The sequence below is a fragment of the Helianthus annuus genome, chromosome 17 (assembly GCF_002127325.2).
Source record: "Helianthus annuus cultivar XRQ/B chromosome 17, HanXRQr2.0-SUNRISE, whole genome shotgun sequence".
Classification (NCBI taxonomy): Eukaryota; Viridiplantae; Streptophyta; class Magnoliopsida; order Asterales; family Asteraceae; genus Helianthus; species Helianthus annuus.
In genome coordinates, this window is record NC_035449.2 from 148,271,725 (window position 1) to 148,343,813 (window position 72,089).

The 72,089-nt window shown below is 38.7% G+C and overlaps 2 protein-coding genes, 1 long non-coding RNA gene and 2 other non-coding genes across 5 annotated transcripts in view; 2 read left to right on the forward strand and 3 right to left on the reverse strand.

Moving 5' to 3' along the window:
- Nucleotides 1–9,863: 9,863 nt before the first annotated feature.
- Nucleotides 9,864–9,969, reverse strand: LOC118489382. Its single transcript, XR_004887401.1, has one exon. It is a non-coding gene; the product is annotated as a small nucleolar RNA R71 (small nucleolar RNA).
- A 15,128-nt stretch (nucleotides 9,970–25,097) lies between these two features.
- Nucleotides 25,098–25,203, reverse strand: LOC118489445. The gene has a single exon (XR_004887465.1). It is a non-coding gene; the product is annotated as a small nucleolar RNA R71 (small nucleolar RNA).
- Nucleotides 25,204–61,418: 36,215 nt separating this feature from the next.
- LOC110926363 (fasciclin-like arabinogalactan protein 8) lies at nucleotides 61,419–63,140 on the reverse strand. Its single transcript, XM_022170113.2, has one exon. The coding sequence runs from the start codon at nucleotides 62,961–62,963 to the stop codon at nucleotides 61,683–61,685; it is 1,281 nt and encodes a 426-aa protein (XP_022025805.1). The 5' UTR covers nucleotides 62,964–63,140; the 3' UTR covers nucleotides 61,419–61,682.
- Nucleotides 63,141–69,415: 6,275 nt separating this feature from the next.
- Nucleotides 69,416–70,513, forward strand: LOC110926477. The gene is made up of 3 exons (XR_002585269.2): nucleotides 69,416–69,504; nucleotides 70,038–70,091; nucleotides 70,348–70,513. It is a non-coding gene; the product is annotated as an uncharacterized LOC110926477 (long non-coding RNA).
- A 932-nt stretch (nucleotides 70,514–71,445) lies between these two features.
- The window catches only part of LOC110924615, a 1,575-nt gene continuing 931 nt past the window's right edge, over nucleotides 71,446–72,089 (forward strand). The window contains exon 1 of the mRNA XM_022168607.1: nucleotides 71,446–72,089. This exon is cut by the window's right edge and continues 931 nt beyond it. Coding sequence (XP_022024299.1) covers nucleotides 71,446–72,089 — 644 coding nt within the window.

Consider the following 72,089-nt stretch of genomic DNA (forward strand, 5'->3'; position numbering starts at 1 on the left):
AACTTTATACTTTGAATTTTAAATTTTAGTTAGTGTTGATTTACATATTGGAATAGATTCTAAATGTAATTGGGATGTAGATTTCATTTCTTATGTTATTCGACTCAACAAAAGAAACAATTGGAATTGAATCTAAATTGTCGGTTCACCTCTTCTTTCTGAATACAAGGTAGTCTTGTCATTTTACATATTTTCTATTCCAATTATGAGGGTGTTTGGGATTACATTTTGAAGAATTTATTTGATTATTGCGTTTGTAAAACATAATAATCTAAGAAAGTGTTTGAATGAAAAGTGATTATCTGCCTCCAAACGCAGTTTTGGAAAAGCATGTACCTACCTGCTTTTTCAAAACACTGTTTGAAAACGCAAAATCTATTTTGAAAACGCAACACCAAACACCCCCTTTATTGATAATTATACCAACCAAACACAGTATGAGATTTTAAAGAAATCCTTTAAAATCTAGTTCCAATTCCATGTCGAATTTCAATTACATTACATTCCATGAAATGAACACTACTTGACTATCCATTTCCCGATGTTAAAGTTAATTTTCCTATTTAATCTTTCTGCAACTTTTCTTTCTAGATACAAGGTAGTTATATCATTTTTACATATTTTACATTCCATTTTTTTTTTGTTTGAACAACTAACAAACCAAATTTTATTACTGCACCCACCAGTAACGAACTGGCACATTACATCACAAGAATTACACGAAAAACAATTAACAAAATAAAGACAAACAAGTCACAAACTAGCCCAAACCATCTAGCTTGAACCGCTTCCATTCTTCCCACGATATAACACCCATTTTGACCAATTTTTACCCAAAGAAAACTCATCGCTTTCGTTTCCTCGGTTACCTTTGAAACCGAAGGAATTTTGGAGTTAAAAACCGCTTCATTTCTTGTCCTCCAGATGCTCCAAAACGTTGTTAGCACCACCACTTGCTAGGCCTTCTTCCGATACTTACCACCAAATAACTTATGTAGATCCAATAAATCCCAAATGTGAAAAATATATATTGAAGGGATTTTACACCACTATGAGATAACCTGCCACATTGTTGCAAACATTGGAAGGAATAAAAACGTAGACCACTGATTCCATTAGATCACCACACAAACTTCACATCGGGTTTTGAACCGACACATTCGTCCTGTAAAGTGCATCGGCAGTAGGAAGGCGCTGAAGATCAACCCTCCAAGCCACAAGTCCTACATTTTTGGAACCCAGTTATTCTAAAAAAAAAGTAGACCGGGGCCGTGTACTCCCATATTCGCCGATTACCCATTCTAAACTCTTGACCCCACCAATTCTATCTAGTTAACCTCTTCTTTCTAGATACAAGCTACTTATTCTATCATTCTCATTATCCAATTGTTTTTATCCGGTTCCTCCAATCTTGAACGAAATTATATACCTCAGTCTGTTAATTGGTAACTATAACAACCCTCGAAAACACCCTATAACACTCCGTATACGAGAAACTGGACCCGTATAACCTTATTTTCATCAAAAATTAAATAAAATACCAATAATATGCTGGTGGCGGCCCGCGACAAGTTGAAGGTAGGCTGGTCACGGGGCGCGACAGCCTGTTGCTTGCCGGTCACCTTTTTCGCCATGTGTCGAGCCTATAGGGCCACCCGGCAACCCTAGCCGTAGCTAGAGTGCCCTCGCGGGCCGCGAAAGGAAAGGGATGGGGCGTCGCAGGGCGCGAGAGCCTTCGAATTCACCTATAAATTGAGCAGAGGCTGCACATTTCAAATGCGTTCATTTCTCTTTCACTCTCAACTTCTATAGGCGAAAATTATAGCCAAATATACCCCTAAAACACGAAGCTCTGCCCCGTTGTAAGTATTTTAACCCCCGATCAATAATTCGTTACCCTACCCGATTGATTTAGGACCCAACAACGCATGTCGAGGCTCTGCCTGACTAAGTTCGTTGAGGTTATGTCTCGTGTTGTATGACTAAAGTGACTTCGGTTACTTTACTAACACGTGTGCATTGTATGTTTTTAATAGAAAATAATCAGGAAAAAAAAATCAACAGGAAGCTGTAGAAATACATAAGTCTACAAAGTGAGTCATTCTCTTTTTCTCACAGTTTGTGAGCCATTATTTCAAATGTTTTACAAAACCTTAAATGTTTATCAGTTATAATTACACTGATTAACTCTTTGTATTTTACAATTACTGCCAGTATTATGGGGTTTGTATAGAGTACTTGATAACCTTCATAATTGGGCACGGGTATCCAATGTGTGATATGACCATAGTCACAGATCTGTCGAGTGACAAGTACTGACGAGTAATTGGGTAGATATAAACATTGTAATCGCTCTTAATACTGTAAAGTTATAAAAGCTCAAATTTATAAACTGGAATGTACTCGCTAGTATTTCTTGCTGATAAAATGTTTTTAAAACGCGTTTCAGGTAACTTAATGTGAAGCTATAAGAAGTCAGCTATGGAGCACTGAAGGCTTAAAGAAAGTGGCAATAAAATTTACCTAAATAAAAGTTTATGTTTTTAGCAACTAGGGTTTATCCCTATAAAGATATTATGAAACATGGGTTTTATCCCATTTATTTATTATAAAAGTTTGGTGTTTGAAACTCTGAAATTTATTTCCTAACTACGATTCTGATGTCTCATTTCCGCTGCCAAATTAATAAACACTGTTACCACCAGTTGTTGCTCGCAGCTCCCGCTCCCGGGGTAGGGGTCGGGGGTTGCGACAGTAACAGGGTGATCAGAATTCGATTCAGATTCGAAAAATTCGAAATTTGACTCGATTCGAATTGATTTTAAATGTTCGAATTCGATTAAAAATGTTCGAATTGGAGTTGATTCGTATTCGAGTCTGGTAAACGAATTAGAATCGAATACAAATTTATGATTTTCAATTCGAATTCAATTTATATATACATTTTTAACATATGTATTTACACACATAAACATATTTATACACACACATATAACTTTTAAACTTGGCCAAAGTACGAACTACCTCCATAAGTGATAAATTTATTAGGGAAATTAGCCTGTAATAATACAACCTACACCTTATTGGCCATTAATAATCCCACCTCAGAATATTACCCCCACCAGTCCCACATTCCACCTATTTTTCCTACAATGGTCCCCCATTAAAAAAAAACTCAACGTAGTTAAGCTTTTTTCCAAATTACAAACAGATTTTTTAGGGCTTTTGATTAGAACGACGATACGAGTCCATTGATGTAAAACTTGCCTCGAAACAGTGCTCCAAACGATGAAAACGGCGCTTCAATTCGGGTGTTTAAATTTCCAATTAACCAAAATCAAGTCACTTGGAGCTCTATTTCGAAGTAAGTTTTACATCAATGGACTCGTATCATCTTTCTGATCAAAAGCCCTAAAAAGTCTGTTTATAATTTGGTAAAAAGCTTAACTCCGTTAAGTTTTTTTAACGGGTGACCATTGTAGGAAAAATAGGTCAAAGGTGGTACTGGTGGGGGAATATTCTGAGGTAGGATTATTAATGGCCAATAAGGTCTAAATGGGATTATTACAGACCAATTCCCCAATTTATTATTTATAACATTACCAAACCTACTGAAAAATAGTCCATACTACTTATTTCTAAATTTTTACCTAACTTAAATTGAATTTATTCGAATTCTGTTCGAATTCAAGTTTCAAATACTATTCGAATCGAATATGAATTCAGGGAAAAAATAAAAGTTCAAATAATTCAAAATTTCATTATTCGATTCGATGAACACCCTTAATTGGTAATGAAAGAAAGAGAATAAAATAATTTAAAAGACACAACTACAAAGAAAAAGTTCATTTAAGTTGAAGCTATTGGTTGTTTTAATTATTACTAACTTACCACGTATTACTCATTTTCGTAAACGAATGTTAAACGGGTCGACCTGAAAGGCCGAAACACAACAAAAATGTAAGTGTGTTTGAGTTAGGGTTAACCATGTTTCTTAGTGCACAAAATGCAATTAGGTGGCCCTATGATCCACCACAGGTATAACCAATACAACTATATGTATCCAACATAATATGTTGGCTTTAACATGATGAAGATCTAACATCTAAAAGCTTATTTAAATTTTAAATACCTAGTTCATCATTTTAAACCATAAACCACTCGTTCATTAACAACAAAATAGGTTTGATCATCTTCCTACTTACATCAAATTATAAGATGGAAAACAATTTTAGATGTATTTTTTAGTTCACTTAATACCATTTTTAACCAATATGGTCAACCAAATCACAAAATCATCATTTTGGGTCAATTATGGTCAAAATGACCTTTTTATCATACATTGAAACTTTGGAATTAAACCTTGGATTTCCATTGAAATAATTCAGATCTACAACGACAACTGGTGTTAATATTTCATAAAATTCCACTATGTGTCTAGACTAGTTAAATTTCACTTGACTTATTGTTAGGAACTTTATTTGTAAGTATTGAAGAAAATCTCAATCAACTGGATCTATGAAGAGATAAAAGTCATGAAGATCACAAACAAGAAGAAGAAGATCAGATAGGACAATTGAAATGCAAAGCATCTACTTCAAAGAATCATAAGTTGATCAAGAGCTGATTTGGATTATCAGATAAGGTCATTTCTGATGGATCTGATGATATTTCTATTTCTGATGATTCTGATCATCAGATTTTCTGATGATTTGTTCACCAGAATTTCTGATGAAGTGGTTTATCAGAAATTCTGATGAAAACCCCACTTGTCTAAATCTCAACTCTATCCTGCCACCAATGACCGAAGCAACTGACATTATTGGATATCATGATTACAAAGGCAACTTGAACGTTGGATTCAATGAATATGTCAAATTGCTACTTTATGCAGGACTTATTGCATGAATAAACAATTGTTTATTCATGTACACAGCCTTCTGTAAATAGAAGGCTCGAGAGGCAGAAGATAATTGAGTTTGAAGCTTAACATTCACATACAAACACCCAAACTCCACTGCCCTTCTCACCCACAGAATTCAAGATTCATTTGTATTATATAATAATCTTACAATCACCTTGTAAACTATTTTGTTTCAAAGTGATATAAACTTGATAATTCTGTAGGTCTTGTTTCTGAAAGTCTGATTTCCATTTTCGCACATCTTTTTCACATTTACTGAGATCACTTGCCATATTACGTAAAAAGAAATTGTTAAGGCCATACTGGGTCCAACAATTGGTATCAGAGCAGATTGAATAAATTATTTTCAAACGATCAATCGCTCATCTTCTTTTTTTTCTAAATATGGCCAGCTTTCAATCCTGGAATAATGCTTTTAACATTGGTTCTATGTCCAAACCTCCGACTCTGGTCAGAGAGGAATACCCCCAATGGAAAATCAGGATGGTCAATTTCCTTAATGGTCATCACCGAGCTCTGTTTCAATCCATTGAAAGGGGTCCACATATACCAATGACTGAAATACCAGCTATTCCAGCAACTGACCATACACCTGCTATCCCTGCCTCCCGAGCTCCCAAAAGTGAATTACTTTGGAGCCCGGAAGACAAGGAAAAGGTGGTTGGGGATGAAAAGGCAAAGTCACTCTTAATAATGGCCATCCCCAATGACATATTTTCACAAGTTGATGCATGTGCATCAGCCAAGGAAATATGGGATCAGTTGGAAAATCTTTGTAAAGGAGGAGAAAGGATGAAGAGAAACAAGAGAACAAATAATGTTTCCTCAAATGAGAGGTTTAAAAGTTTACCAAACGAAAAATTAAATGATACATATCAAAGATTCACAAAACTTTTAAACGAGCTAAAGAAATTTGGAATAACAAAGTCAAATGATGAAAGAAACATAAAATTTCTTGATGCCCTACCTAGAGAATGGAGAAGTCTAACCATGACTTTGTCCTCAACCTTAGAACTAGGGAACATGAGTCTTCATGATTTATACAGCATCTTGATCCCCAGAGAGGAAAAAATATTTGAAGAATCCATTCAAAGAGGGGGGGTCTTTAGCTCTAATCTCAAACTCACAAAGACCAACACCAACCAATGATCCTCAATCATCAAACAGCCAAAATCATGAAATTTCTGATACATCATCAAATTTTTCAGCTTTTGCTAAAGCAATAGCACTGCTCATCAAGACATTTGAGCAGAGGTTGAGGGGAGGAGGTCAAAGATACAAGAGGAGTGACAGAGGGAAGATGGATGGAAGATCTAAAGAAGAAGTTAGATCTAAGGAATAAGGGAAGGCTGAGGTGGTGTGTTATAAGTGCAAGCAAAAAGGTCATTATGCATCTGAGTGCAAGACCAAGAAGCTGAAAGATGTTGCTTACTATGAGAAAAAGCTTGAAGAAGCTAAGAAGCAGCATCAGCAAGTCAGCTTAATTGCTGGGACAGATACATGGCTATCTGATGACTCTTCTGATGAAGAAGAAGAAGAAGAAATGACCAACTTCTGTCTCATGGCACTTTCTGATGACATACCAGAAACATCAGGACAAAAGGTAAATTTAGATAATCTTGATCTTGAACACAAGCTAAATGAGCTTATGTCAGATTTTCTAAATCTGCAAGTTAACATCAATCAGATGGTAAAAAATCCGATGAGTTGCAAAGGACCTTGAATAAAATTATTCTTGAAAACCAATTACTAATAGAACAAAGTTTAGATCAAAGAGCTAAAATCGAGTTCTATGAAAATGAAAGAAGAGATCTTTACAAGAAAATCAATGATAAAGAAATTAATGTAAGAGGTTTTCAACAGGCAAAAGAATTCATAAATTTCATAGAGTCCACTTGGGTTATGTGAGAACAAATAATAGCAAACCCACTGTCTTTGTAAAAGCAACTCAACAGATTTCTGATAAATTTACATCAAAATCTGATTCTGAAACTTGCAAATCAACATGTTCTGAATATTCCTTTGATAAGCCTAACTTTGAACCAAAAAGAAGTGAATGCAATCAAGAGTTTGTAAAAACTCCAGAAGTAGTTCACTCATCTTTTCAAAATTATCCCATCAATCCATCACAAGAAACTATATCAGAAATTTCTGATGAAACTTGTATGTGTGTTGACATACTGAAGCTTGTTCAACACCATCTCCAAAAGAAAAAGAAAAATTTTGTTAATGGCTCAGCATATAACAGAATTTCTGATGAAAGGTCATTTAGAAGAAATAATAAATTTAAAATACCATTAGAAAGAGTACCCAAGCATGCCTGGGTACCTAAAACCCTCTAACTCTTCCATTTCAGGACCATCATGTGCAGCAGATCTGGTACTGCGACTCAGGAAGCTCCAAGCACATGACCGGGGATAGGAACTTACTGACGGGTGGTCCGTTGGACAACCCTTAATCATGTAATTATCTTGAATTAGATAACTACCGTTGCTTATGTTTCAGGTGCGGTTCAGGAGTTAAAAGATGGATTAAATGCAGCTTTGGAGAGTTTGGAGATGAACGGGTCGAGCATGGAACAAGAGACGAAACAAAGAAGACATATCAGCTCACCACCGTAAATTACGGTCCTACCGTAATTTACGGTGGACCTGGATTTCATCTGGAGCTCACCGTAAATCAGTTTCAAATAACCGTAAAACTTTTATGTTCACCGTAAATTACAGTGATACCGTAATTTACGGTGGAGCCTAACGGGAAAAGTGTAACTGCCACTTTTATTAGTTTTGATGGGGTCTTTTCATGATTCCTCATCATTGAACGGTTAGAGAACATCTTGGGGGCGAATTTTGGCTGTCTTGCTTGGTTTTGAACAATTGCTATCATTCGGTTTGTATTTTCGATTCGCATGAACATTGGATTCGCTACTATGATGATTCATCAAGCCATGTCCGGCTAAACTCTTCGGTGATCATCTTAGGTGAATGTTTCTATTAAACTTTTGTGTGTTATTTCTGAATTTCTAGAATGATAACTTGCGTTGCTTGAATATCATGGTGTATGTTTAATTGCTTGTAATTTGTTAATCGATATTGCAACTTCTAGTCTCAATCGTACGTTCTTGGTGCCATTGGCAATCGAGATATCACGGGAAGGGTTAGGGTTGGTTATTGATTAATTGGTCATCGGGAAACAACCTCGCGTTTATATAATCCGAGTACTTTGTCCCCTTTTATCACTTCAATTATCTATACACGAGTTATGTCTATGTAACTCTTTCTAGTTGGAATTACACACACAATTGTTTAAAGAAACTGAATCCTAAGATGGTCATTGTTCTCTCCTAAATTGTTTTACAACCAACATTTGATTTGCAACTAGTTTTTAATTTATTATTCTAAAACAACAATCCAAACCATTGATCTTTATTTTTCTGCAAATTAGATTAATTGTAGTTTAAGTGCAAAGCTATACAATCGACATACCTTCCACATACTCCCTGAGTTCGATACCCTCTTACCACTATCTATAGTTGTTTTGGGGATTAAATTTGCGTGTACCACGACAAACACGTCAAATTTTGGCGCCGTTGCCGGGGAGTAGTGCGCAACGTGTGTCAGTTTATTAGTTTTGTTTTGTTATTTTCGGGTTTACGCTGGTTGTGTTTTAGTGTGCAGGTACTTCAGGTGTATGCATACTAGAGGCTCTCACAGGTCATCACCGCTATCGTTTGATCCGGAAATTGAAAGAACGCTAAGACAAAACAGAGTTTTAGTACGAGAAAACAAGATCATTGGTTCACCCACTTCACCCATCACACCGAGAAACATCATGGCTGATTCACAAATTCCACCTACAACGGGTCAAACGACCTCATCATTTATACCTACTTCCACCCAACCATCACCAAACACCACATTACCTAATACCACCGCCGAATTCACACCATCCAATGTCACCCAACCAATCACCACTCAAGCTGAACCCGCCATCACCTACAACCCATCCACCACAATCCCTCCATTATCCCACTTCTTTCCCCCAACTACGGGTCAATTATCATCCACTTTCACAATTGCACCAAATTCAACTATTGTGCATACTACTTCATCTTTTAGACCACAACAACAACAATCGGGTTTTCAGTATTCGACCCTTTCATTTGGGCAAACTTCGGGAATCCAAGGAGATGGTTATGATGATGGGTTTGAAGAATTTGAGGGTTACGATGAGGATGGATATTTTTATGGAGGTTATGGTGATCAAGGGGAGTTTGGGTATGTGCAAAGTCAATCTCAAGGGATGACAAGTGTTGGTGGGATGCCACAACAACAACTCATACCACAACACATTCGGCCAAGACCACAAGGGCCACCAATGCAACAACCTATTCCATTGCAACAAGTCCGGCCACAACATGTACAACCACAATTTCAAAGACCACCTCAACGCCCACCGATGCGACAACAACAGTTTCAACAACCAATCGCACCACAAGGGCAAGTACCAAGGCTAAATGGTCCTATTATTCCAAGAGGTAGGTATGGTGTACCAAGGAGACACCTTAGAGAAAATGTGAGGGGCATCGAAGCACATTTTCGGCCGGTAATCACTCAAAACCCTTCACCGGTAGTTATTCCTCATAATGATCAAGGGCGAACATTTGAAGTAAGGACCAACTCTTTGCAAAGTTTACCAAAGTACAAGGGGTTAGCAACGGAGGAGCCTTACTTTCATTTAGAGGCTTATGACTCGATTTGCAACACTCTTGGGAGTCAAGGGTTTTCGGCCGACGATATCAAATTGGTATTATTCCAATTTTCTTTGGAAGATAAGGTGAAGAAGTGGTTATACACGTTACCTTCGGCATCCATATATACATGGGGGGAGATGCAACAAACTTTCTTGGATGAGTTTTACACCACCCAAAAGACCAACGATGCAAGAAAGGGGTTGAGAAGCTTCCAACAACAACATGGTGAGATGTTTCATGAGGCATTCGAGCGTTTCAATATGATGATTAAAAATTGCCCTCACCATGGAATTGAATTGTGGGAGTTGATGAATGCCTTTCACGAGGGGTTGAGTGCCGAAGATGCACGTGATTTGATGTCTATTACCGGTGGGACTTTTGGAACAAATTATGAGAACGATGATTGGGAGTTCTTGGAAAGCATGGCAACTACATCAAATAGGAAGGCTCAAGCTTCAAGAAGAGCCCGACCAACCACTACCCGACCTCAAGTGCACGCCATAGAAGATGGTAATGTTCAAACTACTAACCAAATTTATGATGTTTGTGCTTTGTGTAATGAAATAGGTCATGCGGCTGAAAATTGCCAAGGGATGTTGGAAGGGCAATACGAGGAGGTCCATGCGGTTCAAGGTCAAGGTCAAGGAGGAGGTGGTAGGAGTTACAACAACATGAACTCTAATACCTACCACCCCGGGTTGAGGAATCACCCGAATTTTCGGTACGGGAATCCTTCAAATCAAGCAAACCCGAATTTTCAAGGTAGCCAAGGTAACTTTGGTTCACGCCAATCTTACAATAACCAAGGTGCATATCGAGGTGGAAATAACCAAGGTTATCAAAAACAATACCAAACGGGTCAAGAACAAGGGGGTCTTCGGGTGGAAACGAGATGATGGAGATGCTAAAGAGCATGCAAATGGAGATGCAAAAACGGAACCAACTTGATGAAGTGCGAATGCAAAAGGATGAGGTTCGTGACAAAAGCATCCAATCACTAACAACCCAAATGGGTCAATTAGCAACCGATGTGGCGGAGTTGAAGAAAGGCAAGGGTCAACTTCCAAGCGATACTAAGGTAAACCCTTCACATGGGTCGTCACGAGGTAATGTTAATATTAATCATGTTAGTGTTTTAAGAAGTGGAAAAGAATTTAAAGCCAATGTGTCACCCGAATTGGTTGAGGGGGTAGTTGAGGATGTTACGGGTAATGAAAGTGATGATGAAATTTCACCGGTTAAACCAAAAGAAACGATTGTTAAAAAACCGGGTTTGGGTGAAAACAAAAAGAATGAAAAAGTTGAGGGTGAACCGAGTCAAGTCCCGTTTCCATCGGCCCTACTTGACCCGGGAAAGAAAAATTTTATTGTGTCGAGAGGTCCTCAAAAAGAGGAGATGTGGGACATGTTTAAACAAGTGAAAATAAATCTCCCACTTCTCGATGCAATAAAACAAGTTCCCGTTTATGCAAAATTCTTAAAAGAGTTATGTACACAAAAAAGGCAAAACAAAAAGAAAGTGCCTAAGCGGGTGGATTTAACCGGGCAAGTGAGTGCGGTTTTGAATGGGGAGCTTCCTCCTAAGCTCCAAGATCCGGGCACGCCATTGATTAATATACAAGTTGGAAATTTTCAAATGGCTAAGGCGTTGCTAGATCTTGGAGCCGGAGTTAGTATTCTACCGGGGGGCTTATATGACCAATATGACTTTGGTCCGTTAGCAAGGGTGGAGACAACGGTTGTGTTGGCCGATTTGTCTCATAAGTTACCTCGGGGTATGGTCCAAAACGTAATTGTCAAAATTGATGAGTTTTACTACCTGGTTGACTTTTGTCTTGGATTACTCATCGGCGGACCCTAAGCAACAACAAAATATAATTTTGGGTCGGCCGTTTTTAAGCACCGCACATGCTATTATTAATTGTAGATTTGGTACAGTTGATATGGCTTTTGGAAATAGGAAAATGCGTTTGAATGTTTTTACTAACAATTCTAATGCTAACGGTGTTGATGAGTGTTTCATGGCAGATATAGTTGATGGATGCAACACGCATGAGTATGAGGAGGATGGTCTGGATATTTGCCTGTGTGATTTTTCTGAACAGGTACATGCTTATGCACTCCGGGTTGAAGAGGAAGCGCAAGATGCGATGGCGTTGAAAGAAGGTCGACCACCATGGACCCACCAGTTTGAAGGTCTACCGGTGGAGATTGATTCGGGTACGAAACCATCATTGGAGGAACCGCCAAAGTTGGAGCTCAAAGACTTGCCTAGCCACTTGAAGTATGTGTTTTTAAGGGATAATGACACCTTACCGGTCATTATTGCCTCTAATTTGGAGTTGGCACAAGAGCAAGCATTGATGGAGGTCTTAAAAGAGAACAAGGGAGCTATTGGATGGACGATTGCCAACCTCAAAGGAATTAGTCCATCCATTGTCATGCATAAAATCATTACCACTGAAGATGCAAAGCCGACACGAGAGGCTCAAAGGCGATTGAATCCGAACCTACGGGAGGTAGTTAAAAAAGAGGTAATTAAATGGTTGGATGCGGGAATTATTTATCCAATTTCGGATAGTGCTTGGGTGAGTCCCACCCAAGTTGTGCCTAAGAAGGCCGACATTCAAGTAGTCAAGGATGAAAGTGGTGAACAAATTGCCACCCGACTGGTTACCGGGTGGCGTGTATGTATTGACTACCGAAAATTGAATGCCGCCACTTCTAAGGATCATTTCCCGCTACCATTCATTGATCAAATTATTGAAAAACTATGGGGTCAAAAATACTACTGTTTTTTGGATGGGTATTCGGGTTACAACCAAATCGCCATACACCCGGATGACCAACACAAGACCACCTTCACTTGTCCATATGGCACCTTTGCCTTTAGGCGAATGCCATTTGGCTTGTGCAATGCTCCGGCAACCTTCCAACGATGTATGATGAGTATTTTCTCGGACATGGTTGGAGAGTCGCTCGAAGTATTTATGGATGACTTCTCCATTTTTGGCACTAGTTTTGATGCTTGTCTCAATGAGTTACAAAAGGTTTTAAAAAGGTGTGTTGAGAAAAATTTAGTGCTAAGTTGGGAGAAAAGTCATTTCATGGTGCAAGAGGGCATTGTGTTGGGTCATGTAATTTCTGAAAGGGGGATGGAGGTGGATAAGGCAAAAATACGGGTAATATCATCTTTGCCACCTCCGAAAAATGTTAAGGGTGTAAGGTCATTCTTGGGACACGCGGGTTTTTATAGACGGTTCATTAAGGGTTTTAGTGTTATCACCAAACCCTTATGCAACTTGTTATTAAAAGATGTCCCATTTGATTTTACTAACGAATGTATGCAAGCTTTCACTGTTTTGAAGGAACACTTGGTCAAAGCTCCTATTTTGCAACCACCGGATTGGTCAAAGCCGTTCGAGATAATGTGTGATGCAAGCGACACCACTATTGGTGCAGTTTTGGGTCAACGGGTTGACAAGAAGCCGGTGGTGATTTACTATGCGAGTAAAACTTTATCCGAAGCGCAACTTAACTACACCACAACCGAGAAGGAATTACTAGCGGTGGTGTATGCTTTGGATAAGTTTCGCTCGTATATTTGGGGAAGCAAAGTGGTGGTTTATTCGGATCATAGTGCGGTGCGGTACTTGATGGAGAAAAAGGATGCGAAGCCTCGATTAATTCGGTGGGTGTTATTGTTACAAGAGTTCGATCTAGAAATCCGAGACAAAAAGGGAAGTGAGAATGTAGTAGCGGATCATTTGTCTCGGATTCCGGTGGAAGGGACCGATGATGTGAGTGAAATTAATGAAAGTTTTCCCGACGAGCAACTTTTAGCCGTTTCCACTTTCGTTGCACCGTGGTATGCTCATTATGTCAATTACTTAGCCACGGGTGCCATCCCAAGTCATTGGACCAAAAAGCGTCGACAACAATTCATGGTTCAAGTGAAGCAATACATATGGGATGAACAGGATCTCTTCAAGATTGGACCGGATCAAGTTATACGAACGTGTGTGCCCGAAACAGAAGTGTTGGAAATTTTGACCCATGCCCATTCGTCTGCATGTGGGGGTCATTTTAGTGGGCACAAAACAGGCTATCGGGTTCTTTCATGTGGGTTTTATTGGCCCACCATTTTCAAGGATGCAATTGAATTCGCCAGAAATTGTATAAATTGCCAAAAGATGGGTAGCATATCGAAGAGGGATGAGATGCCATTACAACCAATCTTGGTTGTGGAGATATTTGATGTATGGGGTATAGATTTTATGGGTCCCTTCCCGAATTCGAATGGCTTTCTATACATTTTGGTAGCGGTGGATTATGTCTCGAAGTGGATCGAAGCTTTTGCAACACGAACGAACGAACGACCATTCGGTTGTTTGTAAATTTGTTCAATCCAACATCTTTTCTCGCTTTGGAATCCCGCGGGTTATTATAAGTGATGGTGGTTCGTATTTCAAGAACTTCAATTTCGGGAAATTATTGAAAAGGTATAGCGTGAATCACCGAGTTGCCACACCTTACCATCCGCAAACAAGTGGACAAGTCGAAGTGTCCAACCGTCAAATCAAAGAGATCCTCATGAAGACGGTAAGAACGGATAGAAAGGATTGGTCGAGCAAGTTAGATGATGCTTTGTGGGCATACCGAACGGCCTACAAGACTCCTATTGGCACAACACCTTACCGGATGGTGTATGGTAAGGGTTGTCACTTGCCAATGGAGTTGGCACATAGAGCACATTGGGCGATTAAGACGGTCAATGCGGATTATGATGAGGCGGGTAAGTTGAGAAAGTTGCAATTGAGCGAGATAGAAGAGATTCGAGATGAGGCGTACGAATGTGCATCGGCCTATAAAGATAAACTCAAGAAAGTGCATGATGCGAAATTGAGAAAGAAAACATTCGAAGTGGGGCAAAAAGTTTGGTTGTATAACTCAAGGTTGAAGATGTTCGCGGGCAAGCTTAAAAGCAAATGGATGGGTCCGTATGTCATTCGGAGAGTTGGGAGATTTGGTGATGTAGACATCCAAGACGAGCAAACATTGAAACAACAAACGGTGAACGGTCACCGCTTGAAGCCGTACTTGGAGGGGAATGACATCAACAACTTGGAGCTGGACGAAGCGAGTTACATCTTGCGCCCGGTCGATGAGGAACAACCATGAGAGGCCCAGGTTTGGTAGTGTACATAGTAGTATTTTGTTTTGTTTTGTTTTGTTTTGTATAACAATTGTCATAGTTCCTCGAAATCCGTGTTTGAAACAAGTGTGGGGATGTTCGGGTCACGAATTACTCTAACATTGTGTTGAGGACAACACGGGATTTTTGAGGGGGTAGGGTAATTTTTACAAGTTTTTGAAAAAATTAAAAAAAAAAACATAAAAAAAAATCGAAAAAAATTGAAAATCATAAAAAATGATACCTTAAAACAGCATTTTACATGAATCAGGATCACCCAGTATCCACCGTAATTTACGGTTCTACCGTAATTTACGGTGGAAAGGATATATTGTTGGTCTTTACGGTAAAACTCTACTGATTTACGGTAAAATTTCATGTTCAGTTTTCACCGTATATTACGGTCATACCGTAATTTACGGTGAGTTATGAAAATTATTGAGTTTTACGGTATAGGTCTCCTGTTTTACGGTGAAGATTGGTGATTCAGGTCTCACCGTAAATTACGGTGAGGCCGTAATTTACGGTGCGGAGAAAATTCATGTCCGTCGTTTGGGGTTCCGGTTTATACATAATAATAATAATAATAATAATAATAATAATAATAATAATAATAATAATAATAATAATAATAATAATAATAATAATAATAATAATAATAAAACGCAAAACCACGTGAGTATACCCTGGCCACACAATCTATTCTTCATCTATCACTATCATCTTTCAAGACCCACCACAAGAACTTCTTCTTCTTCCCCAAACCTTCAATCCTCCATAACTTCTTCAATCCTTGTCCAAACTAAGTGAAATTGGAGTCTATCTTGACTAATTTTTCACGTAGTTTCTGATTTTGACAAGAGATTTAGGAGAAAACGCTGTTTTTGGGTCCGAATCCCAAACCCTAGTTCGAAAAATTTTGGGGTTTTTGGAGCTTTTGTTTCACAAGCACTTTAGCATCTTCAAGCAAAGGTATGAAAGCTTATTTTTTGTATTTTGATGCTACATTGTGAAAAGTAAGGTTATTTAGGTTATTTGCCCATACCCACTTGCTTGTTCTTAGATATGATTATGAAATAGGTTATTTGAACATGGATATGGTTGTAGATGTAGGAGTTGTGGTTAAAGTAGTGAACTTTTGGGGATTTCTACATTGTAGAGACACCATGCCCGATTTTTGAAAAAAATTTTTGAGATACTTTTGGTTCACTAACATCTACAACCATGATAACAAGCAAGTGTGGGGATGTTTTGGAAAAGAGGGTTTAATTTTGTGTTTGCTTTTGTTGATTGTCTAATGTGTGCAGGAAATGGCTAAAACGAAAGAACAAGCGGGATCGAGTTCATCGTCATCAAAAGGCAAAGGCAAACAAAAGGAACAACCAAGGAAAAGGCAATATATGGGTCGGGTTCGTGAAAGCGAAAGTGAAGGCGAAGAAGAAATGGAGTTAGATCCGAGTGATAAGCCGGTGTGGAACTCGGGTTCTTTGGATGATCAACCCGAGGAGTGGCAACCGACACTTTACCACGACTGCATGAATAAGCTTAAGAACAAGGCAGCCGCTTTCATTTGTGAACGAGAAGTTAATGAGGCTCAGTTTGGCCAGTTCGGGGTGTTTGCTAAATTTAGCACTCTAGGTTGGGAAGGGGCGCTTAAATGCTTCGATAAGGACAAGAGTAACCTGTTCATGACGGAGATACAAGAATGGATGGCAACCTTGAAATGTTACAATTTTAACAAGCCGTCACAGATGAAGTTGATTGGAGAGGTACACGGGGTACTGGTGGAGATGTCATTTGACACACTGAAGAAGCTTGGGAAGTATGACAGTCTCCCGGCTCGTGAGTACATGGTTCCCACTCTCGATGACCTCTTGCTCAAACCGGAGAAACATGTTAGATGGAATGATATGTTGGCAGCAATATTTTTACCCGGTAAATACAGTGGTATTCTATACCGGAAGAATTTGAAGATAGAAGCTAAATTGTTGCATACAATTTGTCTTCTCAATGTCCTTCCACGAAGGGGAGACAAAGAACAGGTGAGGTTTCCGGAGGTACCCGTTCTTTATTCGTTAATGCATGGGGCTCCACGTTTCCCGATACGTTATCTTATCATGAACCACTTATGGATCTGCCGGAATAAGTATGGAAGAGACATCGTCCCGTATTGTCGAATAATTACGGGATTGATGAAACAACAGAAGGCGATAACATCTGAAGATCGGGGAGCAACAAAAAGGCACCAGCCTTTTACGTTGGATAAGTTGGGGAATGTTTGGACGTATACTCAATCAGAGCGTTATCATAAGTTGAAGTCTGAAGGTCAAAGGTGGAGGGCATTAAAGTTGGGTGCACGAGATTTGTTGCCGGGAGAGCCGGACGAGCCAGAAAGCGATGCAGAAGCAGTTCCGAGTGGAGATGAGGACTATGCGGACGAGCCGCATGGTGGTGAAAATGTTGGTCAAGGGGGTTATGGTGGAGGTCACGGTGGTATGTTTTACGACTATGCGCAACAAACTTATGAGCCGGGTTGGGCTTATCATGGTACAATGCAAGATGTGATTGAAAGTCAACGTCCTCCGGCATCTATTTTTGATACATGGTCGGGGTCGGAGGGGACGTTGTACGATCAAAACACGAGGAATAGTGCAAGTATAGAGCGGTCGTTAAAACATAGCTTTGATCGCCAAGAGTCGTGGAACCACACATTGGTGTATTCCCGAGAGGTGGAAACGAATAATAGATATCATGACGATCAAGCTAGGAGGATGCATGCAGATTGGCATGCCGGAAGGCCGGTTGTTGAGGATCCACAACATGTGGATTATGCCTCATTACCGCCTTATGACGGTAGTGTCTCATATCCTACTCCACCACTTCACCATTCTCAATGGCTTGACCCGAGGCAGCAAGAGGGAGCCCAACAACAAGGAGGGAGTAGCAGCGGCGCGTTTGGATTCGGAGAATGGAATGACATGATGTCATCCATTTTTGGACCTCCAGGACCGCGCTACTATTAGTCAGGTGGTGTTCTCTCTTTTGTATAATTTGTGCATAGTTTTAGTTTTATTTTGTTTATGGTTGGGCGGTTGGGTGGTGTATGATTGTGTCGTTTGTTGGGTTGGTGCTTGTTGGTGGTGTTGTGTGTTAAAAAGAAGAAAAGCATAAAAAAAATACAAAATGAAAAAAAAATACAAAAAGAAATTTGTGGTTTGAGTGGAGAAGCTTATATTGATGTTGAATGAGTTTAGTGATCAAAGCCTCCTAAAGTGTCACACCCCGATTTCCACGTGTATCACCGGTGGGCCCGGTGGGGGATTACCGTGACGTAGTTGGCAACAATATAGTCAAACCACACAATTATATGAATGCACAGCGGAAGCACAAAGATAAATATAATTCAACCCTTTGAATGTAATATCAAGTGTATTACAGAAGTCGAATTGTATCCATAGGGGATCACAAATAAAATAAAGTATTGTTCAGTCAGATACAGCATCAAGTTTGCGAAACTATTCGTGATGCTAGGAAGCTATTACCAGCCAAATTTTCGTGTAGTACCTGCACTTAATCTTTTGGGGAAAATACGTCAGTTTACACTGGTAAATACGTTCAACTGACACATTTAAAAATGTTTATTAAAATTGATTTAAATGCACGAGGCACAAACTCTTTTATAACTTGGGAAAATTATTAAAATCTTGTGAACGAATTACATGTCCTTTTATGCGTTCAGTAGCCCGGATCCTGTCCGGGTTAAAGATTAATAGACACACCACATTGCGTAAAACCGTAGTGTAAAAACCAACGGCTACGTCTTTTAATAATAATAATGTTGACATAATATACCGGGTGTACGCCTACACCGGGATGTCGAGGTCGTGGCCATTTCGTAAAATGATGCCAAGGATATCCGGGACAACGGTCATTAACCCCCCAAAGGCTTTTAAGTAACAAGACTGTTTGAATGAGCCGATCACATTATTCAATTAACCACCTAAGCGATGGAAGATATGATGCTCAATCAAGCGGTATTAATATACCGTATCCCAAGCCCGTATAGGGGAAAATAAGTTAAAGTATTTACCTTTGCAAGTATATTCCTTAATGGATTACGTCACAGATAGCTTTTACTGGGGCTCCTATTCTGGAACGAAGGTTTTAATTAACCTATTAGAATCCTAACGGGTCTTTATATTGGCCGTAGCCTAGACCGGTTGGTTCCGAAATATAAATACGGTTTAATCGCGCGAAAAGGCGAAAACCGAGAAAGGAGTGTGATTCTGACCCAACAAGTTCAGAGACTTGTCCTATATGGGTTTAAGGTTCACACTCTGGATTTTGGGGTCATAATGATATAACTTGACCCCTATCGGCTAATTTACGAAAACTAGTTTCATAAGCCGAACCGTGCGCGCATTAGGCGAAACGGTTAGTCATGAGAGTCCTACGCTTATTTCCTAAGTAAATATGCCTTAAAGAGGTTGTGGTATCAGTAGGATACCTTTCGTGATGCCCGTAACGAGTTTTAGTTAATATATCGCCCCGTAGGGGTTTTTCGGTCATTTTAAAGACTTTTAAAGAGCTTTTCGAGTGCTACAGGAAATCTGAGTTTCCCGAACAGTATATAAAGTCTAAAATACTTTAATTATTATTTAAAATCAGTAGTAACTGGAATCGGGTCAAAAGACCTTGTAGAACTCAAGTTTCGGCCAAAAAGGGCATATTCGGTATTTACCGAACCATAGCCATAACCGCAGGTTATGAGCAAGGTAAAAATTATTAAAAATCTTTAAAATTCCAAAAATATTATTTTATAACAGTGGGTAAGAGTTTTGGTGACGAAATCTTGGTTTAGATAGGCGTTATGCTAATTGCGCCGTTTATTACAAAAGTTTACTTAATTGCGCTATTTAGCATAATTCCCATTCTAGACCTCGGATTGACGTGAAACTTTAAGGACATGCTTATAATTTAGTAGGCAAGGTCATGGTCCATTCACGTGTCCGAAATATTCGTTTTATTTTAGAAAGGGCGTTACGGTCAACTTTTAGGCGATTAACGGAAATGCGTAAAAGACTCGGACAAACAATGAACCGGTCACAGAGGGTTATACCATCATGTAACCTGGTCCTAAGAGAGTCCTAAGGCATATCTATACCTCACTAAAACGGGTCAGAACTGAAGTCAAAGCAAAAGTCAAACTTTTGCGACATTCGGCTCCGAACCGGGTCAATATAGCAAATGGTCGATTCAAACGAGCGTAGACAAGTTTATATACTTAATATCATGTTTTATAAGTGTCAAAACAGGTTTCATATCATCTGCATTACAATTTATACAAGAATCGCTAATATAGCTTTCTGTTGACTTTTTGTGTGCTCGTTTGACTCGACATTTGACATAGTTAGAGTGGTGATCAGGGGAAACCCTTTTAGGGATTTATTACCCACATGAATACCAACTCATAACTACTTTTGATCTGTCATAAGACTGAGCCATTACGGATTTATTTTGAAGTCAAACCGTAGTTACGACGGTTTGGTTTTTAGCTACATTACTAAGTAAAATTGAACCACAAAGGATCTAAACGACTTACAGAGGCTTAGGCTTGCTTAGAGAACAAAGAAGAACACTTGAGAGCCTTTAGAAGTGACCAGAGAAGTGTTTTGAGTTGTGATGAAACTTATGAACAATGCAAGTCTATTTATAGTCAAAGACAAGGTCCAAGATCATCACAACACACTCTACAAGTGACCATGGATGAATGGCAGGTGTCCTAGAGAGTTATGGGTCGAGTAGGGGGCACCCATGACCCTGAGAAACCCATTACTTCGTGTTTTACCGCTTTGGACAGCCAACAGCCAACTTTCTGTCGCTGGGCATCGCTTACGGACCGTATGGCTTAGGCCTTGCGGTCCGTAAGCCATAGGCGGATCAAAATCAATCATTCCCCTCCTTACGGTCCGTAAGGCATACCCTTTACGGTCCGTAAGGGGTTAAAATTGTATCTTTTTGAAATGATTACTAAATCTTAGTAATTAATATCGAATCTTTGGTAATTAATAACCTGACCTTTCGGGTTTGAAGGGGTAACTTTGGATATGGCCCTTGATTAATTATAGTTAAGGACCTCGCGTTATTTATCCGTATCGTTAAACCCCCGGTTAATTTATTTATTATCCGGAAAGCCTTAAATTATATTATTGACGCTTTTAACCCTTCTCCTACGAATTGATCATAACTTTCTCGTTTTAAACGGAACTTCGCGAAATTTATATATTGTATTCTAGTGAGTGTATTATACTGTTACAAGGCCTCGGGAACGTTAAAGGGTCATTCAGAGGTATAATTAAACATGTTGACACGGTTAACCCCTGTAGCTTGTAATTTCTCACTTTCTTCCGCGTTTCGCTTCCGTACGATCCATGATTTATCCGTTTGAAAGTACTAGCATCATTTAGGGTTACTATACAGTATATTTACCTTTGGTTGATATTTATAACCCTCGAATTTACATACTTTCAAGGTTTGTCAAAATTAGTCCTTTATTTAATATTAATGCCACGTGTAATCAAATGACACGTGTTAACACATTATTGGACACAAAAATTCGAGGTGTTACATAAAGCCATACATTGGGGTCAATGTATCCCAAGTGTGGGGATGGGGGGAAATTTTAAAGATTTTGAAAAATTTTGAGTCAAGCGAAACGATGTGAAAATTTGAACACCCTAGATTAACCCCAAGTTGGTGCACCGGTAACCCTTGATATTTTTTTTCAGTCTTGGTGGGAGTTGTAGCCCAAGTTGTACATAAATAATGCTTATCTTTGATGAGAGTAGGCTACGGGAGGGGGTGCATTAGAACTTGTGCTTGAATGCGATTTGAGTCCTTAGTTAGACATGAATGCAAAAAGGATAAGGGCATTTAGGTAGCCTCGTCGTTGGTGTGAGCGAGTGTGGGATTTGGGGGGGTTGGACCTCATAAGTTATATATATGAGCATGGTAGTGAGAGGGGCGGGGGTTTGGACATTTAGTTGCCCATTTTGTGCCTTAAAAGCTTATCATTTGTTACCCCTAGCTACTTACTTAAAAATTTACCCAAATTTGACCCGGTCTTATAGTGTTAGTGATAGTATTAGTAGTTTTGCTAGTTTGAAGTAGATATGGTTAATGCGTTATTGTATTGTTGTTTGCAAAAAAAATGAAAAAAAAAGAAAAAGAAAAAGCAATGAAAAATAGAAAAAAAGTGATGTTAGTTATCTTGTATATAGTAGTTAAGTTTGATAGTTGTTTGTTTGTTTATTTTTGTAATAAAAGACCGGGTCAAGTTTTCGCTACTTCATATATATTCCATTTCCTACCTATACACCTAGCCGCGTTACAACCTTGAAAGTCCCTTTGATTTGCATTTATGTTTGACACATTTTAGGAGAATGATCGATTTAGGTACAAGCCTATGATTGTGCAACCACCCGTTTGCCTAGTGTGTATCTAGCTTATCTTTGCTAGTTTTCAATTGTTGCCGAGAGGAGAGATTTAGAGAGGGGTGCATTGGTTGGGTGTTGAAAAGGGGTTAGTAAAAGGATTGCTTGTTTTGCTTGGTTTAATTTGATCACTTGTTTTGAAATTGATTTGATGAGTTGCTTGGGATAAGCAACGGTTAAGTGTGGGGATGTGACGGGTGGTCCGTTGGACAACCCTTAATCATGTTAAAGGACGAAATAATCGTTCACTTAATCGTGTAATTATCTTGAATTAGATAACTACCGTTGCTTATGTTTCAGGTGCGGTTCAGGAGTTAAAAGATGGATTAAATACAGCTTTGGAGAGTTTGGAGATGAACGGGTCGAGCATGGAACAAGAGACGAAACAAAGAAGACATATCAGCTCACCACCGTAAATTACGGTCCTACCGTAATTTACGGTGGACCTGGATTTCATCTGGAGCTCACCGTAAATCAGTTTCAAATCACCGTATAACTTTTATGTTCACCATAAATTACGGTGATACCGTAATTTACGGTGGAGCCTGACGGGAAAAGTGTAACTGCCACTTTTATTAGTTTTGATGGGGTCTTTTCATGATTCCTCATCATTGAACGGTTAGAGAACATCTTGGGGCGAATTTTGGCTGTCTTGCTTGGTTTTGAACAATTGCTATCATTCGGTTTGTATTTTCGATTCGCATGAACATTGGATTTGCTACTATGATGATTCACCAAGCCATGTCCGGCTAAACTCTTCGGTGATCATCTTAGGTGAATGTTTCTATTAAACTTTTGTGTGTTATTTCTGAATTTCTAGAATGATAACTTACGTTGCTTGAATATCATGGTGTATGTTTAATTGCTTGTAATTTGTTAATCGATATTGCAATTTCTAGTCTCAATCGTACGTTCTTGGTGCCGTTGGCAATCGAGATATCACGGGAAGGGTTAGGGTTGGTTATTGATTAATTGGTCATCGGGAAACAACCTCGCGTTTATATAATCCGAGTACTTTGTCCCCTTTTATCACTTCAATTATCTATACACGAGTTATGTCTATGTAACTCTTTCTAGTTGGAATTACACACACAATTGTTTAAAGAAACTGAATCCTAAGATGGTCATTGTTCTCTCCTAAATTGTTTTTCAACCAACATTTGATTTGCAACTAGTTTTTAATTTAGTATTCTAAAACAACAATCCAAACCACTGATCTTTATTTTTCTGCAAATTAGATTAATTGTAGTTTAAGTGCAAAGCTATACAATCGACATACCTTCCACATACTCCCTGAGTTCGATACCCTCTTACCACTATCTATAGTTGTTTTGGGGATTAAATTTGCGTGTACCACGACAAACACGTCAAATTTTGGCGCCGTTGCCGGGGAGTAGTGCGCAACGTGTGTCAGTTTATTAGTTTTGTTTTGTTATTTTCGGGTTTACGCTGGTTGTGTTTTAGTGTGCAGGTACTTCAGGTGTATGCATACTAGAGGCTCTCACAGGTCATCACCGCTATCGTTTGATCCGGAAATTGAAAGAACGCTAAGACAAAACAGAGTTTTAGTACGAGAAAACAAGATCATTGGTTCACCCACTTCACCCATCACACCGAGAAACATCATGGCTGATTCACAAATTCCACCTACAACGGGTCAAACAACCTCATCCTTTATACCTACTTCCACCCAACCATCACCAAACACCACATTACCTAATACCACCGCCGAATTCACACCATCCAATGTCACCCAACCAATCACCACTCAAGCTGAACCCGCCATCACCTACAACCCATCCACCACAATCCCACCATTATCCCACTTCTTTCCCCCAACTACGGGTCAATCATCATCCACTTTCACAATTGCACCAAATTCAACTATTGTGCATACTACTTCATCTTTTAGACCACAACAACAACAATCGGGTTTTCAGTATTCGACCCTTCCATTTGGGCAAACTTCAGGAATCCAAGGAGATGGTTATGATGAAGGGTTTGAAGAATTTGAGGGTTACGATGAGGATGGATATTTTTATGGAGGTTATGGTGATCAAGGGGAGTTTGGGTATGTGCAAAGTCAATCTCAAGGGATGACAAGTGTTGGTGGGATGCCACAACAACAACTCATACCACAACACATTCGGCCAAGACCACAAGGGCCACCAATGCAACAACCTATTCCATTGCAACAAGTCCGACCACAACATGTACAACCACAATTTCAAAGACCACCTCAACGCCCACCGATGCGACAACAACAGTTTCAACAACCAATCGCACCACAAGGGCAAGTACCAAGGCCAAATGGTCCTATTATTCCAAGAGGTAGGTATGGTGTACCAAGGAGACACCTTAGAGAAAATGTGAGGGGCATCGAAGCACATTTTCGGCCGGTAATCACTCAAAACCCTTCACCGGTAGTTATTCCTCATAATGATCAAGGGCGAACATTTGAAGTAAGGACCAACTCTTTGCAAAGTTTACCAAAGTACAAGGGGTTAGCAACGGAGGAGCCTTACTTTCATTTAGAGGCTTATGACTCGATTTGCAACACTCTTGGGAGTCAAGGGTTTTCGGCCGACGATATCAAATTGGTATTATTCCAATTTTCTTTGGAAGATAAGGCGAAGAAGTGGTTTTACACGTTACCTTCGGCATCCATATATACATGGGGGGAGATGCAACAAACTTTCTTGGATGAGTTTTACACCGCCCAAAAGACCAACGATGCAAGAAAGGGGTTGAGAAGCTTCCAACAACAACATGGTGAGATGTTTCATGAGGCATTCGAGCGTTTCAATATGATGATTAAAAATTTCCCTCACCATGGAATTGAATTGTGGGAGTTGATGAATGCCTTTCACGAGGGGTTGAGTGCCGAAGATGCACGTGATTTGATGTCTATTACCGGTGGGACTTTTGGAACAAATTATGAGAACGATGATTGGGAGTTCTTGGAAAGCATGGCAACTACATCAAAGAGGAAGGCTCAAGCTTCAAGAAGAGCCCGACCAACCACTACCCGACCTCAAGTGCACGCCATAGATGATGGTAATGTTCAAACCACTAACCAAATTTATGATGTTTGTGCTTTGTGTAATGAAATAGGTCATGCGGCTGAAAATTGCCAAGGGATGTTGGAAGGGCAATACGAGGAGGTCCATGCGGTTCAAGGTCAAGGTCAAGGAGGAGGTGGTAGGAGTTACAACAACATGAACTCTAATACCTACCACCCCGGGTTGAGGAATCACCCGAATTTTCGGTACGGGAATCCTTCAAATCAAGCAAACCCGAATTTTCAAGGTAGCCAAGGTAACTTTGGTTCACGCCAATCTTACAATAACCAAGGTGCATATCGAGGTGGAAATAACCAAGGTTATCAAAAACAATACCAAACGGGTCAAGAACAAGGGGGGTCTTCGGGTGGAAACGAGATGATGGAGATGCTAAAGAGCATGCAAATGGAGATGCAAAAACGGAACCAACTTGATGAAGTGCGAATGCAAAAGGATGAGGTTCGTGACAAAAGCATCCAATCACTAACAACCCAAATGGGTCAATTAGCAACCGATGTGGCGGAGTTGAAGAAAGGCAAGGGTCAACTTCCAAGCGATACTAAGGTAAACCCTTCACATGGGTCGTCACGAGGTAATGTTAATATTAATCATGTTAGTGTTTTAAGAAGTGGAAAAGAATTTAAAGCCAATGTGTCACCCGAATTGGTTGAGGGTGTCACTGCCCCCAATCCCTAGTTCCCGGGAACGGGCGGCCGTGAGCCAGTTTCGGTGGTATCACATTTATTTATCCAAATTGGCAGCGGAAATTTTCATCAGGACCGTAGTTAGGAAATATTTTAATCAGAGTAAACCACCATGTTTTATAACATTAAACATATGGGTAAAACCCAAGTTTTCAATACACACGTTTCATAGGAATACATCCTATTTATTTGAATAAAAACATCCATTTTATTATTAGGTAACTTTATTGCCACTTTTCCAAGCCTCCAGTGCTGTCCAGCTGGCTTCTATTTGGCTTTCACATTTTGTTACCTGAAACGCGTTTTAAAAACATTTAGTCAGTGGGAAATACTGGTGAGTGATTCCCAGTTTAATCAAGTTTAAGTAAAAACCAATTTGCAGTATTGAGGGCACATCCGCAATTACATTTGTATCCAAGACATCACAATTAACATCAGTGGTACGGTCATACTCAACTTATGGGATGTTACCACGCCAGTAACCAATTTTGTATACAAAACCCCAACATACCCACTATAATTGTATTCTTTACAAATACTCAATAACTGCTTTATATATATTTAATTAAGTGAGGTTTTGTAAAAACAGTAAACAAAAGGTTTACAAAAAGTGGATCAACTCACAAAAATGAGTATATAAAAAGAAGGATCACTCACATTGCTGTTTTAGGTTTTTCGTAAGGGTTTCCTGGAGATAATCTATAAATTACACAAATGCACGTGTGTTAGTATAATAACCCATTTTAACATTAGTAATACCCTCCCCGAGACGGCATTCCAACGACTACGTCGGGCAGAACCACGACAGCCGTTACGGAACCCTAGATCAATCGGGCAGCGTATCTAATACGTCTCCAGGGGTTATAATACTTACATCGTAGCAGAACCTCGCTAGTTTAGGGGGTATTGGACTCGGGTATAATGCCCACTATTTAAAAGTGTAGAGAGACAGAAAGAAAATTGAACGAAACGGACTGAAGGCCGATGGCCTCCATTTATAGGGCTGTAATTGAGTCCCCTCGCGGCCCGCGTGAAAGATAGGCCGGGTCTACGCGGCCCGCGTTGATCCTGGTCAACGGACTAGCTTGTCCGATTCACCCCCTAGACTCGCCACGATGATGACACGTGTCATCACCGGGCTGTGCCACTATCTTGCTCGCTCACGGCCCGCATCAACTAAACCGAACATGTACGCGGCCCGCTTGGGCTTATGGTTTTGGCGATCTCCTGGTACATACTCGCGCGGCCCGCTTAAGCTTGAGGTGAGGCCCTACGCGGCCCGCCTCAACTTAACTTTTATTGTTTTTATTTGTTTTACATAGTATAATCTAGTTTGGGGCTCGGTTTTCACATACGGGGTACATATAAAGACATGTTGATATATATATATATATATTAAGGTGTCGGAATTATTATGATAGGTGTCGGTTTTACCGAGGGTTGTTATATCCTCCCCACCTTGTTTTAGAGCTCGTCCTCGAGATCTACTGGAACAAGTGTGGATATTTCTTTTGCATTTCTGATTCTAGTTCCCACGTGTATTCAGGTCCTCTTTTGGAGTCCCATTTTACTTTGACCAGAACTAATCTTTTATGCTTGAGATTTTTAATTTTTCTATCTTCAATCTGTAGAGGCTTCTCCACAAACTTGAGTTGCTCATTTACCTCTATATCCTTGAGAGGTACTACGAGTGATTCATCAGCTAAACACTTTTTGAGATTAGATACATGAAATACATCATGTATTCCTGCCATTTCCTTTGGCAGTTGTAGCTGATAGGCTACAGGTCCTATTCTTTTAAGAATTTTGAAAGGTCCAATATACCTAGGACTTAGCTTTCCTCTCTTGATGAATCTTACCACTCCTTTCCAGGGAGAGACTTTCAATAATACTTTATCTCCTACTTGAAATTCTAATGGTTTGCGTCTGTTATCGGCATAACTCTTTTGTCGATCACGTGCTGCTTTTAGTCGTTCCTTGACTTGAATGATTTTATCAGTTGTTTCTTGTACTACTTCAGGTCCAGATAATTGTTTTTCCCCAATTTCTGCCCAACAGACTGGGGTTCTGCACTTTCGTCCATAAAGTGCTTCGAATGGTGCAGCATTGATACTTGTGTGATAACTGTTATTATAAGAAAATTCTATTAAAGGTAAGTGTTCGTCCCAATTACCTCCAAAATCAATTACACAAGCTCTAAGCATGTCCTCCATTGTCTGAATTGTCCTTTCGCTTTGTCCGTCCGTTTGAGGATGATAAGCTGTGCTTAGATTTAACCTGGTTCCCATTGCTTTTTGGAAACTTGACCAAAAATGAGAAGTAAAACGGCTATCTCTATCGGAAACAATTGATAAAGGAATGCCATGTAAAGAAACGATTTCATTTACATACAATTTGGCTAATTGTTCCATACTAAAGGTTTCCTTCATTGGTAAGAAATGAGCTGACTTGGTTACCTATCTACAATCACCCAGATTGTATCATTACCTTTCCTTGTTTTAGGCAATTTGGTAACAAAATCCATTGTTATCAATTCCCATTTCCAAACTGGTATTTCTAATTGTTGTAACAATCCTGAGGGTTTCTGATGTTCAGCTTTAACTTGTGAGCAAGTTAAACATTTAGAAACATAGGCTGCTACATCCTTTTTCATTCCTATCCACCAGAAATTTTTCCTTAAATCCTGGTACATTTTATTACTTCCTGGATGCATGGTATATTTAGACTTATGGGCTTCTTCTAATATACGGTGACGTAAATTTCCTAATTTAGGTATCCACATTCTCTTTTGATGGAACCTCCAAATTCCATCTGTTCCTTGTTCTAATTCTTTAATCATTCCTTTTAATTTTTCAGTATCCTCCTTGATTACTGATTCTTGCGCTTTTCTAATTTGATTGTTTAAATCTACTTGTAGATTTAATTTAAGAGAACGTACCCTTCTTGGCTTTTCGTGATATTTTCGACTTAAAGCATCAGCTACCACATTGGCTTTTCCTGCATGATACTGGATATCACAATCATAATCACTAACTAATTCCATCCAGCGTCTCTGTCTCATATTCAATTCTTTTTGCTCGAAGACATATCTTAAACTCTTATGATCCGTAAATATGGTAAACTTACTACCATACAGATAATGTCTCCAAATCTTAAGGGCAAAAATTATGGCTCCTAATTCCAAATCATGGGTCGAATAATTTCCTTCATGACTCTTAAGCTGTCTAGATGCATAAGCTATAACCTTTTGACGTTGCATTAATACGCATCCATAACCTAACTTAGAAGCATCACAAAAGACTACAAAGTCTTTAGTTCCTTCTGGTAATGCTAGTATGGGTGTATGGGTTAATCTTTGCTTAAGGATTCTAAAGGCTTCTTCTTGTTTTGGTCCCCATTCAAACTTAACAGATTTACAGGTTAACTTAGTCAAAGGGATGGCTATCCTAGAAAAATCTCGAATAAATCTTCTATAATAACCGGCCAATCCTAAGAAACTTCTAACCTCAGTTGGTGACTCTGGGGTTTTCCATTTGGTAATTGCCTCGATCTTTGTTGGATCTACATGAATTCCTTCATGATTAACTAAATGTCCGAGAAATTGCACTTGTTCTAACCAAAATTCGCATTTTGAAAACTTAGCATAAAGCTTTTCTTTTCTTAATAAACTTAAAAATAAGTGCAAGTGCTTTGCATGCTCTTCTTTACTTTTAGAGTAAATGAGAATATCATCTATGAAGACAATTATGAATTTATCCAAATATGGCTTACATATTCGGTTCATCATGTCCATAAATGCGGCTGGGGCATTGGTTAAACCAAATGGCATGACAGTAAATTCATAATGACCATACCTTGTTCTGAATGCGGTTTTAGGAATATCCTCTTCCTGTACCTTTAATTGATGATATCCTGATCTTAAATCGATTTTAGAAAAAAATCGAGCTCCTTGAAGTTGATCAAACAAATCATCGATCCTCGGTAATGGGTACCGATTCTTAATTGTGACTTTGTTCAATTCACGGTAGTCAATGCACATACGCATTGATCCGTCCTTCTTTTTAACAAATAAAATCGGCGCTCCCCATGGCGATGCACTTGGCTGTATAAATCCTTTCTCCAACAATTCGTCTAATTGTTTCTTTAGTTCTTGCATTTCAGCGGGTGCCAAACGGTAAGGTGCTTTGGCAATCGGTGCTGTTCCTGGTAACAGGTGAATTCTGAATTCAACTTCCCTGTCTGGCGGTAGTCCTGGCAATTCTTCTGGAAAGACATCTGAAAATTGGGACACTACTGGAATGTCTTTTAATTCTTTTTCTTTAGTGTTAGTGATTATAGAAATCAAATACACTATAGATCCTTTCCTTATACAACTTGCAGTTTTCATTACAGAGATGAATTTAGGGGATCTAGATGGTTTATCTCCTTTAATTGTGATCTTTTCACCTCTTGGTGATTTTATCTGTATTGACTTTTGATCACATAAGATATTGGCTTTATTGGTTATTAACCAATCCATTCCTAATACGACATCAAATCCTACCAGATTCATTGGGTAAAGGTTTGCCATAAATTTTTGATTAAAAATTTCTATTCTTGCCCCCTGCAAGATTTCAGAAATCCTAACAGTTTCTCCATTTGCAGTTTCTACTAGACATTCTTGTGGTAGTTTAGTTAATGATTGATTTAGGAGTTTGCAAAATGAAGTATTAATAAAACTTTGGTTTGCACCAGAGTCAAATAATACTTTAGCAAAAATATCATTAACTAAAAACGTACCAGCAATGACGTCCGGAATTAGTCTAGCTTCGTCTGCAGTTAGCACGAATGCTCTAGCATTTTTAGGATTTTTGTTGGTTGCAGCTGGAGCCAATTTCGGACAGTTTGTTCTAATGTGACCTTTTTCTCCACAATTGAAACACATTCCATTACTGGATTTCTTCTTGCAATTCTCTTCCTTGTGTCCTGGGGCCTTGCAAAAATTACAGTAAGTAGAGCATCTTCCAAAATGCTTCTTTCTGCAGGCTTTGCAGTAGGGTGCAGAGGTAGAACCTACATTCCTACGATTGGAATTCCCAGAACGGAATTCTTGAGTAAGCCTTTGGGTTAGGTTTCTCCTCTGGTCTTCTTCTCTAGTACGGATTAACTCATCTGTCAAGGTATTGGCTAGTTCTACAGCTTCCTCTATGGTTTGGGGTCTAGCTGCCTTGACTACATGTCTAATCTCTCCAATTAATCCCCAGATATAACGGGAGATTAATACTGGTTCAGGTGATGCAAGGGTAGGTACTATCCTAGCATATTCAAAGAATGTGGTAGTGTAACCCTTACTATCTACTCCGGTCATTCTCAGATTCAGAAACTTATTTGCTATTTGTTCCTTTCCATTGGGAGGGCAGAATTTCCTTTCTACCATATTCTTAAATTCCTCCCATTCCATGTTATAAATTCTATCACTTCCTCTTGACTAGAGGATAGTGTTCCACCATTCTAAGGCTGCGTTTTTAAATAGATTTGAAGCAAACATTATCTTATCTTCTTCAGCACATTTGCTTATTTTTAAAACAGCCTCAGTTTTCTCTATCCAGCGTAGGGCTGCAATGGGTCCTTCATTGCCCGAGAATTCTATTGGTTTACAGAACCAGAATTCTTTGTAAGAACAACCATATGGCATGGTTCTTCTTCTTTTGGGAATGGGCGCTTGAAGTACGGGTCCATTGTTCACGCTGTTTTCCAGTTCACTGGGCCGTTTACTGCTATGCTTACTTTTATTATTCGCTTCTTGAACTGTTTGAATAATAAATGGCATTGCATCTATAATTCCTTGTGCCACTATATGTTGAACGGCACTATTATTCATTTGGTTTCCATTGTTATTGTTGTCCGGATTCTCGTTAACCACGTTAATGTTACTCTGGTTATCGTTATTCAGATTATCTTGATTTCCTTCGTCGGCCATCTGAATTTTAAACATTTACCAAATATTAATATCACAATTAATATTTGAATATAGCCAATCACATGACACACACGTTTAACCAAAAACGTCGAGCATTGCGACTTTTACTCTATTTATATAGTATGCATCATTACACACTAGTACAGAAATTAAAATTACAAGACCGACTGAAATGTAAAGCTACAATACTAATAGTATGCATCCGTAGTTTTTTTTTTTTCTAACACATACACACATATATTATTTTATTATTATTATTACTGTTTCTACCATCACCTTCACTGATATGGATTTATCCAAAAATCCATATTACGCTCATCGTATTTCCATACGAGGCGTTCTCCCACCTGTCGCATACGATCACTACTTTCTAAAATTTCCTCCCCAAAAGTCCTAAGTTCCTGGACATTTTCTGCACTCATTGGGGGTGCAGGTTCTAGGACTGGGTTTGGAAACTGAGGTATGGGTTCCTGATACGGAGGCATAGGGGCCTGGTACGGGTATGGATTCTCTAAAATTTCCCTAACATATGCATCACTAATGTTGTAGGGATCTTGAGGATCTAACCCTGGGTAAGCTCCTAAGTTGGGTATTGGCACATTTTCCTGTATTGGGTTTTGTTGCACGTAGTCCCTAACATCGTCCCACCAGGGGTCGTAATTGTTTGGGTCTAGAGGATCAGGTGCAGGTACCCTAGGTATCTCCTCCGGGTTGAAATCAGGCATTTCTATCTGGTCTTCTATTTCCATGGGTTGATCAGGATTTTGTGGTTGTGGTGCTAGCATTTGTTCCAGGTTTGGGTCGGCAGCAGTGGTTGCTAAAATATGGATATTAGCGATACCCCTATTGAGCATATCCTGATTATAAGCATCAGTTTCTCTTTTTGCTGCGGCTAACACTCGCTGTTCTTGCAACTTTTTCATTCTTTTCCTACGCTCGTGCGCTCCCCTACTGAACCATCCCCTCTTTTTCTGAGGAAATGGCTCTTCAGACTGAGCCTTAAACACAAAGATTCCTTCTTCTGTGTCAGCAGAATACCCTGAGAGGGCAGGCTGAGAAGAGGAGGTGCCTTCGCTCCTAGGCGAACCAGACAGTTGACGATAGGCGTCAGAAGGTCCTTGGTCACTCATACTGTAAACTAACAAATAGTCAGATAACACATAGCAAGAAATACAATTATACACGTATTTCCATAATTTATTTCCTAACAATTTGAATTTTGATGTCAGCAGAACACTTCTGTGGCTGAATCAGTGGCATAGCTCTGATACCACCTTCTGTCACAGCCCCCAATCCCTAGTTCCCGGGAACGGGCGGCCGTGAGCCAGTTTCGGTGGTATCACATTTATTTATCCAAATTGGCAGCGGAAATTTTCATCAGGACCGTAGTTAGGAAATATTTTAATCAGAGTAAACCACCATGTTTTATAACATTAAACATATGGGTAAAACCCAAGTTTTCAATACACACGTTTCATAGGAATACATCCTATTTATTTGAATAAAAACATCCATTTTATTATTAGGTAACTTTATTGCCACTTTTCCAAGCCTCCAGTGCTGTCCAGCTGGCTTCTATTTGGCTTTCACATTTTGTTACCTGAAACGCGTTTTAAAAACATTTTGTCAGTGGGAAATACTGGTGAGTGATTCCCAGTTTAATCAAGTTTAAGTAAAAACCAATTTGCAGTATTGAGGGCACATCCGCAATTACATTTGTATCCAAGACATCACAATTAACATCAGTGGTACGGTCATACTCAACTTATGGGATGTTACCACGCCAGTAACCAATTTTGTATACAAAACCCCAACATACCCACTATAATTGTATTCTTTACAAATACTCAATAACTGCTTTATATATATTTAATTAAGTGAGGTTTTGTAAAAACAGTAAACAAAAGGTTTACAAAAAGTGGATCAACTCACAAAAATGAGTATATAAAAAGAAGGATCACTCACATTGCTGTTTTAGTTTTTCGTAAGGGTTTCCTGGAGATAATCTATAAATTACACAAATGCACGTGTGTTAGTATAATAACCCATTTTAACATTAGTAATACCCTCCCCGAGACGGCATTCCAACGACTACGTCGGGCAGAACCACGACAGCCGTTACGGAACCCTAGATCAATCGGGCAGCGTATCTAATACGTCTCCAGGGGTTATAATACTTACATCGTAGCAGAACCTCGCTATTTTAGGGGGTATTGGACTCGGGTATAATGCCCACTATTTAAAAGTGTAGAGAGACAGAAAGAAAATTGAACGAAACGGACTGAAGGCCGATGGCCTCCATTTATAGGGCTGTAATTGAGTCCCCTCGCGGCCCGCGTGAAAGATAGGCCGGGTCTACGCGGCCCGCGTTGATCCTGGTCAACGGACTAGCTTGTCCGATTCACCCCCTAGACTCGCCACGATGATGACACGTGTCATCACCGGGCTGTGCCACTATCTTGCTCGCTCGCGGCCCGCATCAACTAAACCGAACATGTACGCGGCCCGCTTGGGCTTATGGTTTTGGCGATCTCCTGGTACATACTCGCGCGGCCCGCTTAAGCTTGAGGTGAGGCCCTACGCGGCCCGCCTCAACTTAACTTTTATTGTTTTTATTTGTTTTACATAGTATAATCTAGTTTGGGGCTCGGTTTTCACATACGGGGTACATATAAAGACATATTGATATATATATATATATATATATATATATATTAAGGTGTCAGAATTATTATGATAGGTGTCGGTTTTACCGAGGGTTGTTATAGAGGGGGTAGTTGAGGATGTTACGGGTAATGAAAGTGATGATGAAATTTCACCGGTTAAACCAAAAGAAACGATTGTTAAAAAACCGGGTTTGGGTGAAAACGAAAAGAATGAAAAAGTTGAGGGTGAACCGAGTCAAGTCCCGTTTCCATCGGCCCTACTTGACCCGGGAAAGAAAAATTTTATTGTGTCGAGAGGTCCTCAAAAAGAGGAGATGTGGGACATGTTTAAACAAGTGAAAATAAATCTCCCACTTCTCGATGCAATAAAACAAGTTCCCGTTTATGCAAAATTCTTAAAAGAGTTATGTACACAAAAAAGGCAAAACAAAAAGAAAGTGCCTAAGCGGGTGGATTTAACCGGGCAAGTGAGTGCGGTTTTGAATGGGGAGCTTCCTCCTAAGCTCCAAGATCCGGGCACACCATTGATTAATATACAAGTTGGAAATTTTCAAATGGCTAAGGCGTTGCTAGATCTTGGAGCCGGAGTCAGTATTCTACCGGGGGGCTTATATGACCAATATGACTTTGGTCCGTGAGCAAGGGTGGAGACAACGGTTGTGTTGGCCGATTTGTCTCATAAGTTACCTCGGGGTATGGTCCAAAATGTAATTGTCAAAATTGATGAGTTTTACTACCCGGTTGACTTTTTAGTCTTGGATTACTCATCGGCGGACCCTAAGCAACAACAAAATATAATTTTGGGTCGGCCGTTTTTAAGCACCGCACATGCTATTATTGATTGTAGATTTGGTACAGTTGATATGGCTTTTGGAAATAGGAAAATGCGTTTGAATGTTTTTACTAACAATTCTAATGCTAACGGTGTTGATGAGTGTTTCATGGCAGATATAGTTGATGGACCATACCCCGCGGAGTCTTGGGAGTGTCATATGTCGCCCAGGGTAAGAACTCGGCATGGGGAAGTCACCGCGGAGCTAGCTTGGTCGGGTAGCGGCTCCCGGAGTGAGATCACTCCGGCGGTTGGGAGGACCGTGCACTATCCCCCCCCCCAAGATGGTCATTGTTCTCTCCTAAATTGTTTTACAACCAACATTTGATTTGCAACTAGTTTTTAATTTAGTATTCTAAAACAACAATCCAAACCATTGATCTTTATTTTTCTGCAAATTAGATTAATTGTAGTTTAAGTGCAAAGCTATACAATCGACATACCTTCCACATACTCCCTGAGTTCGATACCCTCTTACCACTATCTATAGTTGTTTTGGGGATTAAATTTGCGTGTACCACGACAAACACGTCACTTACTCAGCAATTTTGTTTCAAAGTTGGGTAAATTAGTAAATTTTGTAAATGGAGTAAACGGGAGGATCATGGGATACTTTGACCATTGAAGAAAGTAGCCTACGTTAAAAGGCTTAAGGTATAATCTGCTAAATCATGGTCAAATTTGTGATAAAGGTCTTTTAAAATAATATTATGATTTGCAACTTGTTTAAATAAAAGAATCATAAGAAGAGCATTGCATATCTGATAAAGCACCAGAAAATCTGATAAATTACGAGAAAATCTGATACATTATCAGAATATCTAATAAATCATCAGAAATTCTGGTACCCAATCAGAAGACTTCTTAAAACAGAATTATTGAATGATTATTTGAACAAGTTCATACATTTCATCACCTTTAGCTATACCTCAAATTGACAAATTCATAATCGGTATTTTTGCATATTTTTAGTCTTCTTTATTTATTTTTTATTTTTTCTCTTTCTTTATTTGTTGTGGTTGAAAACGTCATATGACAGAAGTTTTTCTGGGGAGTCGTTAGTGGGTGTAGAGTTTTTTCACATCTTCATTAAATACACTGAAGTGACAATGGTAGGTTATCATGATAGATAAACTGAAAAATGGCCGCCTAAATCATTTAATGCAGAGAGTTCTATCTGGGTTATTCTTTATGCCACCTGATAGACAATTAATAACCAAGATTGTGGTAGACAAGATCTAGTAGGTAGATACCATTTATGGCAGTTTTTAAATTTACTATATATGTTTACCACATTAAGCAAACTCTGTCACCATCACTTAGGGATTCACCAGAAAACTTCTTCATCTTCTTCTAAACACATTCACATCTACACTTACTCAAAAAAAATATGCTTACCATTAGAGCTGATCGTTTCCCACTTCCTCAACATCCATACTACAACCTCAAACTCAGAACCAGCTTTGAGGGTCCTCTCTGGGAAGGATGTTAAACGGTGGTAAACATGCTGATGGCAAGTAACCTGAGGTATTCCCTCACTGCCAACATAACGATATTCCCAGAAATCCTTCAAACCTTCTGGCAAAATGCAACTTTTTCAGAAAGTCAGGATAGGGGACGAATATTCATTGAAAGTGAGGTGCTCAATCAAAGAGTTCGAATAACTGAAAGTATCATCAGAATGGCTTTTCAACTCAATGATGACAATAATGTTCTGATGTTCTCAAACTCTGAGATTGAAGAAACATTGGAGCACATGGGGTACAATCCTGAAAATGATCCCAGAGCAATCAACAAAAATGGCTTCATCAAGCCATGGCAGTTTCTGATCACTCAAATGGGTGCATGCTTCTCAAGGAAGGCCATAAATCATCATGAAGCATCCCATAAGTTATTAGAAACTATTCGAGCCGTCACATTAAACATTCCTTACAACTTCTCTTATTATTTAATGAGAGATTTTGCAAGCAACATGTGGTCGGGCAAGCCATTTTTGATGTATCCTCGTTTTCTAATGAAGATAATCACAAGCCAACTGGGCTTTGGAGGTATACCTGCAGGTTATCTCAGGGCAGAGATGAATCTTCAACAGAACATAAACATCAGTCTGCTTAGACCAACAAATAGAAATTCTGGTTTGGTGTCTGAACTTTGGGTATTTCTTGAGATAGAACATGGAGATGGAATAGATATTGATTAGGACTCTCTGTGTTTAAATCTTGTATGTGTAGATAGGTTATATGTTAATATATTTATATAATATGCTGCTTGTTTTGCTTTATTAACTTTCTTATGAAACGGGTAATGGGTAAACAAAAATGATCATCAGAAATAAAATTTTTGACTCAAAATTCTAAGTTTTTGATGACCAAAAACAAAATCTGGTAATACAAACTGTTTTTCTATTAAAACAAGAAAATATCAAAAAAAGGACAAGAGACTAGGATGCTACCAGAAAAACAGGTGTAAGTCTTCTAAATTTATCTCATTCCCTCTCATCATAAAAAAAAAATAAAAAAAAATGGTATACCTCAATATCGAAAGTGTTGCTTCAAAATCTGTTGAAAGGGTCCCAAGTTTAGGGGGAAAACACAACTAAGAAATTATGTTGACCTTTGTTCACCACATCAAAAGGGTCAAACAAAAGTCAGAACAAGAGGAAATACATTTATTGAATTTCTGATGACATGGAACTTTGACTTACAAAGAAAAAGAGGATGCAGATGAAGAAAATTAACTGAACCTCTTCACAAAGTGGGGTCCACAAAGATGAAAATGTGTCATACAACCGATAGCTTTCTCCAATCAGAATTCAGGTTAACATTTCAGTGAAAGGAATGATTGAAGAAACTACAAATTGAAGGAACAAGTTGAAAGGGCATAACCACGATTACACGATTAATCATCATTAAAGTCTTGATACCCACGATCCAACGGTTATATTCTGAACGAAAACTCACATCACACGATCTAACGGTAATAAAGACAATTAATGATCCTTTAACCGCCATTATATGACACGTTCCATATCCTCTTAACTTCATAAACCCGTAATTCTCTGCTAAAACCCTCACTCTATAAATCTCACTTAGCAGAAAATTCAAAAACCACACACCTTCTTCACGAAAACTTCAAACCAAATCTTTCCCTGTTTCTCACTCAAAATCCAAAAATCCCTAAACTTCAAACCCTAATTCACAAAATTCAACAATGGACGAAGTAAACCTCAACATACCAATTGTTCAACACGATGTACCTTTCATTGAAGATACAAAATTTCTACCAATGAAAGAAAACAATCTGCTAATGAATACAGAGCATTCAGAATATGATGTAACATGTCAACTTCTGATAGAGTATCTCATAAATTGTCCAATCTTAGGAGCTCAACAAAAGAAATAGAAGTACCAGAAAAGCTACTACAGCAATTTGTTCACACCTTTAATGAAATTGAAGAAAATCAGGTCTCTGCTCATGTATGGGAAAGTGTTTTTGTAACATTAACCCCTACAAGGGTGAGAGAATGGCTCGAACTACCTATGCTTGATAATTACATTGAAGCACCAAGCTGGGAAGAGTTATTAAGCTTTGTCATTGGGCTTGGTTACAAAAACAAGAAAATCAACAAAATTGGAGCAATTAGAAGAAACGAAATGCCAGCAATCTGGCAAGTAATGATGGAAGTGTTAAACAAATGTCTCACCTCACAAATAGGAGGTACTGATCAAATCAGTCAAGCTATTCTAACAATCATGTATGGACTCATAACTGGGTTCAAAATTAATTATGGGTCAGAAATTTTTAACTTGATCAAGAGGTCAATCATCACCAGAAATGGAAAAATAACCTCACATCTGCCATATCCAAGGTTAATTTCTGTTTTCATTACTGAAACATTTGTTGCAAGAGATATAGAAATTCCAACATTTGGAAGATATGTGGAGTTCGAATACCATGAAGGCCTGGAGTTCCAATCATGGATGGGAAACTGACAATGATATCCCTGAGTTACCAGAAAGCACGTTGTGCCTCATTGCACCAGACTCACAGTACAAAATACAGCATGAAGCACTTTTGACCAAATCAGACTCTCCAACAGAAAGTGTGACATCTGTGCTTGTGATGTCATTATACAACTCTGAACAATACAATATTAATAAAACAATGTGTTTTTGATCCCAATGTTTGTCATTTATGTTTGATTTTATGCACATGTCGATTTTTGATTGATTTTGAACTCAACATCGCTTTCTGGAGAGTTATACGCGAACTAATGCGTAAACACGATCAGTTTAACGCAACAAACACTCCGGAACAGCAACATAAGCTTAACATACTTTAAATAACCTTTACCTAACTTAGAAATAAGTTTTGAAGGCTTTGGTATGGCAAAAACAAGTTTATTCGCTCTCAGGGACTATTTGAGTGAATTTGCAAAAGTCGGCCGTTTCGTAAGGCAACGTACAGTCTAGAACTTGATCATAAGTTAAACATGCCATATATAACCTAAACATGGCTTAGAAATAAGCTTTGATAGGTTCGGTATGCGAAAACATGCTTATATGATCTTACGGGGACTAAAAGTGTCAAAAACGGCGTAAGTTTGCATTTTCGCGCATATCTTACGTTCTGGCCACATCTGGACATCCAAAATTTTTGTACACACTAAAATATTTTTATTTTAGTGATCGGCATGCAAAAAATTCCATTCGTGGCTTAATTTGGTTCGTTTTCGCGTCCGTTTGAAGTTCGTCGTAATTTAACGAACAACGTGACCGTACGACCAAACGAGCTGACATCCGAGAGTTCTCCGAGCATATTTTGAGTCCTCTAAACTTTATTGACCTTGTAGAGCCTTGAAAATGGCTTAATGGGTGTCAAAAGTGCCAAAAATGGACTCGAATGCATGCAGGGACCAAAACTGTCAATTATGAAACTTTACTGAACTGGGGAGCCCAGGCGGGGCGCGTAAGGTTTCCCCCTATCCTTACGTGGGCCGCGAGAGCATGCCAGTGACCAGAAAGTTTGTTTCAGCTGCTGTTTCATAATTCAGGGGACAAAAATGCAAATTTCTTGGTGTGGTGCGCAAGTTATCTCTTCCCCAAGGCTTTGTACCTGCTTGTGACAATTGTAGGGCCTTGATTCTTGCTTGGAGGTTACACAAACATGTGTAATGATCTTGTTGAGTTGCAACAACTATAAATAGCAAGGTCCATGCATTGTTTCATTTGCACATTCCCTCATTTCTTCTCTCTTATCTGCTTTGGAGCTCTATCAACTGAATTGGGACTTGTCTTCTTTGTAGAAAAGATAGCAAGGACTTTAGTGAGCATTCTTTCTTTCTTTTTATTGCTTACTAGTCTAAAAAGTCAAACAGTGTTTAACTTTCAGTTTGACCAGTCTTTGGTCAACGCAAAGTTCAGTTGAACTTTGCAACGTGATTGTAATCACGTCGGTTATAATCCTTAGTGATTATACCAGTTGATTACCACGTTAGCTAGGTGTAGTGATGAGTCAAAGTCCCGGTCAAAATGCGTTTTAGCATGCATTTTGCAACGGAGCTACTTTTAGGTATCAAAACACTTTGTTTTGTTACCAAATCAGTAGGTTAAACATGTTTTGACATGTTTAACTCGTCACTATTAGTTAGTGCTTGTTTAGGGTCGTAAGTTAAGCGGTCTAAACAACCGCTTACACTTCCGAACCCGACCCGTTTGGTCGATCTTTAAGACCCGACCAAGCTTAGTTAGTGATCATAGTTGCATAGGGAATAACCACTGAGGTTATACCTTATGATCACATAGGATTGGTTAGTCGTATGCTAGTTAGCTTGTAAGCCCATAGGAAATGACCAAAATGCCCTTTTGAAGCTAAATCCGTATTTTGCCTATGTGAACATATTTTTGACATGTAAACTGATTTAGTAACATGTTTAGGGATAATTAGGCATGAAAGACTTGGCATAGCACATAGTTAACCATCCGAACATAGCTTTACGCTAACGACGCCTTATAGTAGCTTATGTTACCATAATGTGTCGAAACGGGTCAAAAGCACTTAGGTAGACTTTCAAATCAGAATGTAAGGTCTATTAATCATACCATGTGAGTTCAAATACTCGTTTGATTTATAGAACCTCATTCTATCCTATCTCCCGATTTACGATCCGTTTATTAACATGGTTACCTATACTAGGTGCCGGTTGATTCTGTGATACTTGGAGCTTTAATTGGTCTTATTCTCAAGACTAATTAGCAATCCCAAGTGAGTATATAGTTCCCCTCTTTTACCGTTTTCAAATACTTTGGGGTGATACACATGTACATACGTGTTACTTTCGTGCATTTCATGCTTTTATGACATAAACATGCTAGTTTCATCTAGTACATATCATGTACAAGATTTCATTCATGTTTTGCTATGTATGTTAAGCATGCTAGCACATTGATTTGTTACTCATTTGCTGCATATGTTTACTTAGCATACGTGCACATTGTTTTACATGACATTTTTGCTATGTATGTTACTGAGCATACTAGCACATTGTTTTACATGAATATTTCTACTAGGCATGTTTACTTTGCATTCCTAGTACATGGTTTTCACATGCTACATTGGTTATGACATTTGGTGTGCTTAATCGGGACAATAATACATTCATTAACATTGATCACGCCGCTCGGTAGTATGTAATGGTACCATAGGAATTGACAACTCCCGTTTCCGACTTGCTAGGTTTGTTTGGAAGTTGGGAATGACAGAATTCGACTACATAACTTAGATGAACCTTTAATTTGTTTTAAGGTTTGTCGCCACAGTCGCAAGGCTTGAATGTATGCGATTAACATTACTACATAAATGTTTGTGATCATAAAGCATTGTTTTTCTGCAAAGCATAACATTTGATTTAAACTTAGGTTTATTCAAAAACCTTGTTTTGCACATTTTTCCTATGGTTGAATAATTACTTGTTATTCACCATAAATGACATTTGTTTCACATTGGCATCATCACGTAGTTCAAGTAGATGATTTCCTACTTGCTATGCATTTCATAGGTTATATATGATACATGTTACACATGACATTAAACATGGTTTATGCATGAACAATTTGACATTAAACATGAAATTTTGGTTGGTTATTGATAAGTGACTTATGTAACGGGGCTATGTGTTATATGATAAAAGCATGGTGGATACGCCGCTGGTACTTCCTATATATATAAGTGCTTTTATTATATTATACATTGTTGCGTTATCTAAGCTACTTGGGCAAGACATGAAACATTTTATACAAGAACATGACATTGTTTTACAAAGTACACATTTTATACAAATTCACTTTTACTTGGTTATTTATTTAACCATGCATTGTCCTTTCATCATCATTGATTTTCATATCGATTTTCGTATGATTTCAAAAAGGAAAACATTTTACAAGGTTCATGACTACATTTTGATAAACACTCTTTAAAACACAAAGTCATGAATCCGCACAAATAAAACCTATGTATCTCACATGCATTTTTATGCTGACGTGCCTATTTTTACATGTGTTTTCAGGTGCTAACGCATGATGATGCTTGTGCTATACTTAGGCGGACTTGGGCCTTAGTGACTTAAAAGACAATTATTATGTTATTTTAGTTTGAACTTAAAGACAATGTAAACTTTAATCTTAATAATACATAACTTTAATTGCCATGGTTGTTGAAACAATAATTCTGTCGCAATCACTCCCCGGCGTTTCCGCCGCGGTTTGTTGTTTTACGCGGTCGGGGTGTGACAGAAGAGTTGGTATCAGAGCCAATGGTTTTAGGGAATTAGGTTATTAGCAATGCTTTGACCTAGACTATAACTTTCTAGGACCCTAACACAAGTTTTCTTGTGTTTAGATATTAAAACAATACTTGTCACCTATCCTTATGTGATTACCAAAACATGAACACAATTTTCCAAAATGATTTTGAAATCAATCATCTATCCTTAGATGATTTCTTTTGGCTTAGTGCCTTCCGAATTTTCAAAATCTCGTAAATAATGTGAACACGTGCAAACTGGAAGAGTGAATGCCTGTACCCTGAGTTTTCTGTCTAAGGCTAGAGTGTTCGTACAAATCCGCAGTATCGGACCAGTCATTCTTACCTGGGAACTCTTGGGGTGAGTGTTTACTTATAGGCGAGCATATCTTCGGTGATACATTATTATGACTCATTTACTTTGATTTGTCACTGTGTGTTGTTTGTTTGCTTTGTGGTAACAAACAAACGACCACCATCCTTTCTTTTGTTGATATTTTTGTCATCTCATTTTTCATCACATCATCTCACTCGTTTTCTCTCATGTTTCCTCTTTTTGAATGCCTCCTCGACGTAACGTCCAGCAACCTGATGCCGAACTGGCAGCTATTATAGCACAGTAGATGGTTGCTATGCTACCTGGTCTCATAACTCAAGTAAACCAAGCCATCAATAACAATGTTAATGCACCAGCTCCGTGCAACTTTAAACAGTTTAACTCGGCTAAACCACTCAAGTTTAGTGGTACTGAAGGAACAACAGGGCTTCTCCAGTGGTTTGAGAGTCTTGAGAGCACATTTCGCCATGTTCAGTGTCCGAACAATCGTAAGGTCGAGTTTGCCTCGAGTGTATTTCAAAAGAGGGCTCTTACCTGGTGGAATGGGGTAATGAGAGACCGAGGTGCTGATGTTGCTTTGGGTCAGACTTGGGAGGAACTGAGAGCTCTCATGATGAGAGAATTTTTTCCTCGTCACGAGCAGAGGGCACTCGAAGATGAGTTCCATGATCTGAAGCAAGACAGTGGTGAACACCGGGCTTACACAGACAGATATGAGGAGTTAAGCTTGCTCTGTCCTACAATGGTCACGCCTTTGGATAAGGCAATCGAGAGGTACATAGACGGTTTGCCAGATCCTGTTCAGGACATTGTCATTGGCATCCACCCTACTACCGTCTGACAGGCCATTGAGCTAGCTGCAACCCTTACTGAATCGCAGATCAAGAAGGGTAAACTCCACAGGAAGGGTGATAAGAAGCAGAAACAGTCTGATAGCACCACTGAGAAAAAGGGGAAGAAGACTGCTGAGTCTTCAAAGAAATCGAGGAAGCATAAGGCTTCCAAGAACTTCGCTATCACTACTCAGACTAATCAGGCTGCTCCTAATCAGGCTGCACAACCTGCTGCGAAGAGGCAGTATGCTGGTAATGCATCCCTGTGCAACAGATGTAATAGCCACCATCAGCCATAGTTGCAGTGTCGCATCTGCACAAATTGTGGCAAGTCTGATCATCTTGCAACCCTTCGTTTCGACAACAAAGAAGTCATCTTTGACGATTTCCCATTCCTTCCCTGCCGAGTCGCCTCTCTTCGCCCTTTGCCTTCCGTTTCTATAACATAGCCAAGCGCCCTCCTTTACAATCACTAATAAAAAAGAAATAGAAATCAAAGACCTGCCGTTTTGCTCCTAACCAAAATCAGGCAGCTCAAAACCAAGCTGTGCAAAACCCTGCCCAGAATCCTGCACAACCTCATTTTCCGCCTGGTTCGTGTTACAATTGTGGGGATCTGGCCCACTACAGGAACAACTGCCCGAGGTTGGCAAACGCAAATCAGGCACCGACTCGTGGTAGAGCTTTTAACCTGAATGCAAACGAGGCGCGTGCGGATAACGAAGTGGTGAAAGGTACGTTCCTTGTTAACAACCATCCTACTTCTGTTCTATTTGATTCGGGTGCCGATAAGAGTTTTGTGTCCTTAGAATTTGAGCCTATGCTTGCGATGACTAGAACAAAACTAGGAAAGCCCATGACAGTAGAAGTAGCTAGTGGTGAACCTGTTGTACTCGACTCCGTTCTTCGAAATTGCCAGTTGAATCTCAATAATCATCTTTTCCCTATTGACTTCACACCGATGCAACTCGGGAGCTTTGATGTTATAGTAGGAATGGATTGGTTATCCAAGTACCATGCTGAGGTAGTATGTTTTGAGAAGTTGGTCCGTATACCGCTATCGACTGGTGAAATCTTAGAAGTTCATGGGGAGAAACCCGTCAGTGGTCTTAAGCTTATGTCTTTTACCCAAGCCCACAAATACTTACGAAAGAACTATGTTGCTTTCTTGGCACATGTCGTAGAGAAGAAAGGCAAGGGTAAGACTATCCAAGATATCCATGTTGTTCGGGATTATCCTGAGGTATTTCCTGAAGAATTACCTGGTTTACCCCCTGTGCGCTAAGTTGAGTTTCGCATTGATCTTGTGCCTGGTGCTAATCCTATTTCTAAATCACCTTATCGTCTTGCACCATCTGAGATGCAAGAGTTGTCTAAGCAGCTTCAGGAGCTATCTGACAAAGGATTCATCCGTCCAAGCTTTTCACCTTGGGGCGCTCCTGTCCTATTTGTGAAAAAGTAAGATGGATCTTTCAGGATGTGTATCGATTACCGTGAGCTTAACAAGCTTACCATCAAGAACCGATATCCCCTACCTCGTATTGATGATCTCTTTGATCAGCTACAGGGTGCTACTTGCTTTTCAAAGATTGATATGCGTTCTGGGTATCATCAACTTCGAGTTTTCGAAGAAGATATTCCCAAGACAGCTTTTCGTACGCGTTATGGTCATTATGAGTTCACTGTTATGCCTTTCGGTTTAACTAATTCTCCTGCTGTTTTCATGGACTTGATGAATAGGGTTTGTAAGCCTTATTTGGACAAGTTCATCATCGTTTTCATTGATGATATTTTGATCTATTCTATGAATCGAGCTGCTCATGAGCAACATCTTCGTCTTACAATGGAGCTTCTAAAGAAAGAACAGCTTTTCGCCAAATTCTCCAAGTACGAATTCTGGCTTAAGGAAGTTCAATTTTTGGGACACATTGTTAACGAACAAGGTATACATGTAGATCCCGCCAAAATCAGTGCGATTAAGGATTGGGATACTCCTACTACTCCTACCGAGGTTCGTTCATTTCTTGGTCTAGCGGGTTACTACCGCCGTTTTATTGAAAACTTCTCCAAGATTGCGGTTCCTCTCACTGCTTTAACTCAGAAGAGTAAACCTTTTGAGTGGGGATCCAAACAAGAAGAAGCTTTCCAGACCTTGAAACGGAAACTCTGCAATGCACCTATTCTATCTTTGCCCGAGGGTAATGACGATTTTGTTGTGTACTGTGATGCATCCAATTTAGGCCTTGGCTGCGTTCTTATGCAAAGAAACAAAGTTATAACCTACGCATCAAGACAGCTGAAGGTACACGAGAAAAACTACACCACTCATGATCTTGAGTTAGGTGCAGTAGTCTTTGCTCTAAAAATCTGGAGACACTACCTTTACGGTACAAAGTGTGTAGTTTTTACTGACCACAAAAGTCTCCAACACATCTTTAATCAGAAAGAACTAAACATGAGGCAACGACGTTGGGTAGAACTCCTAAACGACTACGATTGCGAAATTCGCTACCATCCTGGTAAGGCGAATGTCATGGCTGACGCATTGAGTCGTAAGGAACGTGTCAAGCTTTATTGTGTTCAGGTTCGATCTGACATTCAATCCCGCATAATTTAGGCTCAACATACTTGTGTTACACAAAACTTGATGGGTAAGGAGTTACCGTGTCATTCTAAGCCTGAGCTTGAACTGAAAGACTTTGGGATTTTCTCTTTCATGGGTCGTTTATGGGTCCCAAGTATAGACGATCTTTGCACCTTGCTTATGGATGAAGCTCATAAGTCTCGTTATTCTATTCATCCTGGTGCAGACAAAATGTATAAGGATCTTCGAACCCAGTATTGGTGGCCGGGTATGAAGACAAACATTGCCTTATATGTTTCAAAATGCCTTACTTGTCTCAAGGTTAAGGCAGAACATCAACACCCCTCTGGATTGTTGGAACAACCAGAGATTCTGGTTTGGAAATGGGAAAACATTGCTATGGATCTCATTACCAAGTTACCGTGCACTAAAAGAGGTTATGATGCTATTTGGGATTATTGTTGATCGTCTTACAAAGTCAGCACATTTCTTGCCAATCCGTGAGGATTTCTCTGCTGACAAGCTTGCCAAGTTATACGTTGATGAGATTGTATCTCGACATGGTGTTCCGTTGAACATTATATCTGATAGAGATGCTCGATTCTCGTCTCGCTTTTGGAGAACCATGCAATCTGCCATGGGTACCCAACTTAATTTGAGCACAGCATACCATCCGCAGACATATGGTCAATCTGAGAAAATAATCCAGACACTGGAGGATATGCTTAGAGCTTGTGTGATTGACTTTGGTGGTAGTTGGGATTCGCATCTACTACTGATCGAATTCTCCTACAACAACAGTTATCACTCTAGCATCAATATGGCTCCTTTCGAAGCTTTATACGGTCGAAAATGTCGTTCACCGGTCTGCTGGAATGAGATAGGTGAAGCTCAGCTTACAGGACCTGAACTCATTCTAGAGACTACAGATAAGGTCAAGAAGATTCGTGATAACCTTCAGACAGCTAGAAGTCGTCAAAAGAGTTACGCGGATCGACGACGCAAGCCCTTAGAATTTCAAGTCGGTGATCACGTCCTACTCAAGGTATCCCCTTGAAAGGTGTGATTAGATTTGGAAAGAAAGGAAAACTTGCACCACGCTATGTTGGACCATTCAAGATCTTTGAAAGAATCGGAAAAGTGACCTATAGATTAGAGCTACCTCCTGAACTTGGAAACGTTCATCCGACATTCCACGTGTCCAATCTCAAAAAGTTTTTAGCTGATGAGAACCTCCACGTACCACTTGATGAAATTCGTGTTGATAACACGATGCACTTCGTTGAGAAACCTGTGGAGATAGTGGACCGTACATTCAGACAGTTGAAGAACAAACGGTTTCGGTTGGTCAAGGTTCGCTGGGAATCTAAACATGGCACAGAGTTTACTTGGGAACGTGAAGATCAGATGAAAGCGAAATATCCACATCTATTCTCACAAGTTTCCTCTAAATAAATTTCGGGACGAAATTTCCTGAAGTAGGCGAGACTGTGACATCTGTGCTTGTGATGTCATTATACAACTCTGAACAATACAATATTAATAAAACAATGTGTTTTGATCCCAATGTTTGTCATTTATGTTTGATTTTATGCACCTGTCGATTTTTGATCGATTTTGAACTCTACATCGCTTTCTGGAGAGTTATACGCGAACTGATGCGTAAACACGATCAGTTTAACGCAGCAAACACTCTGGAATAGAAAAATAAGCTTAACTTACCTTAAATAACCTTTACATAACTTAGAAATAAGTTTTGAAGGCTTTGGTATGGCAAAAACAAGTTTATTCGCTCTCAGGGACTATTTGCGTCAATTTGCAAAAGTCTGTCGTTTCGTAAGGCAACGTATAGTCCGGAACTTGATCATAAGTTAAACATGCCATATATAACCTAAACATCGCTTAGAAATAAGCTTTTATAGGTTCGGTATGCGAAAACATGCTTATATGATCTTACGGGGACTAAAAGTGTAAAAAACAGCGTAAGTTTGCATTTTCGCGCATATCTTACGATCTGGCCACATCTGGACATCCAAAATTTTTGTACACACTAAAATATTTTTATTTTAGTGATCGGCATGCAAAAAATTCCATTTGTCGCTTAATTTGGTTCGTTTTCGCGTCCGTTTGAAGTTCGTCGTAGTTTAACGAACAACGCGACCGTACGACCAAACGAGCCGACATCCGAGAGTTCTCCGAGCATATTTTGAGTCCTCTAAACTTTATTTACCTTGTAGAGCCTTGAAAATGGCTTAACGGGTGTCAAAAGTGCCAAAAATGGACTCGAATGCATGTAGGGACCAAAACTGTCAATTATGAAACTTTGCTGAATTGGGGAGCCCAGGCGGGGCGCGTAAGGTTTCCCCCTATCCTTACGCGGGCCGCGAGAGCATGCCAGTGACCAAAAAGTTTGTTTCAGCTGCTGTTTCATAATTCAAGGGCCAAAAATGCAAATTTCTTGGTGTCGTGAGCAAGTTATCTCTTCCCCAAGTCTTTGTACCTGCTTGTGACAATTGTAGGTCCTTGATTCTTGCTTGGAGGTTACACAAACATGTGTAATGATCTTGTTGAGTTGCAACAACTATAAATAGCAAGGTCCATGCATTGTTTCATTTGCTCATTCCCTCATTTCTTCTCTCTTATCTGCTTTGGAGCTCTCTCAGCTGAATTGGGACTTGTCTTCTTTGTAGAAAATATAGCAAGGACTTTAGTGAGCATTCTTTCATTCTTTTTATTGCTTACTAGTCTACAAAGTCAAACAGTGTTTGACTTTCAGTTTGACCAGTCTTTGGTCAACGCAAAGTTCGGTTGAACTTTGCAACGTGATTGTAATCATGTCAGTTATAATCCTTAGTGATTATACCCGTTGATTACCACGTTAACTAGGTGTAGTGACGAGTCAAAGTCCCGGTCAAAATGCGTTTTAGCACGCATTTTGCAACGGAGCTACTTTTAGGTATCAAAACACTTTGTTTTGATACCAAATCAATAGGCTAAACATGTTTTGACATGTTTAACTCGTCACTATTAGTTAGTGCTTGTTTAGGGTCGTAAGTTAAGCGGTCTAAACAACCGCTTACACTTCCGAACCCGACCCGTTTGGTCGATCTTTAAAACCCAACCAAGCTTAGTTAGTGATCATAGTTGCATAGGGAATAACCACTGAGGTTATACCTTATGATCACATAGGATTGGTTAGTCGTATGCTAGTTAGCTTGTATGCCCATAGGAAATGACCAAAATGCCCTTTTGAAGCTAAAATCCGTATTTTGCCTATGTGAACATATTTTTGACATGTAAACTGATTTAGTAACATGTTTAGGGATAATTGGGCATGAAAGACTTGGCATAGCACATAGTTAACCATCCGAACATAGCTTTACGCTAACGACGCCTTATAGTAGCTTATGTTACCATAATGTGTCGAAACGAGTCAAAAGCACTTAGGTAGACTTTTAAATCAGAATGTAAGGTCTATTAATCATACTATATGAGTTCAAATACTCGTTTGATTTATAGAACCTCATTCTATCCTATCTCCCGATTTAGGATCCGTTGATTAACATAGTTACCTATACTAGGTGCCGGTTGATTCTGTGATACTTGGAGCTTTAATTGGTCTTATTCTCAAGACTAATTAGCAATCCCAAGTGAGTACATAGTTCCCCTCTTTTACCGTTTTCAAATACTTTGGGGTGATACACATGTACATACGTGTTACTTTCGTGCATTTCATGCTTTTATGACATAAACATGCTAGTTTCATCTAGTACATATCTAGTACATGATTTCATTTATGTTTTGCTATGTATGTTAAGCATGCTAGCACATTGATTTGTTACTCATTTGCTGCATATGTTTACTTAGCATATGTGCACATTGTTTTACATGACATTTTTGCTATGTATGTTACTGAGCATACTAGCACATTGTTTTACATGAATATTTCTACTAGGCATGTTTACTTAGCATTTCTAGTACATGGTTTTCACATGCTACATTGGTTATGACATTTGGTGTGCTTAATCGGGACAATAATACATTCATTAACATTGATCACGTCGCTCAGTAGTATGTAATGGTACCATAGGAATTGACAACTCCCGTTTCCGACTTCCTAGGTTTGTTTGGAAGTTGGGAATGACAAAATCCGACTACATAACTTAGATAAACCTTTAATTTGTTTAAAGGTTTGTCGCCACAGTCGCAAGGCTTGAATGTATGCGATTAACATTACTACATAAATGTTTGTGATCATAAAGCATTGTTTTTCTACAAAGCATAATATTTGATTTAAACTTAGGTTTATTCAAAAACCTTGTTTTGCACATTTTTCCTATGGTTGAATAATTACTTGTTATTCACCATACATGATATTTGTTTCACATTGGCATCATCACGTAGTTCAAGTAGATGATTTCCTACTTGCTATGCATTTCATACGTTATATATGATACATGTTACACATGACATTAAACATGGTTTATGCATGAACAATTTGACATTAAACATGACATTTTGGTTGGTTATTGATAAGTGACTTATGTAACGGGGCTATGTGTTATATGATAAAAGCATGGTGGATACGCCGCTGGTACGTCCTATATATATAAGTCCTTTTATTATATTATACATTGTTGTGTTATCTAAGCTACTTGGGCAAGACATGAAACATTTTATACAAGAACATGACATTGTTTTACAAAGTACACAATTTATACAAATTCACTTTTACTTGGTTATTTATTTAACCATGCATTGTCCTTTCATCATCATTGATTTTCATATCGATTTTCGAATGATTTCAAAAAGGAAAACATTTTACAAGGTTCATGACTACATTTTGATAAACACTCTTTAAAACACAAAGTCATGAATCCGCACAAACAAAACCTATGTATCTCACAGGCATTTTTATGCTGACGTATCTATTTTTACATGTGTTTTCAGGTGCTAATGCATGATGATGCTTGTGCTACACTTAGGCGGACTTGGGCCTTAGTGACTTAAAAGACAATTATTATGTTATTTTAGTTTGAACTTAAAGACAATGTAAACTTTAATCTTAATAATACATAACTTTGATTGCCATGGTTGTTGAAACAATAATTCTGTCACAATCACTCCCCGACGTTTCCGCCGCGGTTTGTTGTTTTACGCGGTCGGGGTGTGACAGAAAGAGCCAGCATAGAAGTCTTTAGCTGCTCTTCATCACCAAAAGAAAAGGAAGCACAGAAGTCTAGATCATCAGAAACAGAGGATGCAGGTGGAGAAGGAATTCTGATGATTACCAACTCACCAGAAAACAAGTCAGATGATGCTGAAAATGAACAAATTCATGAAGGAAGAATTCATCAAGAATTTGATATGCAACAAGAGACAACACATGAACACTATGCCGAATCACACATTGCTGGAGAAACTCATGAAGATGCTGAAGAACATTATGAAGAAACTCACTTTGATGATACTAAAATTGAAGCAACTGAAGTTATACGTCATAATGAATCGCATATTGCTGGTGCATCTCTTTCAAGAACTGTGTTAGTAGATACTCACACAAAACAAACAAAATCAGAAAGTTCAGTTAATGTTTCTTGCAATTTAGAACATGAAAAGATTGATGTTGATAAAGAGGTTACTAGTGCTTTTAATCTCAACTCTGAATCAGAAAATGAGGAAGAGGATGAGATCTCAACAGATAGAGATCAGGAAACTGATCAAGGAAATCTGGAAAAAGGTAATATGTTTACCTCAAAAACTTATGGAGAATCACATATTAATGTGATTCAAGGACATAAGGAAATCCAGGATGAGAGTATGTCACTCACCACTGGTGGAGATGATACTGGTAAACTTAAGGTTACACCAAAATCTGGTAAAGCCAAAAGTGACCCTATCATTTCCAAAACAGCAGCAAATGTGTTTGCAGCTGGAATGTTAGCAGGAACATCTGTTGTTCCAAATATCCCTGAAAACCCCATGAATCAAGAAAATCTGGAAACTGTGCTGGAAAGTGTTTATAAAGCCTGCAAGAGAAATCCAGTAGAAGAAAAACTTGATATATTGCTGACAGAAATACAAGGTCAAAGGGCTGAAATGAAGGCTTTGACACAATCAGTGGAAGTAATAAAGAAACAAACTGAAGAAAACACTGGTGCACTAAAGTCTCTCCAAAAGATGAAGGAAAAAGCACCAGAATCCAACATCTCTGCATCAGAAATCAAGAAGATTTTCACAGAAATAGAAAGCATCAAAGCACAAGTTGCAAAGGCTGTGGAATCAAGGGAGTCAAGCAGTTCAAACAGAGTTCTGGAGGAAGTTACCAAATTAAGGGCTAGTAACAACAGTATCACAGATGCCCTTGAGAAGCTGTCAAAGGAATGGGCTGGAATTCAAATGAAAGCTCAAGCTGAATTCAACAAAGTTCAGAAAAACATGATCAGCAACTCAAAACAGGTAAAAGAAGTGCAACAACTGATGGAGAAAATGCAATTCAACATTGCAAGATTGGCCAAAGTGGATCCACAAGAACTCATGAAAGAAATTCCTGCTGAAAGATTACATCAAGAAGCTCCAAAGTCAACTCCTCAACAATCATCATCCACACCAATCACCAAAGCTGGAATCACAATGATGGGACCACCTCCAGATATTCCAAAAGATGAAATGGGGAAAAGGTTAGCAACTACAAAACCTCAAGTTATTACAAATTTGAAATTGCTAGCATCTGTCCCAAAACCAACATTGTCTGATGACTCAGCCATAAGTAAATACATAAATTTACAAACAGTGAATGAGCGGGAACACGAAGGTGATTCATCAACAAAATCAAAGATTGTTAAGAGAAAAATCTCTGAAACTCAATCTGTCACGGTCAGAGAGATTGCCAGGGATGTGATGATATTCCCTGAGCATCATCTGGTAAGTTACTATTTAACAAAAGAAGATGAACTCCCAAGATCACTGTCTCCTGTCAAACTGGCTTTAAGAGATACAAGGATTAAAAGAAATCTAGGCAGCATTCACTCTAAGAATGAGAATCCAGTAAAGAAAGTTTTGAAAGTAAATGAAGTGAAAGTTGCAATAGATGATGTTGGAGGAACTCGTGTGCAAAACAAATACACACTTCTGAGAAAGAATGGGAAAGAACAAATGGTGAATGATGAAGAAATAGCTGACCAGTTGCATCCTGTAGACATTATGTTTATGAAGGATTACTATGAAAAGGAAATAAAAAATAACCAAGAGGTCAGGAGGGCATTAAATGGCATATCAAAGGCTGGAATATTACTGTTTGAAAGAATAGCTTTTTCAGACTTTGATCTATGCATAAATTTTGAGCATGTACACAACAAAAAGGTGTACATCAAACCACCAAAGACAAAAGTTCCCTCAGAAATATTGGAAGACGCAAGATCTGGAGACATCATTACAAGCAAAACTAACATTCACAACTATGGTGTCATCTTTAGAGATTTTGAGAAAAACAAAGCTCTGTTCAGAAGTGTTGATATCTGCAAGTACTCAAATCAAACTCTGAAGTATATTATGAAAACCATGAACGAAAGACAAGAACATCTTCAGAAGACAGAAAAGAATTTGGACGAACACAGGAAAGAAATTGAGCAAATGATTGAAGAATGGATCCAAGCAAGAAAATGGTACAAATACATGTATGTCAGCTACAACAAGTATATCTCCTACAAGAAACAGTTAAAGATAGGGGATGCGCACAAGAGAGTGAAGCTGAATTGAAGAACCTGTTTATTTGAATTTCATCTTTTATGTAATTTTGTTTTTCAAAAACTTCAGCAACTGGTTTAAATTTGCAAGTATTAAGTTTCCACTGTTTAGAAATTTTATATTCATGAGATAGTTCATTTTCTTACAATACTTAAGGGGAAACTGTTAGGAAACTTTATTTGTAAGTATTGAAGAAAATCTCAATCAACTGGATCTATGAAGAGATAACAGTCATGAAGATCACAAGCAACAAGAAGAAGATCAGATAGGATAACTAAAATGTAAAGCATCTACTTTAAAGAATCACAAGTTGATCAAGAGCTGATTTGGATTATCAGAGAAGGTCATTTCTGATGGATCTGATGATATTTCTAATGAAATATCATTAGTTTCTGACGATTCTGATCATCAGATTTTCTGATGATTTGTTCACCAGAATTTCTGATGAAGTGGTTTATCAGAAATTCTGATGAAAACCCCACTTGTCTAAATCTCAAGTCTATCCTGCCACCAATGACCGAAGCAACTGACATTATTGGATATCATGATTACAAAGGCAACTTGAATGTTGGATTCAATGAATATGTCAAATTGCTACTTTATGCAGGATTTATTGCATGAATAAACAATTGTTTATTCATGTACACATCCTTCTATAAATAGAAGGCTCGAGAGGTAGAAGATAATTGACTTTGAAGCTTAGCATTCACATACAAACACCCAAACTTCACTGCCCTTCTCACCCACAGAATTTAAGATTCACTTGTATTAGATAATAATCTTACAATCACCTTGTAAACTATTTTGTTTCAAAGTGATATAAACTTGATAATTCTGTAGGTCTTGTTTCTGAAAGTCTGATTTCCATTTCCGCACATCTTTTTCACATATACTGAAATCACTTGACATATTACGTAAAAAGAAGTTGTTAAGGCCATACTGGGTCCAACACTAATATATGCTAATTATCATATATAGATATTTCTATATTTCTAAGTTAATTTGCTTTAAATACAATCATAATTTCTAGAAATCATGTGTCGAGACCAAAAACCTATGTGATACTTGTGGCTATGGAAGAACACTTGCTAACTCTCACTTCTAACCACTCAAGACAAATAGAATTAGGCTTTATTCGCTTAGTTCACTTTGATTTCATTAACGTCTTCTTGGTTTCTTCTTTAATCACACCCTGACCTTGGTACACACAACTTCTATTCTCTACTCATTATCTTAACACCGACCAAAGGCTTGCAAGCCTTATCGAGGGTTCAAGTTTGAACACTTTTAGTCCTCCAGGTACGTACAAGTTGTTTGATTATTAATCACAAGAGTTAGGTTTTTCAAGTATAACTCTACTTTTGGCTTTAGATGACTTTACATTCCAACAGCTATAATAATTTAATCTTAATACAAACTATATGGGAATTCCAGTTCTACTAAATAATAAAACTGTTTTATTTTAAATTGTTACACCGAAGATTTGGGACGTTATGCATTCGTGGGTGACAATCAAGATTGTGTGTAAAATGGATACTAGGTTATTGTCCGCATTAACATGCGGTTACAAAAATGAAAATATATTATTTGTTGAAATTTAAGATCATTTAAAAAATAAATGCATTGGAAGAAACAAACAACAAATCATTCAAATTTCAGTAAAAATTTTCTTGTAGACCACATTGGATGTCTTATTTTTATGATTTTCGTCTTTATCTAGTATAAGTAACTTGACAGCAGTTCTGCTTTTTACTCTTGACAATGCGACATATAGTTGACCATGTGAGAAAACAAGATATTTGAGATACAATCCAACCCTTGACAAATATTGTCCTTGACTTTTGTTTATCGTCATTTTGAAACATACAGAAAATTGTTTAAGTATTAATAATTACAGTTGATCCGTTCAGGCTATGATGAACTGAAATTGCAGGATTGGATGAGGTGTCTAGAGCATATTAGAAGGGACATGTTTCGGTTGTGTGGAAGAGAAGCTTTACTTAACCAATTTGTTAGGACATAGAGGGAACGCCAAAGGGAACTTGAGGGCTTAATGGAGCATCGTGTTGTTTCTAATTTTGCTCATAGAAACTGAATTCAGGACAGTTCTTTTATCAGGATTCATCATCTTCTGTTTTGCTAATGTTATACACCTTTCAATTCCAAACAACCACTAAGTTATCGTTTCGTGCTGTTATATTAGCAATTAGAAAGTTTTTTTATAAGATAATTAGGTGTTGACAGCTTGGCATTTGCTTTTATCATATCAGTCGTTCGTTACAGAGGCAGATTCTTAAGAAATGGAAGGCTCGTGGAGGAAGAGAGGCCCCCATCACTGGCAACAAGTGAGTTAGTCTAGCTGAAACAGCGCCGCATTGTCTTTGGTTAGAGGTACACTTTGGCAAAGTTGGCAACTTGGCATGTCAAACCCATTGGGTGACGAGTCGAAACGGGGAACTTTGTTTACATATCAACACAGGTCAGGTTATATGTTTTTTTCTTGTGATTCTCATCTTCTGATTGGGATGCATCTTATATTTAATTAGGGAACGGTTTCGGTCTAGGCTAGAAACCAATTTTCATGGTCAAGAAAGCAACCAACAGCACAAACTTCATCCACATTTACCTCTCTCAACATGAAGCAATGTTACAGTTCATTACTCACAGATTTATAGTTGTAGTATGCGTATTCAAATTAATGTTGATTAATGTGAGAATTTGGGGATAAAGTAGGCCGTTAAAAGATGTGTTTGCACTGTGTACATCTCACTCAGGTTGATTTTGAGAAGGTGGCGGAGGAGTTGGATGATTATATTAAGAAGTCATTATTTACGAAGATTGAACATGTGCAGGAGGCTGGCCGCTAGGAGGTCACGCTTGATCCGATCTATGGGGATACGTACGCGAAGTAATAATAGAAAATTTTAGTAAATTGATCAGGTTTGTTGGATAATTGGTATTTGGCCACATTTTGGGAATTGCAGGCACATGAAGCCTTACATGAAGTCACTGAATTAAGTCCCGAAGTGAAGGTGGAATGAAAGCCATTTGTTCAGACACCATCAATAAAGCACAGAAGCTGCCTGTACATGCACCTTCGCCAATTTCATCAAAGCTTGCTACTGAATATATATTATATTATTATTTATTTTTTAGTTATACAAATTATTACAGTTTGTTGAGTTTTTCCTGATATTTGACCTTTTTATTTTTTGGATGGCATTTTCTTAGAAGTTGTGAATGAAGAGTACATATGATGATGATGATTAATGATTAGTTCATGTTTAAGTGGCAAATACAATATTCTCCAAAGTATATTATAAATCATCATTTTTTTGTCTTTGGGTTAGAGTTTCGGTTAACCTGTCGATGGGCTCTCTTCGAGAGATGGTAGAGCACTTTGAAGGTTATGGAAGTTCGAAGGATTGTACGAAAATCCTCCATTACGCTCATGCTGTCCTGGTGGCCCCTTGGAAGATTATTGATTGCTAGAAACGAGGAAGTGTTTAACAGGAACAAGGCTCTATAGTTATAGCTGATAGAAGATGTAGAATAGCTATATTTCTTGTGGCTTGTGCATCCCTAAATACAGGGTCCAACATGTTACGGAGTACATTGAAATGGTTTGGGTTAGGGAGTACGTTGAAATGGGTTGTGTAGGTTGGACTAAAGCCACACTTTCATGTTCATTGTTTTGATTTTAGAGTTAAATAATGCATGAAATACTTATGTCATTATAGCATTGGTATACCTGTCCACCGGACGGGTATTAAACTAGTTATCATTGTCCTCGCTTGACCAGTGCTCGGCACATTTGTATGAGAAACTTGTGACGATGTCATAATGTGTCCCTACAGTAACAGTGTATTCATTTGCATCTTTGTTGATATGACATTTTAACATACCTTCTTCATCTTTGTGGGAGTATGGAACAAGCGAGTGGCTATTCTCTCAATTAATTGACATATGATAACTGATCACATAAATTTATGAGTAAACTGCCATTTTGGTCCCTGTGGTTTGGCCAGTTTTGCCACTTTAGTCCAAATCTCAAACTTATTACATCTGGGTCCTTGTGGTTTGCATTTTGTTGCCATTTTAGTCCAAAATCCAAAAAACCCCTTTTTGACTGTTGAGAGCTGCCTATTTTGTCCTTTAGTGCAGGGGCATTTTGGTCATTTTGCTTTTCATTTAACATTTTCTTCCCCCAAATAAATCATTATCATCCCCAAACAAAACCTAACTGACTCTCTCTCTTCTCTCTCTAAATCGATTGTTGCAACCCAGATCCATGGATAACATATTTTTGACTGTTGCAACCCAGATCCATGGATAACATTTTTCAACATCTCTCTCTCCTAACAAACTTCAGGTGGTTAAATCTGTTCCAACAAACTTTACCAGGCTTTAGATCTCACACCTATTTCTAGATCTAGAATACAGATATGGATTCATCTACTTCAGATCATAATCCTCACAGTACTGATCCAGATGAAGATGTAGATCCATCGATTGACTCGATTAGCAATGGATTCAACAAGCAAATTGATGGCCGTTTCTTGCAGTTTAATGGCCGGCCGCCACCGCCACGGTGGTGGCGTATGGCGACGACGCAAACAGAGAGGAGAGAGAGAGTAATCGGAGGAGAGAGATGGGCACGACAGCGGCGGCAGACGAAGGTGCCGTCTCCGACAACGCCAAGAACGACGGCGGTGGTGGTGCTTGGCGGCGAGAGGGGGGTAGTGGTGGCAGGTGGTGGTGCTTGGCGAGATGGTGATGAGGGTACTGGGTTTGAAGATAAAGAGTGTTATTGTTCAGAAATCGAATCGGATTCAAGTTACATTAGGTAATTTATCTTGTGTTTTTGGATTGGTTTTTGTTACTTGAATCTGGTGGTTACTTGAATCTGCATCTGGGTTTGAAGATTTTGGATTGGTTTTTGTTACTTGAATCTGGTGGTTACTTGAATCTGCATCTGGGTTTGAAGAAGGAATGAGGGTACTGGGTTTGAAGAAGGGCGATTAGGGTTTATAAAGGGATTTTGGGCAGAGAGAGATGGGTGGCGGTGGTGTTTGTTTTGATTTGTTGTTGTCTGTATTTTGATTTTTGTGATGGTTTCTGATTTTGTTCTGGGTTCTTGATTTTCTTGAAGATGATGTTCTTGATTTTCTGGATTTTCTGGGTTTTGATGATGAAGTTTGATGATGTTCTTGAAGATGATGTTATTAATTATTGAAATGTTATAATAAATTAACATGGACCAAAATGCCCCTGCAGTAAAGGACAAAATAGGCAGCTCTCAACAGTCAAAAAAGGGGTTTTTTGGATTTTGGACTAAAATGGCAACAAAATGCAAACCACAGGGACCCAGATGTAATAAGTTTGAGATTTGGACTAAAGTGGCAAAACTGGCCAAACCACAGGGACCAAAATGGCAGTTTACTCTAAATTTATTGATCAAACTACGGAGCTTGTAACATTAGGTATGTGCGGATTAGTTCTATAAGAGCAAACGTTATGGGGCGGCATGTGAGGGCGGTATGCTCAATAGCGCCGCATAGCGCCGGTGAACACCGAAACGCACGGCGTTATGGGCCAAAAAAGAAGATCCGGCGCGATATGGATAGCGGCGTGATGTGTGAGTTGTTTGAATTTTTTTTTTTCTGGTTTTCCCCCAATCAAATTTAAGCAATGTTTTTTATATTAATTAATAAAATAGAAAATTATTAAATAGGTAATGATTAGGCGAGGGCTTTATGACTACGGGCTCTAGTGTTATAACGCCCCATAAAGCCCTTGTGTGACGTGGCACGACACGTGTCGCATAACGCCCCACAAGGGGCTTTATGACTACGGATGGCCTAAGGGGAGATATCATTTGAGTCATGGTTGGATGCATCATGGATAATGGGTTTACGGGTTATTCTTAGAGAAAGTGAGACAAAAGCGTTATAGTTGGAACGATTGATATTATAGTGATCATGTGTTGTAACTTTTTTTTTGAAAGGTGTGAATTAATTATTCGCACCGAAGGGCAAAGGATAATAGTGATCATGTGTTGTAAGTTATTTTTGAAATGTGTGAATTATTCGCGAATGTCGGGATGTCTGTTTTAACCGGGTCCGCGTTAGAGAGTCCACTCGCACAATGAATCCCAAATTTAAACCCCTCAATGAGAAACCACTGTCACCCAGACTCGAATTTGAGACCTGAAGGAAAAAACTCACCGGAACCCACCATAAATAGAACTTAAATACCTGTGACCACTACTAGAGAACCAGTGATGGTGTGTTGTGTAACTAACTAGATCATGAGAAGCTTGAAGCCTAAAGACAAAAAGATCCTTAACACCAAGGGGTAAGCATGGAGTGTTCACTTGTTGCTATGAAGCTAGTCAACACCAAAAGGTGAGGTGTGTAGTAAAAGTGTAAAACAAGGCAAGAGGTTCAGACACTTTTAGTGCTATTGACGTAAGCCTAAAACGGCGTAGTTCCAGTAGAAAGCAAATTGGTGAAGTAATAATGCATCAAATTCTCCAAATATAATAATAACATTTAAAACCAAATAAAAGAAAACAAAAGCTTGAATCAACCCAAAGCTTTTTTTCTCGGTAATCAGTGTTGCTCTCAAATCACTCAAAGTCACATGCGCAAATAACAACACTATTACACCGCCTCCCGCTAAAATGCGCATCTTACATAACTTAAATTTAAAAAAAGAAAAACCCTAACCAATAATCTAGACATAAATCCAAAATTAAACCAAAACAGAAAACGCATAAACTTAAAAACCGTTTTAACACAAAACGAACGAAATCATAACCGACACTGACGTGGCAACTAAACCTAACGTCGTCAATGTCAGAGCTCTAACGCCGTCAACGCCGTTGGTGTTGGCGTTACTGTTCTCAGAGTCAGCAGTAGGTCCATCAGACGGAGCAGGACCACCGGCCGGAGCTTCAGTCGGAGGAGCCGGAGGAGAAAGAAACGGCGAAGGCGCCGCCGCAGGTTCCGGTGACAAAACATCCGGTGCCGGCGCTGAAGCCGGTGAAACGTCTGGCGAAAGCGACGGTGCCGGAGACGGAGATTTACCGAACAATTCGGTCGGAAGAAGTACATTATCGACGGTGAAAATGCACAACGGCGTCGAATCAAGAACAGTACTAGCTACCCGTGAAGTTCCGACGCCGGAATCTAGCGTAACAGAATCTCCGGCGGTCTCAACCGTCAGGTCGTACTTTCCGGCACCGTTCGTCGCAAGTGTACTCAACGGATCCTTTGTTGTTTTCAACGAACCTTTCGGAGTGTAACTCGCAAGTGCGTGGTACTGCAACAGCGCCACCAGCTCTGCATTCGACAGCTGACTCAGATCCGGTACACCGGCGGCCTTAAACGCCTCATCGTTCGGTGCAAACACCGTCAATCCTTTCGCCGCTGCTAACTGGTAAACCTTCAACACACCTGTCTCAGTAATAAGCTTCACAAACGTCTTACAGCCTGCTTTCTCTAACAAACCGGTGATATTAACATCAGCCGAAGGAGCCGGCGCGGTTAATATCCCCGGCGCGATAATCGGCTCGTTAATCTCCAAAACGGAGATATTATACGGAATTTGTTTAACAGATTTCGTGTACGTTGAATCAAGCTTCGAGCCGGCAACAGCCGAGCCGAAGCCGACCTTACCGCCTTTCAGATCTGTAATATTAACAAATCCGACGTCACCTGGTGCATTTCCGGTAGTCTGAAACAACGTCGTGGACAGCGTTGTGCCGTCGGAGATAGCGTGAAGCTTTTTGTTATCGTAGTAATCAAGCAAAATATGGAGGCTCAACACGCCTTTGATTACGGAGAGCGGATGTTTTCCGGCGAGCGACGAAACGACGCCGTTGTTTAGAACAAGAACGGTTATTGTTTCGCGGCTGTTGATTTCGTCGTCGAGTTTTGTCTCCGAGAGGTAGTGGTTGAACTCGCTGTATTCAGGAAACTCCGATAGGATAGCGGTGATGTTGTGAGCGGTTACGACGGTCATGACGGTGAGAATGGTGGCGATGAGGAAGATGAAGCGTAATGCGCTCATGGTGGCGCACTGTAGCAAAAGAGTGCTAACTGGAGCTAAAGTGTGTTGTGTGAGTGTGAGTGGGATGTTACTTGTTTTGCAGACCTGCAGCAGAGTTTAATAGAGGGTTAACTTAACCATGGTTAGTGAATGTTAACTAGGGTTAGTGGTAAAGCTGTTAATGGGAGGGGGTGAGTACTGACTAGTTAAGTGGAAATCAAAATGCCCTTATTTGGTTAAAAAGACAAAATAGTCCTTAAGGTTTAACCATTTTACTGGTCTTTATTGTTTTTGGCATTTTATTAACGTAAACTCTTTTCTTCGTTTTTTCATGTCCAGATTTGTCATATCCAGGTTTGTGCTGTGGAGGCTTGTACTTCACGCATTTAATGTTGTATTTTGGTTTGAATTATTACATTTGGATTTAAAAACTTTAAGTATTAATATGTATTTAATACGATTTTGCTTAGTTATTACATATTTATAACGGACTAGTTTCAGTTTCACTTTGAAGACTGTCCTAGTGAGACGTTTTAATCTTAGAAGTATTAGTTAATCGACATAAAGTTTTTAATTTATTCAAGTAACTGAGTCCCACATAGATATTAGTGAAAATGTTTTGTTTACTAGTTATATTTACCTTTGAAAGAAAAAAAAACTTATATCAGTTGCTTTATATGTAATGTTTTCTCTTATATTTGAGAAAAATGCCCGGATAGTTCTTGTGGTTTCGCATTTTTTCACCTATAGTCCCCAACTTTCTAAAATTACCTGAATAGTCCCCAACTTTTCATTTTTTGTTCCCGGATAGTCCCTGGGTCTAACTTCAGTTTGTTTTCTCTGTTAAGTGGGTGTGAAATGATCAATTTACCCTTTTCTTTAAAAGGCCAAACCACAGGGACTATCCTGGCATCTTCTTTATTTTTAGAGAAAAAACCCACCACCACATTTCATCTTCAACCTCCACCCACCATCACCCTCCTCCACCCTCCACCATCACCACCACAGTCACCTGAATAGGGCTCACCGGAGCAAGCTAAGAAGATGGAATTACAAACCATCAACTCCGATAGGCCAATGTGGAGCCTTAGTTGCAGCATCTAGGCGTTTTAAAATTGCTTCTTCTACCTTCATTATGGATATTGAAAACCCTGAATACATACAGGGAATTAAAGAAGCACTTTGTTTGCATAAAAAACAAGTTAACAACGAACCTGCCATATCAAGAGATATCATAAATGAGCCCGTATATACTCTGACAACAGCAAGTCCATGTTCAAGCTGTAAAATAGGGACTGCCTTTCCAGCAGCAATCATCAATTCCATTACAGGTGTTGATCCTAATCTGAAGATATCAAATCTTTTCACAAAACCCAGATGTATGGAACTTATATACGAACAAAACGCACGCTACATTTTCAGGAAAAAAATCATTTTATAGTGTGTTAACACTCAGGTAACTAACAAACTATTTTCTTATCCCGATTTCAATTAATCGTCAAATTGAAAGACGATGATATGCATTGTTGGTCATTGTTGTTGAAAATTGCTCAAATTGCTCAAATTGAAAGCCATTGTTGGAAATTGTCATATTGTGCGAGGACCAACGACTGTTTACGGCGGTGGGATTCTGCAGTGAGGCTCCGGTGAGCCCTTTTCAGGTGACTGTGGTGGTGATGGTGGAGGGTGATGGTGGGTGGAGGTTGAAGATGAAGTGTGGTGGTGGGTTTTTTCTCTAAAAATGAAGAAGATGCCCGGATAGTCCCTGTGGTTTGGCCTTTTAAAGGAAAGGGTAAATTGGTCATTTCACACCCACTTAACAGAGAAAACAAACTGAAGTTAGACCCAGGGACTATCTGGGAACAAAAAATGAAAAGTTTGGGACTATTCAGGTAATTTTAGAAAGTTGGGGACTATAGGTGAAAAAATACGAAACCACAGGGACTATCCAGACATTTTTCTCCTTATATTTTTTAGACTATTACAAATGTTAGTTCCTAATGTTGGTTAGTGATATAAAAGTTTATGTATAAGTTCCACAACGGACAGTAGTCATATCGACCTAGTGGCATGGGCGAAGCTTTTAAGGGTTGGGAGGGGCGGTCGACCCCCCGAACTTTTCGCTTATTAGTTGAGAGTATGCAGTTTTCGTATAGAAATTTTTGGGTATATATGTTTTCGACCCCCCGGTTTTATAAAAAATTTTTAGGTCCTGTGACCCCCCTCCCCCGGTCAGAAATCTCAAGCTTCGCCACTGTATAGTGGTATTGACGGATTTTGTTGTCTCTCTCTTGAAGTCGATTTATATAACCTTTAGTACTTTGAATCGCTTGTTACAAACATAAAAACATAATGTACATTTTGAATGATTATGCATATTCAAAATTCATGTCTCAAGACCAATTAGCAATGGAGGATCAAAGCATGAGAAAATTTCACAACGCACTCATACTTGCAATGCTTGAACAATGATGATCCTTCCAATATTTGGTAAGTGACAAGCATATGTGATCTCTACCATGATTATAGAGATCCTTTTGTTGGTGTGATTTATCTACTGATTTTAGAGATAAGTTGATACGGAAGAAAGCTTTTGATCATAGATCATTGAGTGGACGTAAGGTGAATGTGTTAACCCGAATAAACCACAATATATCTTTGTGTTCTTGTGGTGAAATCTTTCAATCCATTATCTAGTTATTTTATTTTATTACAAGTGTTCATTTGAGTTGTTTTACATTCAATAAAAGTTATTTTTTTCTTTTAATATCCACACCCATGTTGGTTCTAGGTTATTGGTTTGTTAACCTTGGATCGTCATGAGTTTGGGAAGCATGTCTACATTGTGACTAATGGAAATTGTGATAGGAGAGTATAGTAGTAACCTTGGATCGCCATGAGATTGGGAAGCATGTCTACATTGTGACTAATGGAAATCGTGATAGGAGAGTATAGTAGTAACCTTGGATCGTCATGAGTTTGGGAAGCATGTCTACATCATGACTAATGCAAATCGTGATACGAGAGTATAGTAGTATATATATAGGTGGCAGAAGTTTCTACTCATTCTCTTGTTGGTGAGTTTTTAAGATGTTTTTATTGTTTTAATTGTTATAGGTTTGTTTTATTGTGGATTTGAGTGGAAGAAAGTTAGGGACTCACAAAATATGTGAAGGACTTCCCTATGGTACGTTGGAAAAGTATTGAAAAGTGAAATTTGAGAGCTATGAGCAACTTTAAGACCATGCGTAATGGTTAAACATTATAATGCCCCCACCATGGGGCGTTTTGCGCCATGTGGCGTCCTAGTCAGCAAGGGGGCATTATAGCAAAAGTGGTGTAGTGGGCATGACGCCCCCATAATGCCCCATTCAATCCTTAAACAAAAAAAAAAAAAAAAAGGTTATTTCTCATTGGTGGGTCAAACATAAGTCAAAGCTCCAACCAAGCAAAATGGCGTTTTAATAATCACGCCGGGAGGATTTTTTTTCAAAAAAAACGCCCCAAAACGCCCCATGTAATGGGGGTTTGGGCGTTTTTGGGCGTTATAATGCAATTTTTTTTAAAAAAAACGCCCCACTACGGGCAGTCTAACAAAACGCTTTTTTATTGATTTTGTACCGGAATTATTATATGTAATAATTATTAATATAATTATTATTTTATTGGCATGCTATTTGATGAGGGCTTGATAACGAAGCTAAGAATACCCAAAATATAGTTAAAATGAATGAAATATTAATCCTTAAATTGAAGTTTTTACATTGAAAAAATTATGAGAAAATGGGTGGGAACTTGTCCCATGTAGAAATAAGGTAGAACCTTAAGTGGGAACCTTCTAAAAATATAGTTTCTTTAGCAACCCCAATAGCACCCTCACGCACGTGTGCGCGTCGTGACTATAGCCAATGGCGCTTTGATGGTGCAATTCACACACTCGAAGCCACTTGAGAGTTGTAACATCGTGCCTTCGAGTGGGCCTCGAGGCATACATGTCTGATCGATAAACACTAAGCAACAAAATGATAAAGGTTTCGTAATTAAACTTAAACACCACAATTACAAAAGATAACAAAGTCTCCAAGATCAAACAAAGATAACACAATTGTCTTAATGGTAATGTATGCACTTATCCTTGAGCATTAACCCGTTTTTCCTAACGATTACATCAGGGACATGCTTAAAAGAATACGTGAGCTTTCACTAGTGAATGCGAGTAACACACATGTTTTTAAATATAAACATAATAGATATCCTAGTCATATGTTTTCAGCAGTTTAAACATTCAACCAGGCAAGAATAAGGTTTATAATTTGTGTTTTCACTAAGTATACGTGTTATGTTCCAAGTTTTACGTGAGCCTACTACGAGACACTTCATGACCATTTAACAATGTGTATGGCTGATACCAGCACACGTAACTAATTACCTCAAATGAGTTTTAAAACATACTATATGCATCATGAGGTTTTCATAAAAGTTTTAAGCGTAGCATGTATCTCAGTTTTATAAAGAGTTAAAATGCTAAGTGTTATTTAGTAGTAGTTAATTTAATAACTTTAGCACTTAGGTGAATTAACTTAATAATTTTTAAACACGATTTGTCTAGTTTAAAATTTATAAAAAATAATTATTACTTAAATTAAATACACACAATAGGCAAGTTTACCTATCGTTTGCAGTAAAGTTTATGTAATAACCAAGTATCGAACCCAAAGGACATGACTTTTATTACTCAACTTTTAATTACCGACAAGTTAATTAATTATCTTTTGCTTGTTTGTTAAATTATATTTAAAAATAGGAAATAAATGCAAGTACCATAAATTAATAGAGAATATCAAGAGTACAGTGAGTTTGTTGGTTGAAAGACTTCTACATGAACTAACACTTCTTCCAAACCCCTTCTTCTAGGTTGTTCCTTAGTATTCTCTATGAAAGCAAGACTTTGGGTGGATAATTGGGTGATAGAAGCATAAGCTTAAGGCTCAAAGGGCTATCTAAGTGGATAATTTTATGGTGGTCAAAGTGATGTGATGGATGATAATTGGGTAATAGTCCTAAGTGCCTCAATCATTTTCCTTCATTCTCTACCTTATTCATGGCATTGGAAATTGTTAGAAACTGAGTTTCTTTGTTTGTAAACAAATATTGATTATCACAATAATATTCACGAACTGGGAGTTATCATCAACGAATTGTTTTCAATGAATATTAATGATTTAAAAGTTTTACAACTCGATCGACTCTACAAACTCCCCCTCAGTTGATCACACAAACAAATCAGCTCATACGAGAGAAAATGTGATGGTGTGTGATGTTTGATGAATAAATTACTAATGAGAGTGATCTATTTATACACAAATACGAAAGCTCTGTTCAGAGATCAGCTGACGTTACCCTGATAGTGACATCTAACATTTCTAACGGAAAAGATTCTCAGATGTTTGCAAACATCTGAGCAATCTTATCAACTGTAATGCAGTTGTCCAAACATCTGTTTAGTCTAACAGATGTTTGGTCTTCTTCAACAGACTTTGGCTTGATCAGAGCTTTGGGTCTTCAACAGATGCTAGCCTTCAACAGTTGTATTCTTGAACAGTGGTTCCAAGTCTTCATCAGATGCTAGCCATGCTCTTGAACAGATGTTCTGAATAGGTGTTCAAGATTCACTATCTTTGGGGAGAGTTTGGTTTAATCTGTTACTTATTTCTTGATCAGTGGATCATGTTATGGCTCTTGAATATCATCTGTTCTTTTGTAGGTCCAATAAAAACGTATAAGTCACACACGTTCTGACAATGCAATGCAATGAATAAATGTATTTTCTATTTCAAATGAATGAGCATGTGAATAAGTGTGTATAATTAAGGCTCTCTTTAAGGCTCAAAGTACTCGCATGACAGTCAATGGAATAGGATAAAGTGTGAAATATACGCATAATTCCCATTTTATCTACATGCCATGACCCTCATTATCCTACTTGATTATTCTTGTTGAACTCAAAGGGTTTAAGATTTTTTTAAAAGGATATCGGGTTCGTATGATATTTATGTCGACATGCTTTAGCCTAAGTGAGCACTCACTCCAAGAATTTCCAAGAAAGTGTGACGAACACTCTTTCCTAGATAGAAAACTCGACTTACCTTTCCGGATTGCACATGTTCTATTATTAGGGCCTTTAATCCTATGAAAATGTAACGCCCCAGAATTTAATATTTTTATTTTATATTGCTATAACATGTTATAAGAAATAACTATGAGTGTTAACCTAGTTAGAATGTGAATTAGAAATTGTTAGTTAGGAGAAGCAAGTTGGGCCATTTAAAAATGAGTATGCATACTTGAAGGGGGGAAATGTAAATAATGAAAGATTTAACTTAACAAAAAGGGGCTAGTAACACAAAACCACACACATATGCGTGTGTTTATGTCGCCAGGAGTAAGCACAAGATGAACCCCCTTCAAGTCTCACTAAATTAAGCAAATTGAGGCCCTAATCAAGACAATTACTCTTGCATGTTGGTAGATTTCGGATCATCTAAGCTTAATACACCATAAGGTAACAAGAATTTTACGATTTGATAATCTTGTATATATGGGGTTTCAAGAAATCTTTGAATTTATATGAAATTAGTATGATTATGAGTTAGAATCACCAATTAGAGAATGATAAACCCTTGTAGAATGTAAAATTGGTGTTTAAAGAGAAAACCCACTTAGGTCAAGATAATGGTTCTATGTAATATGGAATCTTGTTATAAAAATTTGTATAAAAATGTTGTATGATGATATTCTTGCTTAATTTCGATATGGAAAATTAAATTGGGTTGGAGGTTATATGAGGTGTTGAGTGAAATTGATGTTATTAGAGTTATTGATATGAATGGGTCAATAAGGCATAAAATAGTTGTACATTATGCTTAACTATTAGTATGCACGCCAAGTGTTTGTCAAAATGCTCGAGCGAATTAACCACGGGATTTACATTGTTGAATGGTTAGAATAGAGAGTCGGTTGTTTGCTAATGAAAGTATGTTGATATTGGAAGGAAAAGAATGACGTGAATCTAAAGCATGTGATTTTTGATTATAGGGATCAAACAAGAAAGCTCGAGTCACTCCGGATCACATACAAACAACGACAAAGGTAAGTTCTTGCTTACATAACGTTATTAGCATGTATTGTCGTAGTATACTATTGTTCAATGGTTGAAGTCGTTTATTTGTAACGAGTTATTGCAAGCCGATTATGTAATTTAGGTATGGGTCGAATGAGTTAGAAGGGTAATGTGATAAATGGAAGAAACTTCATGTTCGGAAGAAGGTTTACTTGAGGGTCATGTTTGTAATTAACGTCGTATGAATTTTAGTAACTAAATGTCTAACGGTTTGGTTGTATGTAGGTAAAGCGACTTGTTAAATGGCGTTACTTGGATCGAACACATTCATGATGCACGCTTCCGTGAAGAAACTAGTTTTAGTCAAAATTTTTGTTAAATGCTTTCCTTTCTGTTCCAAACGGGTCTTTGTAAGTTTTATGATCCGAAAGTAGTAAATGTTGAACTTGTAGTTAAAAGACTATGTTTGTAGTTTATGTAAGTTTGGGTTAAAAACTTTTGTAACCGTTATGTTGATCGTTACCAAGTTAAATGCTGAATTTTTGGTTTGTAAGTTATTCGACCCGTTTACTATTTTGTCAAATGAAAGTTCGCTAGTGTCTTTAAAAAGTTTTGGATCTTACAAGTTGGTATCAGAGCCAAGGTTTGAGAGATTCGAGTAAATTATGGTGCTCGAACTCAAACCGAAAGCTCTTGCGAAAGTGTGTTCGTTCCAAGCGCCACGCAAGTAAGTAATTTAAGGATTTCATACTTGTAGACAAAAATGGGAATGGGTTATGGTTTAGTTACTAGTATGACATGGGTTTGGGTGATAATGGGTACTATGGAAGGCTTCGGGACCGCCCAGGACCGTTTCGGGTTGGAAAAAGAGGCTGAGAATGAAAATTTTTGATTAAACAGCGATTGCAGGCCAGAAGCACCGTCGGCGACGGCCCTTTTGGGCGTCGGCGACGCACCAGGAGGCTCCGACGGCTTAACTCACTGCCTACGGATAAATTTCAGCGACGGGCATTTTGATGCACCGTCGCCGACGCAGCCTTGAGCCGTCGGCGACGCCCTCTCCTGAACTGTTTTGCTGATTTGTTTTGTTTATGATTCCGAGGTTTCCAAACCCATTCCAAACACTTGTTGAACCTTAAGAACTCCTCAAATTCTCTATGAAATTTAGATTACTGATAGTTATCATGTTTTAATAAGGAATGTGTAAAAGAACGGGACGTTACATACACGAATGAATGAAGTAAGAAGTGTATCTAGAATGTTTGTATAGAAAAGTTGGACGAAATTGTGACTTACGAGAATGAATTAATATTATGATTGAAGTATAGAAAGAGTGGGAAAAAACCGAATGTAATGATGTTTAACATGAATGTTCAATTGTAGATGGCAAGTGGAGGAAACACGGATACTACCGAACGTATAACTCGAAACGAGTTAAACAAGATGATCTCGGATGAAGTAACGAAGGCGATTGATGCAAACATGTCAAAACTAGCACAAGAAGTGGAGGGCCAAGTACTAAGTACGGTAGAAAATATGATCACGAGCAAAGTGGATGAATTGAAGGAAATGATAGCCGGAATTCAAGGCAAGAAAGAGGCAAGACGGTGCACCTACAAGGATTTCATGGCATGTAAGCCTACAACCTTTAATGGGGAAATTGATCCCATAGAATGCCAAAGATGGATTGCTAACATGGAAGGGGTGTTCATTCGAAGTCATTGTGACAAGGAAGATCAAGTCATGTTTGCCACGGGGCAACTTTTACGAAGGGCTAAAGATTGGTGGGACTCGTATAGTAAGGAGATCAGAGAGAATCGAGTTCAAACTTTGACTTGGCAAGAATTCAAACAACCTTTTATCAAGTACCATTGTCCACAATCAGCGGTGGATCGAATCCAAGAAGACTTTCTCCGACTCCGACAAAGAGATGAATCTGTCAATGAGATCACGAACACCTTCCTTGATCAACTGAAGTTTTGTGAAGAAATAGTTGGAACGGAGAGAAAGAAGATTATCCGTTATCA

Coding starts and splice junctions, on each gene's coding strand:
- LOC110926363 (XM_022170113.2), bottom strand. CDS start 62,963: ATGAGCGCATTACGCTTCATCTTCCTCATCGCCACCATTCTCACCGTC.